Source organism: Ostrinia furnacalis, unplaced genomic scaffold (assembly GCF_004193835.3).
Source record: "Ostrinia furnacalis isolate ACB-3 unplaced genomic scaffold, ASM419383v2 OfSCF5758, whole genome shotgun sequence".
NCBI classification, from domain to species: domain Eukaryota; kingdom Metazoa; phylum Arthropoda; class Insecta; order Lepidoptera; family Crambidae; genus Ostrinia; species Ostrinia furnacalis.
The window spans coordinates 1-56,030 of NW_021135997.1; the positions used below are offsets into that span (position 1 = coordinate 1).

The 56,030-nt window shown below is 39.2% G+C and overlaps 3 protein-coding genes and 1 long non-coding RNA gene across 4 annotated transcripts; 1 reads left to right on the forward strand and 3 right to left on the reverse strand.

The window, feature by feature from the left end:
* Positions 1 to 111: 111 nt before the first annotated feature.
* LOC114361466 (tyrosine-protein kinase-like otk) lies at positions 112 to 51,253 on the reverse strand (the record flags this gene model as incomplete). Its single annotated transcript, XM_028316507.1, has 8 exons — positions 50,977 to 51,253; positions 41,943 to 41,969; positions 6,123 to 6,185; positions 4,425 to 4,540; positions 3,667 to 3,817; positions 2,446 to 2,589; positions 792 to 837; positions 112 to 242 (listed from the first exon to the last, which is right to left on the reverse strand). Coding segments are annotated over exons 1-8 (724 nt in total), but the record flags the coding sequence as incomplete, so codon positions are not given.
* Positions 28,997 to 31,300, reverse strand: LOC114361475 (uncharacterized). Its single transcript, XR_003656599.1, has 2 exons — positions 31,207 to 31,300; positions 28,997 to 29,110 (listed from the first exon to the last, which is right to left on the reverse strand). It is a non-coding gene; the product is annotated as an uncharacterized LOC114361475 (long non-coding RNA).
* Positions 31,890 to 33,781, forward strand: Ndc1 (Nuclear division cycle 1). The gene has a single exon (XM_028316519.1). It carries the CDS (start codon positions 32,059 to 32,061, stop codon positions 33,745 to 33,747), a length of 1,689 nt encoding a protein of 562 aa, XP_028172320.1. The 5' UTR covers positions 31,890 to 32,058; the 3' UTR covers positions 33,748 to 33,781.
* Positions 51,254 to 52,164: 911 nt separating the features above from the next.
* Dhs (deoxyhypusine synthase) lies at positions 52,165 to 55,068 on the reverse strand. The gene is made up of 2 exons (XM_028316536.1): positions 54,708 to 55,068; positions 52,165 to 53,013 (listed from the first exon to the last, which is right to left on the reverse strand). Exons 1-2 carry the CDS (start codon positions 54,981 to 54,983, stop codon positions 52,177 to 52,179), a joined length of 1,113 nt encoding a protein of 370 aa, XP_028172337.1. The 5' UTR covers positions 54,984 to 55,068; the 3' UTR covers positions 52,165 to 52,176.
* Positions 55,069 to 56,030: the final 962 nt, after the last annotated feature.

Here is a 56,030-nt window from a genome sequence, read left to right on the forward strand (position 1 = left end):
TTCATAATAAAAGAGTGAAATTTAATGATGACGAATGACATTGGAGGAGGCCTATGTTTAACAGTGGACGTCCTATGCCTGAAATGATGATGATGATGATGATGAACTTACCAGGGTGAACAGTCAGCACCAATTCGTTCCTGGCTAAGCCGGCTGCGTTGCCCGCTATACAGCCGTACCGGTCCGAATCACGCTCCGTCGCGTTCTTTATAAGTAGCGTCCCGTTGTTTAGGAGGAGTACCCTGGAATATATTGATAGGTTTTAGTTGTCACTTTAATGATTCATAATCATAAATGATTTATCTATCTATCTACGTCGGCCGTTTGGTGTAGTGGTTCGAAGTGGACTACTATTCCGGAGGTAGCGGGTTCGATTCCCGCACAGTACAAACATTTGTGTGCATGAACATATTTGTTTGTATTGGACTGGGTGTTTTCTATGTATAATATGTATGTATTTACAAAAAAAAAACTATTTAAGTATGTTTATATCCGTTGTCTAGTACCCATAGTACAAGCTTTGCTAAGTTTGGGACTAGAAGCGCAGTGTAAAATGTCCAAGGATATTTATTATTATTCCTTTATTCATCTTACTTTCTTATTTTTAATTTTTTCTTTTTACAATGTAATTATTATCATTATTATTATTATTATTTATTATCATTACTTCATTTTGTCTCTACTGCAGGAGTACGACTCTCCCTCTCGAATTTAGTTAAGCATATTGACAGTTATTTTTAGAAAGTCGATTTTAAACACGAAACATTGACGAATTAAAGCTAGTGCAGTACCTTGCAGTGGAAGCATTTACTCCACCCTCAACGTCGACGCCTTCTTCTGAAAAGAGATACAAATATTGGATCATAACATACGAGACGAGACACACATTAAAGGCTTCCACAGACCAAACGCGGGTCAGAAGCAGTGCGGGTCAGTTGCAGCGCGGCAGTAGGCACACTGAAGGCAGCGGCAGTTTCAAATCAGTTGCAACGCGGGCGGTTGTAAAAAAATACCATATTCGTAAACCGCTTTCAACGCGCTGCTACCGCCCTGCCTCCGGTGTGTCATGCTAATATGGCCGCCATAGTAATACAACAGCGCGGGCCCGCGCTCGCGCCGCTTCTGTCCCGCACCCGCGCCGCCTTGTTTGTCGTTCGGTACTCGGTGCGGTCCGCTCGGTTGCAGTGCGGCGCGGTTGGAGCGCAGGCCCCCGTTTAAATGGCAATGCCAGATTTTGTATGGAAGGTGGCGTCTTTTTTTTTCGCGCGGCCATCGACCAAACTTTGTTTTTTGATTACAAAATAGTGTAATAAACCAAACTTACTATGACATGTATACCTCTAAACTCAGTCTGAACTGAGTTACGAGCGTTAGAAGTTTGATAATTTACATACTAGATTTGCTTTTTGCGCGCAAGTTTTGTAAGAAATTGCAACAAAATATTGCGCTAATTTTTTATTGAGCTGATTCTGCTCCACACTGATGTCTGGAGCCTTTAATGGATGGTATTGTTTGTTCACACATACAATGTCACTATTTTGTTGCAATTTCTTACAAAACTTGCGCGCAAAAAGCAAACCTAGTATGTAAATCATCAAACTTCTAATGCTCGTAACTCAGTTCAGACTGAGTTTAGAGGTATACATGTCATAGTAAGTTTGGTTTATTACACTATTTTGTATCGATTGATTTGATCGATGGCCGCGCGAAAAAAAAAAGACGTCAATTTCCGGCATAGTCTTTTGGTCTGACACACTTCAAAGAGTTTCTTGTATTACATCTTCCGCGTGTCCGCATTCAAACAGCGCTGCTACTGCCCCGCGTTTGGTCTGCCGAAGCCTTTATGCTTGTACGAAACACGCATCTAAGCTTATACGCGTCTACGCTCGTGTGAGTCACGCATCTACGCTCGTACGAGACACGCAACGCTGATACGAAATAGGGGTTTATAAAATGTGATCAAACAGACTGAGTAACTGAGTTTCTTCCGCCACTTCTTCTCAGCACCAGTTCATAATATTGTCCCAAAGTAGTGGCAGGGTAAGCTATACTTGGGACGTGTAGTAGGTCTAGGATGCGCGCCGCGATAAGCTTTTATCGCGCCATTTCATCGATTTTACGCGACAAGTTTGTCGTCTAAAATCATCGATGACATAGTCACGGCGCGCATCTTAGCCCGGCTGGAAAAGGCATAAATCTATACTAATATTATAAATGCGAAAGTAACTCTGTCTGTCTCTCTTTCACGCCAAAACCACTGAACCGATTTTGATGTTTGGCATAGGGATAGTTTGAGTCCCGGGAAAGGACATAGGATAGTTTTTATCCCGGTTTTTGAAACCGGTACGCGCGTGATAAAGTTTTTCTGTGAAAGACAAAATTCCACGCGGGCGAAGCCGCGGGCGGAAAGCTAGTACTGAATAAATGATTTGATTTGAGACTCACGTTGTAACTTCAGCATGGTCCGATTCCTGTCCCACTGGGTGGTGGGATGCGGGTCTCCTGTGGCTCTACAGTTCAGTACCACTGTGTCCCCAACGGACACGTGCGTTTGCTGGCCGGACGCGGGTTCGATTACTCGCGGTGACACTAGGAAAGAAGAGTTAATTTTTACAACAGTGAATAAATTGAATTTGAAATTTAAAAAAATATTTATTCAGTATCTTTGAAGTTAACATATTATTATTGTTGAAAGTGGCTGGGGTCTCTTTTTAAGTATAATACCTGTAATAGGAGGCCCCGCTCTTTCTTAAAGTTACGTATGCGTATTAACAGTACTTTAAAAGCTAGAGTGGTTATTATGGTCAGTTGATTAGACTGGCCAAAAGGACGAAAGTCTACCTCAAGGATTTCCACAACGACCGGTCCAGCGTTGCCCGCATTAAAGCGCTTCCTGCTACCTGCACCATATCGTCGTTCCAGTGAATTCGAGCTACACTACGAGTTCCTGCCCATCGCGCTGAATGTGATACTCATCATCATCATCATTTCAGCCACAGGACGTCCACTGCTGTACATAGGCCTCCCCCAATGCTTTCCATGTTGATCGATTGGCGGCCTGCGTCCAGCGCTTCCCTGCTACCTTTATGATGTCGTCGGTTCACCTACGCCTCCGATACTCGATACGGAACGCAGTACGGAACGCGGTACGGAATGTGATACTGTTCTTTCCCATAAACCATCATCAGCACACTGCCACTCACTAAGGCGGAGAGGAGCGGAGACGAGGAATGTGTTTTAAATACGTCCACTGTTAAACATAGGCCCCAATGATTTTCAGATTGGCCGGTTGGTAGCGGCCTGCATCCAGCGCCTTCCTGCTACCTTTATGAGGTCGTCTGTCCACCTTGTGTCTATATCTTACTCACCAACAATATCCAGAGTGATTTCGGCTGCTATGGAATGGTCTCCATCCACAGCCTTGCAGGTGTACTTCCCAGCGTGACGTCATCACCACTAGAGTCCCTTTGGATGACGTCACATCCTCTGAGAGAGGATCGTTCTCTATTCATCACCATCATCATTTCAGCCACAGGTCGTCTGCTGAACATAGGCCTCCCCCAATGATTTCCATGTTGGCCAGTTGGTAGCGGCCAGCATCCAGCGCCTTCCCGCTACTTTTATGAATGAGGTCGTCCGTTCACTTTGTCTTTATCTCTTACTCACCAACAATGTCCAGAGTGATGTCGGATGCTATGGAGTGGTCCCCATCCACAGCCTTGCAGGTGTACTTTCCAGCATGGCGTCTGGAGGCGTCCACTACTACGAGAGTCCCGTTGGATGACGATATACCCTCTGGGAGAGGGTCGTCTTCGTTCTGCAAATTAAAGAGGCGAAATGTTAGTGATAATCACAATTATTCAGATTATTACATAAGGTTAAGGTTATTTCAAGGTTTAAGGCTTAATAAGACAAGGATGCGTGGTCAGTTCAGTCTGCATTATTTTGATGTAACCCTAACCATGCAACATTGCTTTGGTGAGTACTGCTCTTGGTCGAAATGCAAGTAAGGGCATCTTCTAACCACTCAGTCCATTGTAGATCGCACAGCACTCCAAGGTTCAGAATTCAGATTATTTGTTATTCCATGTTCTGTCCCGTTAACCCTTTAGCTACCTAAACTAATTACGCTTATGTTAGTGTGGAGTTAGTTCACCACTTCATCGTCCAGCGATCTACCTGCCCTAGTATCAGCAATCCGATACTGACACCGTTTGGCTATGGTCACTATTGGTCACCTGTTTGAACCAAGTGTAAAGTCCGGTCGCCGAGCAGATAGAATTTCGTCCAATGAACCCAAGCTACCCATCCTTATCGCTCGCACGTATTATATTGCTGTCGCGACTGTGCGACGGGCGGCCGCAGTGAGTGTGCGAGCGACGAAATTCTATGTGCTCGCCGACCGGTCTTTAGTTGAAACTTACCAAATACCATTGCACAGTGGGTGCCACTCCACCAGCAACCTTGCAGTGGATCTTGCCTGAACTGTTCAGTTCCAGTTTCTTGCTGTACGGCTCTGGCTCGAAACGGAGTTTGCCGTCTGTTGGGGAAACCAATTTGGACTTTAATGACACCCTATGTAGAGTTAGCTACAGAAACTTTTGTTTAAATAAATTGAAGTCATCATCATAAGGTCATTTAGTCTCCACTGTAGGAGGACAACCCATTCTGATTTATGATTATGAAGCGCAGGATATTTTAAGGTGCGCAAACGACACTCGTCTCTCCCTTCTCGAATCAGTGGAACGGAAAACTGCTACGTCTGGAAGAGAGGTCAGATGATGTGTCTGGCCGGTGGTAACTAACCCTAAACTAAGCCTTGCTGAATCGTCCAGACCTCCATTTCTGATTTACCAGAGACATGGAAGATTTTACCTTAGCTTAATTTACACACAAAATTTAAGTGATATGAAAAATTACTGCCGAATAGTTTCAGCAGAGAAGAATAGGATTGGTCCTATTGGAGTTGGCTCCATTCCTTCCGTGGATGTCGTATGAGGCGACTAAAGCCCGGTCTGTGAGCACGTAGAATTTTGTCCATTGGGTCATTTGACAAAATTCTACGTGCTCGCAGACCAGACTATATGAACAAATATGCTATCATAACCGACGTGGGGAGTGTAGGCTAACTCCTCCATTTGTCTTTTAGTTAAATTAGAGATTCGTGTTCCTGCGGTAGAGACTGAAAATGACCTGATGATTATCACACCATTCACACCCTAACTTGGCCTTCAATGGTTAAGTTTTTACTGGCGATCAAGCTGCAGATCCTGGCTACACAGGAGTTGCAGCGGTGGGAACGAGAGGTGGGAATAGTCCCGACATATGGGAAAATAATCAGTCTGTATAGACTTGTATTTATAAACAAGTACTATTAAATCGTTATCATTTCTTAGCGAATAGAGTCGCTTCTCAAACTAAATTTTAAATAAACAACTTGAAAAAGTCTAACTGCTTAAGGTGGGACTCGAACCTACGACCTTCCGCTTGCCGGGCGACTGCTCTTCCAACTGTACTATTCAATTTATACGTAACCTTTGCGCCAAATTACAACAACACAACACATCAAGACATATTTCGCACTTTATTACCAGAACACTGCGCACTAAAATAATCTCCGTAGTGCGGTGCAGTAGTAGCTATAACGTTAACGGTTGTCGTAAACCCTTTATTCAGGATCAAAGGACTTCGCCACTAGTGCGGACAGTCCGCCATTAAGTGGCAGGGCTGCCACTTCGCATAACTATTAAAATTATAAATAAATAAAACCTGAAACATGAAATATGATGCGAGATTCTAAGGAACAAAATACAACATAAGAACAAAATTCCAGAAATGGTGAACCAATTGGTAACTTTTTCAGAATCCGAAAATGGTGTTTACAAGATGTCTTTAAGTTTATTACGAATCTTGAAAAAGGTTCCCGGGTGTATTTCAAATTCATAAAAAGCTGACATCCTTTTTTATAGCAGAATTGGATTCTCTATGTATTCCAGTAAGCAAGAAAAAGATTATGACAATGAATTGGTGCATGTTACACTTTCACGCAAAAAAGAAACAAAATATACTGACCGGTAAGCGGTAACCCTATGTAAAAAAAAACTGTTTTGTTTTAAACTCACCATTGGCAGCACGATGTCTTCTTCCTTTATGAGATCTGATCCTATGTGCAGAATGGTGGGTCTCTGAAAATAAAAAACAGTTCTAAAATACCTTTGCATGAAATAGAATAATACAAAAAAAAAGTAAAAAAAAAACGAATGTCAAATTCAAAATTCAAACCACGTTCGGAAAAAGAACAAAGGCGTTCAGTTGAAATGATTAAAAAACAAACAATCGCGGCAATGATGTAGACATTCCGTCTGTTTATATTGAAAATAGAACGCGTGTAGCGCCCTCGCTAAGGACATCCGGCTGTATGCTTTTATTCCTTGTGTTAGAAGTGTTAAAAAAAAGAAAATATGTAGACCACAGATAAGCAATCGAAATATTTTTGAAGTCCTAGCTACTTATGCGATTTTTTTTTAAATATTGAAAATAGAACGCGTGTTGCGCCCTGTGCCCTCGCAAAGGACATCCGGCTGTATGGTTTTATTCCTTGTGGTTAGAAGTGTTAAAAAAAAAAGAAAATATGTAGACCACAGATTATAAACAATCGAATTATTTGAAATTGGAAAGCTTTTGCACTGGAAAGTCGAACCTTAACTTCGAACTCCTCCTATGTTCTTCTGATTAATTTTGTTGCGGGTCCAATGACAGTTTAACTTTCCCCCGGGGCCGAACTTGGCCTTCACTGGTTGGGTTTTTATTGGCGGTCAAGCTGTAGATCCTGGCTACACAGGAGTTGCAGCGGTGGGAACGAGAGGTGGGAATATTAGTACCTTAGCTACTTTTTGGCGATTTTTTAAATTGTATTCTTCCTTTAAAAGCTTTCGAATATTCACTGTTATGCTTGACTAACATTGCGATATAAACATGGAACTACTAAACTTGAAAAAAGTTATACAACGGTGTATTTTTCGCGACAAGTTCCAACAGTTTCCAACTCGGAGACATGTTCAGAACTTTAAGAACTTACGAAAGCCTTTTTTCAGCTGTCGCTTACATTCTGTAGGTACAGGCGGCTATTTTCAGGGCACTTTATTCGTTCCAAATATAGTTCTTCGATCGTAACATAAAATTAACGGAATTTGAAGGTTTTTTTTTAGTATTACCGACGAATAGAATCTGTCTTTCTAATTCTAACATCGCGTAAGTCTAAATTAGGCAATTTGCAACTTTTCAGAAGAGCAAATAGGTAATCTGGAATAGCTACTTTACCATACCTACATCAGTGCCATTTCAGTATGTAACTGTTGCTCAATTTATGATCTTAATTTAAAAGTATCTTGTTATTTCTAATTAATAGACTTTTATTACCCTACTAACGAGCTTCAATACATCAAAACCACCCAAAGATTATTGCTACGGTTTTAGGACTAAAGCGACGAAATTTCGTTCACAACAACACCTGCTTGTTTGATTAGGCTCCGAAATTACTGGATCGATTTGTAAAATTCTTTCACCATTACAATCCTACATTAATTCTCATGAACATAGGCGGTACCAAGTTCACCGGTTCAGCTGTCTTATACTTCCAATCACTTTATCAAGCTATCCCATTCACCCAGGCTACTGAACCCCATCGTAGCAAACCAGTTTGCGTAAACATAAACACGCGTTTACGGCGTCGGCACATCAAACGGTTATTCTTAGCGATGCTGCGACCAAAGCACAGGATATACAATGGACAAAGCGAAATAACGACAAATTCAAAATTAGAATACTGGTGCGGGACAAAAGACGAACGCGGTATAAATTCAAAATTAGAAAGGAATAAAAATTATCTTCATTTGAAATTAGAATTGATGAATCGTCATTTGTTTTTTTTATACTTAATCACTAAGTAACACGAGTACACGACCCTTTTGTTATTTTGGAGAAAAGTCCTGAAAGAAAGTATTTGTTTCACACAAAGAAAAATAAATGAGTACAGAAACAGAAACCAAAATGTAAGTTAAAAAACTTCCTTGCTAGGGATACATTTTTTTTGTCAAAAAGCGCCTGCTTATCATCAATCAAAAGAAATTTGAAACCGTGTGCCATGTCTTAAGACTGATTTTTAGCAAGTGCCTTAGCGTGTCTATTTTATTTTATTGTTCAAAGAATAATGTAGAAAAAATACTCTTTCTTTCTCCACTGTTTTCTCTCCAGCATTAAGACCTCTACTTTTTAAAACATAAATCAAATGTGTCCAATTTCCATCACAACTGGCAAACACCCCACCCAATCTAAATACGTCAGGGCCTGGTAGCTGTCGGTCGGCGTCGAACCCGCGACTCCCGATCAATTAACACCTGCCCATTACTGGCACTACGGTACACTAATATTTGGGAGTGCATCCCTGTTGGATACAGTACCAATCTGCCTTAAAACATGTATGTATAGGTATTTTGCTTCAGTAGTCCCTGAGAATTTTGTAATTAAAGTTATAAAAGTCATAGTCATAAATGTTTATTTATTGCATCATGTTTGGTACATTTCGATCATAAAGTAGGTATGTTTTAAGGTCTTAAAAAGCGCTCTTACATGTCCCAGTCCAGTGTACAATTTTAACCCTACCATTTCGCTTTGGTGGAAACCAGGCCTAAGGTGGGCAGTGCAGTGCTGAACTGCTGATGCAATAAAAAAAACCGGACATTTGATGTTCCTATCCTCTTGCAATCAAAGAAAAGCGTGGATAAAAACAACTCTATCCCCTTTACCAAATGCAACCTTTTTCATTGCACGTAGCTACAGTTGCTATACACGCCAAAAAAGAAATACAGATACTGCTCCAAATTCAAAATCTGTTCGGAAATCGTTTAAAAAATACGACACCCCAGCGCCGCGGCGCGCAATCGAACTAAATCGTAATGGCGGCGTCGCCATGGCAACCCTCGTAAAATTTTATGATCCGCGCCCTCGACGTTTGAAAAGCCACTTTGCGCGGGCTGCCGGCAGCGAGATTAGGGATTCGGTGCTCAACTACATTTGTAATCGGATAGTCTTTAGTGGATTCTGGAACTAGATCTAGCACTCGAGGTTGGAGCTAAAAAAATCCCTTTCTTATAAAATGAAAGAACCGAATTCCTGCCATTAGCGTAAGCTATTTTATCCTTTGATTTATTGGATTAAGGGTGGATTCGACTAAACAAGAGTAAATATTAATCTCAGAATAAACTTGTCATTTTATCATACTGAAACTGTCAATGTGCCAAAAGAAAAAACAGCCCTTAGAGTACCAGATACCAGTGAATCAATTCATCAATAGTGTATTTTCCTTCATTATTGTTGGGCATTTTCCAGACTGCCATATAAGGGTTATTCTCTTCCTCATTATAATTATAATCCTCATAATCTCCTGTGTTCCTATCTGCATCGGGTAGATACTCATTATGCTATAAACGTTAACAGGTTAACCTACACCAAAATGTCAAATATCATCGAAAGCTTTTGAACTTTACGTCTTACTAATCACCTAATAACGTAATAATAAGGCACAAAATTAATTGAAGTAATAATTGAAGACAATTTGGGGACTCATGAGCATATGGGCACAGAACTAAAGGCCTAATAATCAACAGGAAACCCAGAGATGCATAATGCATAACAACTGTAATATAAATGTTACAGGAAATGTATGAAATCCAGGAGTTGTATAAAATCCTAGGAAATGTATTACAATTCCGAAGTTATTTAGGAAATATATAAAATATGGATTCAGAGATTATTTAATACGCACATATCCTAGGAAACGTAAACATATCCTAGGAATTTTATAGAATTCCAAAATCGTATTAGGAAATGTATAAAACGACCGCTATGTGTGAAAAAAACACGTTTTAAAAGATGAATCAGAGTTTTTATTAAGTGAGACCCTTATGATCCTTATATCAGACAATTATGTAACAATCATACAGTATGTAATATCTTTACTTGTTACTTCAAGGATCAGAGATTTTATTCAGGCTCTCATTCAGACAATCAACGCTATTTGGATCAAATATGTAATTGCTCAATAATGAATAATAAATAAATAAATAAATAAAATAAATAACTAACAAACGGTTTATAAATTATAATAAATGTATCTTCATACTTCTTAGGAAATATAGTTTTATGTCCACGCGTATTCATTGAAATCTTAAATATATTAAATTTCCGTTTGCTGTTTAGGAAAAGTATAAATTTCCTAGGAAATGTGTCCAATATATTTTACATCACATATTTCCGGATGATTTTAGGAATTATACACAATTCCTAGGAATTGTATACAATGACGGATTTCATACATTTCCTGTAACATAGACACAAATCAAATCTTTTATTCAGTACTTAGGCCCTCTCCAGGAAGCTTATACACGTCCCAAATATAGCTTGCTCTACCACCACTTTGGGACAACATTATGGGCTGGTAATGATAAGAGGTAAGCAAAAATAATCAATTCTTTTTTGTTAAATAATACATCACAATATTAACATTAATTAAAAAATTCACGCCTGTCCAAATAAACTCGGCTGGAACCTCAAAACTTAATTACTCGACTGCACTTTGTTATATAATTAAACCCACCCCCAACCCCATAAACTACCCCCTAAAAGTCGTAAACTGTCAGGCTTTGAGCCCTTGAATGTACTAGTGTTGTTCCGTTTGCCCGCATATCGATAAATTCTTTAATGTCCATTAGCAAAACTATCGTAAAATAATTCTCGGTTATGGTGTGAGACTCGAGAAATAAAATGAACATAGATATTTGCGACGTATAGGAAGCTATAAACGAGATCTGAACGTAGGCCTGTCCGGCAAATCATTGGGGGAGGCCTATATTCTGCAGTGGACGTCCTATAATAATAATGATGTTGATTCCCTGATTATAACAATGGAGGGAAGTCGAACCTTAACTTCTAACTCCTCCTATGTTCTTCTGATTCATTTCGTAGCGGGTCCAATGACAGTTTAACTTTTTCCGGGACAAACTTGACCTTCACTGGTTGGGTTTATAGGAGGTCAGTTGCAGATCCTGGCTACACAGGAGTTGCAGCGGTGGGAACGAGATGTGGAAATAGTCCCCCGTGATTATAACAAAAACTATAATGAATGAATTAATAGAACCTTAATGCGATCGCAGCTTCCACTAGAAGAAAATTATAAAACATCGTTTCTTAAAAACTAGGCTTTTCAGGCCATTTCCTAACAAACTCATCACTTGGATTACCAGACCATAAAATTTATGTACCACAACCATCGATAATGGTACATCACTAGACTGCACACTTTATGGGTTAGTACGACAGTGGCTGGTATTAATGGGGGTCATAAAAAATTTACGACGAACTCAAGTGAAACATTTATTCGTATATTTTTGTTATAAAACACTCCTGCAATAATGGAAGAAGTATGATTAAGACTACTACTATGATGAGTGCCACTGACAACGCCACTCTTGTGGCGGAGTTTTAGGCTGACACTGTGTTGGTTTGTTGTCGACACGAAAGAAGAAGACTGAATTTTTCTGGATATAAAATTGCGTGGATTATGAGAACCCCTGGAGTCAGCGTCAAATAGTAACACCAAAAGTGGCCAAAAAGTTGACAACACAACCTTATTCCAATTGTAACAAAGACGTGTTCTGTTTTTGGCTACTTTGGGTGTTACGAACTATTTGAAGCTGACTGTACAATTACAGGTTTAACAATTTTCCGGCAGTTCCTCTGTGGTTGAGAATTCCGGGTGAAGCTCGCTTCCACCTTCGACCTGATCATCACTTTCCATCAGGTGAGATGCAGGCCAAGAGCTTCCTCGTTGTCGATAAAAAAAATAAGTGACTCGTGCGTGTAATGACCATTAATCGATCATCAGACATTATAACTATGTGTGTTTTGAACATTTCTATTATTGTAATCCTTAATTAAATATTAATAGAGTCTTTATCGGATTGGCACAAGCCAATGCCCAATTTCGTTTATTGGAAAACCGTTGAAAGCTAAATCTGTTATATTGCCAATTTATTCCAAATCCTCTTAACTCCAATAGCTATTAAGTTGAAAATATAATAGCAATTATAAATATGTTGGCACAAATCTAATTTACCCATCCCTGTCTGCCTGGGTGACCGGACACGTCGCAAATAGTAAAGCCAGCTCACTTCGAATAGCCCTCGGCCTAGCAGGTATAATTTATCTTGTCAGAATTTTAAGTCTAGAAAAGCAGCATAGCAAGGAAAGTGAAAGAGAAAGAGCATTACTATAAGAAGAGAGAAATTAAATATCATTTACCACATCAATTGAGCCAAGAAGAGCTCTCAGACCGTTTAACTTCATTAAGCCTAATCTTAACTTATCAGTCAGGTGAAAAAAACTTTGTCAGTTGCCATGTTTTGTTTACTTTATATGTTGACTGTGCCTCTCTCTAGCTGGACAACTTCAAATTCGTTATAAAAATGTACAAAACAGTTGCCATGTTTTGTTTACTTTATATGTACAGTAGCTTTCTAGCTTTGTTAACACTGCCTGTTGACTGTGCCTCTCTCTAGCTGGACAACTTCAAATTCGTTATAAAAATGTACAAAACAATATTTATTTTATGTGTTTATCGAAGTCCACAAAAATCTTCAGGATTCGCAGACTCGGCCGCGAAGCTGCTCATCTCTGATGTATTTAGGAGCACTGGCCGTTCTTTTTGCACTATAAACGAAGGTGCAGCCATACAGGCGAGACCGAAAGCTTTTAAATCCGCCATAATAAATTACACTAATTCGATTTATACGAGAAACTGAAAAAAAAAACAACGCAGTTTAGCGCGTGCCATAAATTTTATCCAAAATTAGTGAAACAAACAGAAACTTTTTAGTAGTTGCCAATAAAACACCATTACGTGTTTGGGCAATGTAATAAAGTTATATGGCCATAGCCAAAATAAAAATCTGAGTTATTTATAGCCCAAATAGCTTTCAATTCACTCTAGTATTGAACACAAAATACAGATAAATAACGCTGTAAAATAATGACCGTTGCGAATACGATTGGAAATCCTTGGGGGAGCCCTTTGTCCAGCAGTGGACGTCTTTCGACTGAAACGAACGAACGAAAGCGAATGTTTATGTAACCAGCTTTTGCTATTAATCTGCAGCATTTTACTTACTGATTTAGATAGAAAAAAAAATTTGGCAACAAAATACAAAAGACAGACAGGACAAAATCTATGATTTTTTTTATATGCATAACAAGGCAGGTATTTGACCACAATCGCACCTGATGTTAAGTGGGATGCAGTCTAGGATGGTACATATCTGCCCTATAAAAGTGCCTATTCACTCTCGCCTTGAAGAGGCCCGGATTATAGTTTTCGGGAAAGACAGCAGCAGGCAACGAATTCCAGTCCCTAGCTGTTCGCATTATAAAAGAGTCATCGAAACGCTTAGTGCGAAATAATAGATATAATATAGAATGTAATATAGAAATCATTCGAGTTCTGAGGGCTTAGTGTGAGTTTACATCAAACGTCACTAGTGAACGCGTCAAAAAAATCCATGAATATTTTAGTTCTTGAAAGTATCCGCTAGGGTCACTCTACAGTCCGTCATACAGTCACTAGTGAAAACGTTTGAAAACACACTGAGCACCCTGAGCGTTTTACAAGGGCCTTAGCTTAATTTCAGTCATTTTCAGTAGAATAAAGGAGTTTATCAAAGTTTTTTCAGCTATACAGTCTGGTATCCCTAGGTTATTTATCCCGAGGGATGCGCCATACTTTCTTTGAACAGCCATCCACTCTCTAAGGCACAACCCAGCTTAAAATTAATATACAAGTTTTGAGTGCCGTTGAACTTATTCGCTTACTATTAATTTTTAAGTAGCCTTTTGAGAAAAGTGGCGAATACTTTCATATTACTGAGTGGTTTAGTAAGGGAGAGGGGAAGGTTGTGATTTTCTAGAAATTCACCCCTTTTTTCGGGTGCTTGAACTCGTTAAGCTGTCATACAGACCGTGTGTTGAAATGGTTAAATCGCTAATTTTTTTGTGGGAAAATATTCGTTAGGGAATTCGTGGCAGTAATTTTGCAGGAGTGTGAATCATGTCAGGTATTATGAATCATATTACATATCTTCAGAACGTAAGTAACAAACAATGGAAGGTAATCTGTGATGTTAACACATCAGCTTGTGAAATGAGCCTGTTTTTATTTAAATCGTTAAAATCGATTGCTTCAGGTGGATATTGAAATTTCTCTTGCTGATACTGAGCGACAGTTCTGGATTACGGAGCCATTAGGTGAACCTACCCTTTTCAAGTGATTTAGACAGACAGACAGACGGACATGACGAAACTATAAGGGTTCCTTGTCATGACTACGGAACCCTAAAAATGTTATCAATTACCCAATTTTTTTGGAATAAAACAAGTGAAAATCATATCACTGCCTGCTGAGTTACTGAATTTATCATTAAACAATATCATTTCTCAAATCCTGCACAAATCCTCTTTACTTCTGACAGGAGGCAGAATTTGACATTACTTTTTACGTGACTTTTATTATCACCTGTCAAGGCACAGATGTGTCGAATTATCCCCCCCCCCCCAAATCCCATCCCCGTTCGGGTCACGCTCGCAGAACAAATTAAGTTTTGTACGTGTCTTGACGTAACACATAGGCACAGATAAAAAATACAGGCACAAAAGACCGGATGTCCAAAAAAAGATAACATTTCTAAAAGGGAGTGATGTTTTATTATTAATTGAAACGTAGAGCCAATTTTCGTGATTGAAATTAGGAAATGTTATGACATTGTCCGTTTCAGATATTTTAAGTTAACACGTTAAAAGAGCTCATGGGAAATTTGATGTTTTTCTACGCTTGGTCATTGAACCGTAGAAGGCGGAGGGGTCCGCTTAGGATACACGGTGAATTTGGCCTACACTCCCCACCCTGGCCAGACGGGAGCCTGGATGGAGAGCCTGATGTTCGCATATCCAATTCGTGCCGTGTTGTCACGGCTTGGCAGCGTGTACCATCATCACCATCATTTCAGCTTCAGGACGTCACTGATGAACATAGGCCTCCTCCAATGATTTCCAGATCGCCCGGTCGGTAGCGGCCTGACCCATCTGACTATCACCAACTCAGACCAGCTTGGATGAGCCTACCCTGAAGCCACGGACTCCGGATATTTACGAGAAGAGTACTTTGTAAATTTTGTAATCAAGTAAAAACTAAGTTCTTCTTATTTGTGGATAATTAGATCTTCACACGAAACAGCGGTCTTCTTAAGTTATTTTTAAATTTCCAGAATAAGTCGCGACGAACAATACGTTACCAGAGACAGGAAAACTCGTATTTTTTCCTATAACATACCTTAAGGCTGTGATCCACTGGGATCAAGCTACTCGAGGCTATAAAAAAGGAGCTAAGCTCAAGCCTACAGCAGAAATAAATACAAAGTGGGAGAAATGTTAAGCTGTTTGTAAATTACCTTCACCTAAAGTTGATAAGCATAACAGAATATTGTTGTACTCCTTTTTTTGTAATCCAACTGCAGTGTGAGTAATAGGGAAGCATTTAACTCCATATTTATTCAAATACTCGTAGTAAGAAATGTCTGGTGTAGTGGAGGTCTCAGGAATCCAATAGATGCGAAAACATGGAAACAGCGTTAGGGAGTCTTAAAGCTCCCACATAAAGCGTCATTATACTTCAGTCCTGTGAAGAGTTTAATCAGTTTCCTACTGCCACCATACCACATCTAAGATCGACTCAAGAAGCTTTACTGTTCACTCAATCATTAATCCACCAATCCTACTGATAAAACATAATATCTTTACCTATATCTCCGCAACTTGACCTTCACTTGGGTTTTTATTGGCGCTCAAGCTGTAGATCCTGGCTACACAGGCGTTGCAGCGGTGGGAATGAGAGGTGGGAATAGTCCCGTTGTATGTCTCCGCAACTGCCAAACATCTCTCACTGGAATCACGCCTCAAAATACAGGGTGAAAACCCGTCTCAAACCCAAGTCTGTATTCGGATCACGCGCCGACCCAAATATTTGGCCACCCTGCACCTTTATTGGAAATTAGAGCGTTCATTGTTCTTGCTTGCCTCCTGCGAATTGTTATGGTTTTTATGGAAGGTTCTGTTTTGTTGTTGGGGATAAATGGCGTTTAGTTTATAAAATCCTATGAAACCTCAATAAAATGGGTATTAGATTCCCAAATCCAGAGATAGGTAGAACACCTGCACGAGCTACTTGTTTTTGCAGTTAAAGTATTACTTGAAGAAGAAAAACATACTAAACTGATCCTAGACGAGCTAGGAAGAAGACTGGCTAAGAATGTAAAGATAAAAAGATTGCTTAGTAAAAACTAGCCTACAACAGAATTAAGGTAGTTTTATTCACCTGACTTACAGTAAAATAAGAGTGCAACAGAAAAGTGGACAAAACGATTAACTTCTTGTAAATGGAACAAGATTTAAGCAAAAAAAAGATCTACAATTTTTCTATCCACGATGAAGAAGCTCTTAGCCTGCATCTCACCTGATGGAAAGTGACGATCAGGCCGAAGGTGAAAGCAAGCTTCAACAGGCACCCTCAACCACAGTTTTGTAAAAAAGGTTCTCCTATGAACTTTTAACATAATAGGACTAAAATAAAAGAAACAAGAAACAGTACAAAATTATATTGCATTACTCTAAATATTAAAGTAAATCACCTAAACACAATTCCTCCTACCTCTTGACCCACATTCGTAGAAAAGTCCTCTTCATCCTCAAAAGGATCCTTTATTTCCATGGAGGAGGGGCCAGAATTGCATATCTTTATGATTATATTACATTACGCCGAGTTAGGCCTTACCGTAGCTTAAATACAACAGTATAAACAACACCTGGTTGATACCAGTCATTTTTGAAAACTTGAATCAGGTGCAATCATCATCGTCATCATAATTTCAGCCACAGGACGCCCATTGCTGAACATAGGCCTCCCCCAATGATTTGGACATCGCACGGTATTGGTAGTCTTTACGACCACATAATCACCTTCTGAAGATCTAGTGATGCACAAAGTTGAATGGGGTAATAACATCTTACAAATTGAAAATTGAAATTCTGTCTTCCTTTTCCATAATAATATGTGACACTGCAATCTTTATTTGGGCAGTTGGCCCGACAGGGGTCGGGCGCGGCAAAAATTTGGCACAAAATAAGAAGAATACTCCTACTAGGTGGTCCGACGATCTGGTAAAGGTCACAGGAAGAGCCTGGATGCGGGCATTGCAGGACCGTTCATTGTGGAAAACCTTAGAGGAGGCCTGTGTCCAGCAATGGACGTCATTTGGCTGAAACGACCGAACGAACGAAGAAGAATATTAACTAAATTAAGATGAGTCTCGAAAGTTAAAAGGCTAAGATTTCTCCCTGTTCCTTGATGCATAATTATGTTAAACATAACTTTAATAAGCAGATAAGTTCAACACTAATAATAGGGATGCGGTTAGATTAAACGCAAACTTAATTGACGTATTAATTTATGAACTGTCAAAAGATAATTTCGCTTCAGACGTTCTCTAATTTGCTGTTATAGTGAAATTATAATGGTATTTCTGGTATATTCTACAGGAAATTAGCTGAGCATCTTATAATGGGTATCACGGGGTTTAGTTTGCAAGTAAAGCCAAATTGATGTGCCCATTATCGCCTTAAAAGTGAACTTGAGTACAGGCTATTATAGGTACAGTTTTGTGACGTGAAACGCAGATTTGCTGAAAATCAAGTGGCAGTAGGCGGGGCACATAGCTCATAGAGACGATGGCCGTTGGGGCAGAAAAGTTCTCGAGTGACGACCACGGGCTGGAAAACATAGCGTGGGCAGGCTACAGGCTACTAGGTGGACCGACGATCTGGTAAATGTCGCGGGAAGAGCCTGGATGCGGGCAGCGCAGGACCGTTCATTGTGGAAAACCTTGGGGAGGCCTTTGTCCAGCAGTGGACGTCATTTGGCTGAAACAAATGAACGATTATGACGTGACAGGGCATACAAATCTGAAGTCTCGCTGACGTTTGACCGTCACAAAATCACCCTCTCTTGCCGCTCTCATATCTGAGGCACTGAGTTTAGCGCTACACTTATCGTTAGTGCTATTAGGAATATCTTGGATGAACTGAGCTGGCTGTTATTTCGATGTTGTGTCCTTGTTTACGGCTCCCATACCCATATTTCTGCTCACAACATTATGTAAATTCCTCGAGGGACACGGCATAATAGACTTTTGATCATCATGCCCGTCTCGTAGGAACACCGCGCGAATGACAATGTTTTGTTTCGATACTGATAGTTAGTTGTTTTGTTTGTAATGGGTTTAGTTAGTAGTGGTAAATGAACTAAGATTTAAGAGGACATAGTAAAATAAACTTTTTTAAAAACAAGCTTTTATTCTGAATTTCGAAAGCTTGTATCGCGCATGGAATTTATTCCTCTTTTTCTCTGTTTGCGCTACAAGCTTTCGAAATTCAGAATAAAAGCTTGTTTTTAAAAAAGTTTATTTTATTATAATTTTATTTTACACTTTTTAGTTATATCTTAATCTCAGGACCCTGGACATTATCTAACAGTAAAGTGCTTGAAAAGACAAATCCAACGAACCCAAACTCGACGAGTTTCCGCCGTTTTGTTTAGGAGTTCCTATGGCCACCTCCCGACTCCATCATCAGACCAGCTCAATGGTACCATAATATTGCATTGTCATCGTACTTACATAAGTATACCAAATTTCAGCTCAATCGGTTGAGGAGAACTGGTCTTAAATTCAGTTGCAAGATTTGTCCCACACATACTAACAAGTGAAGTCAATATAAAGCTTGTAATTAAGTGGGTACCATGGCATTCGATGTTATCCCCAAATAACCTATGTTCTTCCTATACAACGCACCGTTCGTTGTTCACAGATCACAAGATTTATCACCATAAAATAATGCTGTTTTTTTTTATGCTAGACAAGGCAGGTATTTGACCGCAATCGCTTGTTTAAAAGTTTTTCTGATAAGAAAGAAACATTGAAACTAAACTTAATATTCGTAAATAATAAAAGTAAAACTTTTCGTAATTATACCTACTTAACCTAACTTGTGCTTAATCTAGATGCTAGGGACTAGGATGATAGTCATGGTCATTTATTTTCTGCAAATAGACTTTTAAAAAGAGCTTTTTCACTTTGCACAAACAATACACAGTAGAAAGGAACGAAAAATATAGACAAAACTTTTGAAACAAGAAAAAAAAACCCACCAAACCAGGAACTATAGGATATGCAAACAGAAAAGTTCGGAAAACGAATGAAAATCTAACTGTTTCTAACGAATATTCGCACAAAGCGCAGTGTTAGTTCGAGGAACAAAAAGGTCCACAAACATTTTAGAAACGGTATAGACGGAATCAAATAAACTTTCAAAAAAATCCCGAAACTGGAATTTGAAAAACGTTCTAATCCAAATGGTGGCGAAAAAAATTGGCAAGAGCGAACGAATGTTGGAGTGGTTCGGCAGAAAACTATTATGGAATGAAATGATAGTGAACATTGTTTTGTGTTTCACTATGACAGTAGGTAATAATAACCAATGGATAGTACCATAAAAACATTTTTTTTAGGAAATTAAGGGCAATAATCGGAATTTCCAAAAAATACAGGTAACAGGTACATAGTATAGTGCTAGTTTCGTGTGGTTTTGCAATAGAAATTAAGTCGAGCTGTTCCAACTTCGAACCATGGCATGCAGTCGTCTTTATGGCGCTATTCTATTCGCATTAGTTATTACAATAAATCATACAATGGAATGAGGGAAGTCGTGATTGAAATGAGGAGGTGATTAAGGGAGGGTACAAAAATATAATAAGTTATCAGTCAGTTGAAAAACAATATGCAATGAGACAATTTTCGGGCCTAATTTCGATAAGACACAATACTTACTAAAACCCAGAACTTGAAACCATTTATCTTTGATATCCCACCAAAGGATCTCCAAACCATTCGCATAGCGGACTTATCAATTATTCGCCCGCTGAATTTTCGCGAACGGCAACACAATGGCCCATCAATCCGGGAACAAAAAGCTGGCAACACTAACATGCCGTGGGACAATGGGGGAAAAAGCGCGCGCCCGCCCCATCTTTGATTTTGGATGAGAGACATGATACGAGTGTTTAGCCGTTTAACAATTAGCTGGTTGTATGTTTGTTTTTTTATTATTAACTAGCTGACCCGGCGAACTTCGTACCGCCTTAGCGTAGAGATTTTCTTAATATTTTTTTCCGTAAGAACCATCCTTGGACTTCTACAAACATTTAAAAAAAAGAATTATCGAAATCGGTTCAGCCGTTCACACGTGATGCCGTGACAACGCGAAACGGGTTTCATTTTTATATATATAGATTAAAAGCTTCGGGCCTGCGAGGAATTCGGTTTTTACATATATCTAGTTAATTTTTCTCTTTATAAAACCTTTTCTTTGGAATATTTGAAAAAAAAAATGCCCAATCGGTTTCAACCAGTAACGTCTTTCTCGAGTTTTGCTCTTAGTAACATGGGTATATGCCAGTTAATTTGAACAAGAATGCCTATTGATGCTAGTTAAATTCTTATCTTATCTATTGGTTTGACAATGTCCCCGTGTTTCGATGTACAGTGTTGAGTGGGATCTTCCTACTTAATAGTTCTGGCTTCGATTCTAATTTTACTATCCACAACAGGGAAGCTCTTGGCCTGCATGATACAGGTGAACCTGATGGAAAGAGATGACCAGGCCAAACACCCACCCAGAATCAAGAAACCCAAGGCGAGAGTGAGAAGGCACTTACAGGACAGATATGTACCATCCTAGACTGCATCTCACTTACACATTCTCACTACCTTGTTTAATATACCACGCAATCTTGTATACCCATTCTTATAAGATACATCATACACGAATGCATGGTAAATTCAGTGAACTGCTCCTGAATCGAATGTACCTACTACTACTATTTCTATTTATTTATATTAACCGGCAGACAGTGGTGACTGAGTTTGTTGCGGCGCTTCTTCTCAGCACTTGCCAAATGTTGGTCTCGAAGCGCTGGTAGGGTAAAAAGATTATGAGACATGTAGAGGCTCCTTAAGAGCAAAATGACGATTTGTAAGAACTATTTATTAGTCCAAACAAATAAAGACAGGGCCGGATTAACCTTCTCGGGGCCCCTAGGCACAGCTCGTTTCGGGCCCCCCTTTTTTGTCGCGGAGGAAATGCTTTATAGTATCGGGCTGTAACCTTAGACTTCCGCGACATCACTGGCGACATCTCGCCTACACGGCGGACCCTAAACGCCCCCCTTGTGGGGGTCCGACGGGAATGGCCCGAAACGCCAAGCCGTTCCGTCAGACGGAGGTGACAAGGTTGCCCCCGCACCCCCGGCCTGCTGGCCGCCACTTGGGGGCTGAGTAGAACGGTCGTACAACCGCTTTCTCCACTCCCTTCTCCGCCTGCGGAGCGATGAGGCGAGAGGATCGTTCTCCCGCTCGCGCTCCGCTGCCTCCTTCTGAAGGATGATCTCTTCGCAAAAGAAGGCGACCACCATCCAGCATCCTTCACTTCCCAGCATGGCGTTGACCAGGCTCGGAAGCGAAAGATCCCGGCCCACGACCGCAGTGAAGACACGGCGCTGCTCCTCCTAGCTTGTGTAGACCGCGAGGGTGTGCTGCACCGTGTCATCCGCCGCGCCGCATTTGTGGTACAGCGGGGATTCCTCTCGCCCGATCCTATGCAGGTACGAACCAAAGCAGCCATCGGTCAGCACCTGCGCCAGACGGAACGTGAGGAACCCATGCGGTCATTCCAACCATTGTCGTCCAGAGTGCGGCAGCCAAACTGCGCACGAGTCATGTCTTCCTTCCTGCTGATCTCGCGCTCTTCCTGCCTGACGGCGCCGCACCGCTCCGGGGCCAGGCGCTTTCCACGTGCCTTCTGGTCTGCCATCCAATGATAGAAGACAGATAAGACCCCAGCTTCTAGCTCCCAAGGAGAAGTACCAGCGAGGACGCACGCCACAGCGTGCCCTACCATGCGGTAGGTCCTTGCGACTTTCTGGGGCCTGCGCAGAAGGGCAGCATTCTCCCTCTTGTTGAGTGCGTCCGCCCAGATTGGGGCGCCATACATCACCATGCTCCTCAGAACGCCGGCATGAAGTCGACAACACCTCGTTTGTGGCCCTTCCAAATTCGGGAGGGGCCAACTCAGTGCGCCGGCTGCCTTGAGGAGGCATGGCGCTAGCCCGTTGAAGTGCGGGCTAAAATGCACCTCCCGTCAAGAGAGAGGCCCAGATATTTCATCTGGCCTTTGACGTCAATCCTAACGTCCTTAACCACAATGTGGGCGTCGGGAGGGGTGTGCTCGCGAAGCCCCGGTAAGAAAAGGGCCTCAGTCTTCTCCAGCGCGATTTTCAGGCCGAGGCGTCGTATTCTGTGACCGACTAATGTGCCGCCCGCCGACGCCAGCCGTGCCGCGGTCCCAAATGTCTTCCCCCGGGCAGTGACCAGAGTGTCATCCGCATAGCATATGACACTCATGCCCGCGAGAAGGACGGAGGAGCCAGTTGAAGCCTAGGTTCCACAAGAGTGGACCGAGCACCGAACCCTGCGAAACCCCGCAGGCTACGCCGCGCCGTTTGAGCTGGCCGTCTCTGTCAACATACAGGACTTCGCGGGCCCGTAAGTAATCGGCCAGCAGCCCTCGAAGGTACTGAGGCACTCTGTGATGTTGAAGTGCCTCGAGTATGGTGGAATGAGGGATGGTATTGAAAGCGTTGGCTATATCGAATGATACAGTCAACACACCCTCACCCCTCTCCCTAGCCTCTGCAGTGAGACTTTTTAGCCTCTGAAGGGCATCGACGGTCGACCTGTCATGTAAACCAAAGCAGTAATACCAATGTTACGAAAATGAATTAGTTTCCACAATATCAAAATATGACGATTAGTCCAGTCAATAAAGCATTATAGATGGAAAACTGTAGAACACAATTTCTGACTTCAGGACTTTAAATAGACTAGTTAGGAGGTGAACATAGCAAAAGTTCCCGCCCTTAGCCCTTGAGCCGGCGGGGAGAGGGGGGTTTAAAGGTGCCACTTTTCGGTTTTTCGCTTAATATTCGGAAACTATGCGTCCTAGTGACATGACTACTTTGAACCAAAAAAAGCATATTCAATTTGCTACAGGTGAGATAGACAAGTTTTTCTATAAATTGTATAGTTTTCGCGGCATCTGCTCTAGAAGGTCTGTAATATTGGAAATTTTATTTTTGTCTTACATGTTCCCATCAGGAGAAAATCGACTAAATCAACATTGAGCAAACATTCTAGACATGCGGGAGCATGTTAAGCCTAGTTCCAGCGAGGGGACTACACCGTGCGTATATTTAGACGAATCACTTTGAGCCACTTTTGACTCCTCATCACTCAAAAACTACTGTGCATTAACACTTCAAATTTGGCTCATGTGTTGAGACTTGCAAGATATACATCAGTTTCAAATTTCATAAATATGCCTCAAACGGTTCTTTAGATATTGACGTCCAAAAATCTACATGTCTGACCTATAGACCAAATTCTAACCACTTCCAGATGACCTCGAAGGTTCAAATTTGGCATCCAGAAAGGTAGTTATGTAAATACAAAGGAACAAATAAAAAACCAGTAAATTTTAACATTTCACATGTGATAGATAGATTTTAGTGCTCTAAATATCGATTTTTGAACGTCAATACCTAAATAACCGTTTGAGGTATATTTATGAAATTTGAAGCTGATGTATATCTTGCAAGTCTCAATACATGAGCCAAATTTGAAGTGTTAATGCACAGTAGTTTTTGAATGATGAGGAGTCAAAAGTGGCTCTAATTGGTTCGTCTAAATATACGCACGGTGCAGTCCCCTCCATGGAACTAGGCTTAACATGCTCCCGCATGTCTATAGTGTTTGCTCAATGTTGATTTAGTCGATTTTCTCCTGAAAGGAACATGTAAGACAACAATAAAATTTCCAATTTTACAGACCTTCTAGAGCAGATGCCGCAAAAACTATACAAGATATAGAAAAACTTGACGGTCTCACCTGTAGCAAATTGAATAAGCTTTTTTTGGTTCATAGTAGTCATGTCACTAGGACGCATAGTTTCCGAGGATTAAGCGAAAAACCGAAAAGTGGTACCTTTAAACCCCCCTCTCCCCGCCGGCTCAAGGGCTAAGGGCGGGGACTTTTGCTATGTTCACCACCTAACTAGGAAAAAATAAAGTCCCGAGGTCAGAAATTGTGTTCCACGGATTTCTCTCTACACCGTCGTTAAGGCATTCATTGACTGGACTAGATTGAATGTGTAAATCAAAATAAGGCGATGTTTTGAGGTGGTTTGAGTTTTGTTGCATAAAAATAATCTTAAACATTTTTTTTTTTCATTTTTTAATCGGGAGTGCTGGGCCCCTGGTCATAGTGGGCCCCTAGGCACTGGCCTAAAGTGCCTTATGGATAATACGGCACTGATAATCGAGTGAGATCACTTATTGTTTCCACCCTGTATTATGTTCTCGTGTTAATCACAGGAGGTCAAGCAAAGCCCATAACATTTCCATAAATACATTTAATTGCATATTGTGTGGTTGACGTCTTTTATAATGCCATTTGTATGCATTGTAGGATGTGCAAACCAATAGGAAATATAATATTGTTTTACGTTCTAATGCAGAAAACTTAATTGTAGCTTATAGCAATGCTATTTATAGCAATATTCTGATGTCTGATAAAATGGTTTTAATAATCTGATCTAATCTAAATCTAATTTAGTTATCAGTATATGGGGAATGACGAAAATAGTGAATATTTTTATTGTTGCTACATGATACGCATGATACAATACGACCAATCGCATCTCTCAATTTTTTATTCATACTTTTAGGTACTACGATATTTTCATAAAGGTAGGTATTTGGTGTTTTCATATTTTTTCTTATTTTGTAACTGCTTTCCGTTGTTTTATGTCTAGTATAGACATTGATATTGGTAGGTGATACTCAAATCCTGAGTAAAATTTGTTTTATCATCGAATTAAATTAAATTATTACGATATCTTCTTTGCATAAGCGCATTAGAGTACTGCAAGGCTCATCATTTATTCTTTGACAAATTAATTTATAACATGAAATAACTCAAAAATATTGTAGAACCATTTGACATGTTTCATGTTGAATAAGAAAGATGCAATAACGATTATTGCAGAAAAAACTAACTATCGCAAGACAGGAAAGAAGTAGCGTATCCTTGTAAGGTGCAACACAAAAGCCATTATAACCGTTTTCCCTAAAACGACCATGTTGGATGCAGTTACACGCAATAGTAACCAGTCTTAATGAAATTGCCAACTTTACAGTAGAATTAAAAAATATCTCTAAATATAAGCCGTTATTTTTTTTATATAGATACTAAGTAACGAATTTCCCAAACGATGCGTCTCATTAAGGCTAAGAACTCATGGCGCGATTTTCACCCGCGCCTGCGGCGGTTGCGGGCTCACAGCTTCTGTAGAATGCAGATACTTATGTAAAAACTAATGCACAACTCACGACGCGGTTTGCGCCCGCAGCGGGCGCGATTGTATGCGGGTCCCGCGGCACCGGCGGGAGACTAGTAGAATCGCGCGAGCCGCGGTAACCGCAGCCTGGGCGGTTTTCGCCCGCGCGCTCTGCGCTCGATCTGCGGGCGACCATTTTGTACCCGCAGCCGCCGCGGGCGCGGGTGAAAATCGCGCCGTGAGTTCTTAGAATAACCGCGCAAATAACCTCTCCCGTGAGTTTTGAAATAAAACAGCAATTTCGCAACCGCCGCGGGCGCGGGTGAAAATCGCCCCGTGAGTTCTTAGCCTAACATGTCAAAAATGATGCGATAGAGAATTTCAATGACAATAAAACGATTTTATGATTTAACGAAGAAGATCTTTGGAGAACTGAAACGTAACAATCACGGTTAGTTTTCGATAACATTTTTTATAATAAGGCTTCCGGAATACGCCGAAATGAAGATAATATCGCCATTACATAAAAAGAGTAGGTACTCGTAGCCTTATCGTATAATATTGTAATACGAGATATAATCGGACGATTTATTGATACGACAATGAACCAATTTAACGAAAAATGGATTACGAATTTAAATTAACGTAACTTTTCCCGCGGTTTCGGCTGGTTTATTGCAACAGTTTTTTTTTAAAGAATCTTGGGAAAGTGTGTATTGCCAGTACAAAAAAATTATAATACTAAATTTTTAAGTAGGAAATTAATATCTTTTGCTATGAAGAATTCAGCATTGCTGCAAATAACTAACTTGCGTGCTTAACCTTTATAGGTTTTAATTTTATCAATTAGAGATTTTATGTAGAATGAATTATGAATAGTATGAATTTTTACAAACTTTTCCACTTACATTCGAGTCCGATATAAAATATGAAACCTAAATTGGGTTTTATTGGTGATAGACTGAAGAGATAAAGGGATTTTCTTCAAAAATATTTAACAAAAGTTACCTACTTATTTATATACAGGATTATACTAATTATCTCTTCCTCAATAATCTTCCGATAAAATAATAATGATGTATTGTATTTTATCTTACCAGGACCGGACGTGGTCGCATCCCTTTCATCTATTTGTACTTCGTCATCTGATACTTGGACCGGCGTGATTTCTACGGTGCTGAAAAGAAAAGAAGTCATCAATATCATCAGGCCGTTTAGTCTCATCCAGGAGTACGAACGACCCTCTCTAATTTATCTGAGTAAAATGGAGGGTTTGGTCTACACTCCTCACGTTGACCAGACGGGTTGGGGAAGTCTGATGATCGCTTAAGTATTTGTACCTTACTCACCTTTTATGATATTCACGGAACTGGAACCAAGTTCCCTGGTAGTGTGGTTTGGTAGTGCGGTGGGTCAGAAGGGGATTCAACTAAGCTTTAACAGTACGGTAGCCATACCTACTTCGTGTATAAAAAGATATCCTAGTTGCTCAGCTGGCAATTTTAATCGTAAGATTTTATCGGTATACGATTTACATATTGACGTCAATTATCAAGTAGTCACAACAGGAGAACGCAACGTGTATCAAATTAATTTCGAAATGATACCGCCCAGAAATTATACTAAAATTGGAACAGCGTAATAGCGCCTATTACGGTCTTATAGCTTGGAAACTATCTCTTCCAGATAACTTGGGAAGATCGATCGTAAATCAGCGGGAGACAGAATCTTCCTTTAACAAGGATGAACCCTTGGTCCACCATGTCATAATCCACGGAACCTAAAGTCCAAATAGTATACGGGGATCGAATCCGCGACCTTTGTAAAAGTAATCAGGTACGCGAACCACCTACGCGTCGGTCTATAGACGGTTGAGTATTGAAATTGGGCGTAACAGCGTATTGCACTTGAAAATTTTGACGGATCCATCCAGCGTCTACTTGTAAGTAGCTCAGATGGAAGAGCAGCAGTCGCCCGGCAAGCGAAAGGTCGTGTGTTCGATTTCTGCCTTAGGCAGTTCGATTTTTTCAAGTTATTTATAATTTTCAAAAGAGTATTGTATACTTACACATTGTGGGCCTCGTTTTGTAGCTTTGAATACGCTCGCTCGTATGGGTGGTCCCGACTTGTAGACGCTGTTGCTACTGTTTTATTTCCTGTTGTCAAAAATATAATAAATTAAATAACACACCTACTTCAAATCATAGTTTGTTTGTAAGACCGTTTTAAAGTTAGTAGTTTATAAAATCATGTAGATTTAGAGCCATGATTGTATGGCGTCACAATAACATTTTTTTATATTTTATCAATTGATAGACACCTAAGTACTTAGATATTTAAAATGATTCAACGTCAGGCTCGTAATCAGAGGTTTCAAAATAATACTATCTAATGTAGGTACCTATGCACATTCATACGTGAGTAGTATGACTGGCTTTAGTCATCTATATATATGAAAGAAAGTCGTGTTAGTTACTTCGCTTATAACTCAAGAACGGCTGAACCGATTTAGCTGAAAATTGTCAGGGTACCTCCCTAGAGCCAGGAGAAGGACACAGGATACTTTTTATCCAGTTCGAAATTTAAAAAAAAAAGTCTGCTTATTTATTGCCATTAAGGCGGAACAAAGTTCGCCGGGTCAGCTAGTTGATAATAAAATAGGTGTGTATTTCGGACCAAAACGACACATGAATCTGCTACACGGAAGAATAGAACCAAGTTTGTAACTAAAAGGAAACCTTAAAATGACGTAGCGAAGCGTCACTTTGTCAAGGGTCCAAGATATTGGCGAATGCTCAAGCAATCTCAACTGTTAGCCGAGGGTTCACTTTCCGTGCCATGAACTATACTCGTCTTCTAGTAAGGCCCGCTTTCAAAGTGGCGAGGAGATGAGATGTGTTTGAATCATGGACCTAATCAGATTTCAGAACGAAGCTGAGCAGAGAGGTGAAGGAAATAATGTAATCTGACTGGTTATTCCAATAAATTTTCTCTTCTCGTCACTTTCGTAGGCCTTACTAAAGCCTTCCGTGAGCACGTAGAATCCCGTCCAATGACCCCAAGCTACCCATCCTTATCGCTCGCGCGTAATTATATTGCTGTCGCGACTGTGCGATGCGACACGCGCCCGCAGTGAGTGTGCGAGCGCGACAGCAACATAATTACGCGCGAGCGATAAGGATGGGTAGCTTGGGGTCATTGGACGGGATTCTACGTGCTCACGGACCAGGCTTTAGATCACGAGTATAGTTCATGCCACGGATCTTGAACCCTTCACTAACAGTTGACGCCCTTTGGTGGAAATCGGGCTTAAGTGGGTAGGTAAATTATAATACCTTCATCTAAATTGACGGTCGCGTAAATCTCCGATGCCGTATCCCCGCTGTCATGCCTGCCTACAGGATGCGGGATTTCGGGCAGGCTGCGTTGACTGTTTTGGGTCGATGCTCTATTAAAAAAGGAACCATCATTAATTCTGAATTTGAATTACCTACATTACTCATACCCACATGAAACATGCTGTCAATAAACTTGCTATCTACAGATTATAGTTAAATTAATACATTCATAATGGGAGTATTTTTAAGGGATTCCTTAACAAGAATAATAAATAGTAATACATATGACATAATACTGTATGGTCAAAGTACACATCAAATTTTTTGATTATGGGAATAAAACCCGCAACTCTACGATTCTACGCGTATCGCACTACGCCTTTGGACCATCCATTAATATTACAATCTACAGGTAGTAATTAAACCGATTTATTATTAATAAAATTTGATCATTATCATATTTGTAGGTATCAGGTAAGAATTCTATATTTTGCTAAAGTATTATTAATCAAGATAAACATATTAAGATACATTTAATAAGATTTATGGAACTAAAATGGTTAATGATGTCTGGGTGATGCTTTTATCATGATATTTTTATCAATTAAAGTCATGCACATTATTCAGTTGCATATAGCTACATACAAGTAATTTGAAGTTTTATTTTAAATTAAATTAATAACATAAAAATAAAATCAATTGTCTCATAAGTTCAACTTATTTTAGTATCTTGGCAAGGCGACTGTCTGAACCTATTACTGAGACAATTGATTTTTATACATAAAGATATTGTGATATAAGACCAGCTTTTATTTAAGAGGAAATAGTTGAAAGTATACAAATTAAACCACAATAAAACTACTGAATAAAATGTTAATAGGGTTAATAATCTCGAGTAAATAATTAGTTACATACTACGTTAGGTACTATGATTGATATTGTTAAATGATTAGCCCAGGGGTTAGAGATCTGTCTAAACATGCTGTGTACTACTGTACGTAGTTGGCCTACAACAAACCGCTTGATAGAGGCCGGAGTGGTGGGTGTCGGGGACGGTACCTCTTCATCAAAATGAATTTTGACTACACCTGCCGTACCCACCAACTCATTTCTGTTAAATTGAACAATTATTAAAGTACAAATAACAGTAAGTAAAAGATTTTGAGACGTGTGAAGGCCCCTTGTGGGCAATACTTCAAAGTATTTTTTATTAATCTATTATTTTTCTTATAAAAATTAGATAATTAGTAATTTGATGATTTCTTTGTAAGTAACTAATACAATATTGTATAACATTACTTTCAATAAAGTTGCTGTCGGTGTAGAGTACTCTGTTATGCAATGGAGTTTATATGTTTCCTTTTCCTTAATTATTTTCTTTAGCTTATTTAAGGTTTTAAACTTTCAATTTTACAGCCAACAGTGACATTTAAAATGGGGTAATAAAAGCTCTAAAGTGTGGATATGCTAATTTGCCTTTATTTCTAATAAGAACTTAATAAAACATAAACCTTCACTGCAATAATAAATTCAATATTCAAGATGTGTGACTCATTGGCAGTCATAATTCCAATGATTGCCATTGGACCCAGGCAACATTCCATTTAGCCAGTGATGACACTGTACACTATAAAATACTAATTAAAACTCTAATAGGACTGTTTGTATGATGTCACTGCATAACAATAGAATAGTCAGTCAGTGCAAGATAATTTAAAATATTCTTGCACAAATGCACATGCTCATGAATAATTAATTTATTGGAACATAAAATTAAATTAAACCTTGTATCTATGGAATCAAGATCACACTTTGATTGTAGTATATTATATTATTATGGATCTTCTTCTTTTCGTGTCGACAACAAACCTACACAGTATCAATGAATACTTTTATTAAATACAAGTCAACAATTTAGAGAAACAACATTTATTTTAATAAATGAAAACTAGTAAACATTAAATATTTATAATTTTTGCACTATTTCTAGCTGTTATGATGAGTCTTACTGACACCTAAGCTGAAAATTGCAAGTGAATTGATGGGGCAGGGGAGAGTTAAATGGCTCAAAATTACTTGAGAACTGGGCAATAGTCATTGAATTCTAATTGTGTACTACAATTTCAAATTGTACCAATCCACTATTTTGTCAAGACTAAGCAATATTACCAGGTTAATTATGTAAACAGTAACTGTTGATACTCACTTCTGGTTGGAGTTTTTGCATCCACATACACATAGTGATAGAACTGTTACAAGGGTGACAAGCACCCCAAGACTCAATGCTATCTCCAATAAAGTATACATCACAAGAGTTCCTCAATACATTGAAAAACGACGGTGCAGCCGAATGTATTCCATCACAAAAGAAACTTTAAGTCACTTCTATAAAAAGTAATGCATCAGGTACACTACTTTCTTCCATTTGAGTAAAAACTTTTAAAATGTAGGGCACTGCGATTGGCGACCGCATAAGCTGCAATATGTACACTAATTTATCATTCCAGTAAAAGCACCAGGGAAGTTTCTCAATGGACACTTCTTATTAACGCTGTATACGTTAGAATTTTATAGTAATACGAATAAAAGTAAAAGCATAGCACGTCCTCCGAAGACGATAAATATATACAGCACAGATTACGAAAAAGAATCATTATTTTGTTTGACATTTGTATTCGGTATTGCCAGCAAAAAATATTATTTACCATTTCAATTTATTTCAAACAGACCATAAACGCAACTATAGCCATTGCATTACATTATTAAACGAGGGGGGATAAGTAAGCGGGGGGAATAAAGCGGTTATATTTATTATCTATGGTTATCAGCTGTCCTTTTTGACGTTTGTGAAATTGAAAAAAAAAAAACAGAAATGACCGTTGAGAGTGAAGCTTTTTCTGTAATGTTTATTTAATTTTAATACTTTTTAATGAGTTGGTGTGTAATAATGTTATAAATCAAGCAATAAACTTGATCAAAGCTCCACTGTTTTAAAGTTAAATGATTGTTAAAACAAGACTACTCTTGGACAAAATCCAATAACCTAACACTTGCCGGTATGGAAGCCAAAAGCGAAATATTTTCCCAAAGATTGGTTGTAGCAGTTATATGGAATTTGTGTCTTCAATGCCTTCTTGCAATTGTGCTAGTTTTCGTCATACAGATTGATTTACTGCACCCTCTGTCATGGATTTCATCAACGATACAAGATATTTTTGGTTGGAAAATGGGACTGAATCTGGTACTTCTTGCCATGGTATCTTTTTTCCAAGCTTATATATACGGCAACTACTACATGATGCCCATGCCTAAGTACTTTACGAGGTTTTCCATGTTTTTGAACATGTTTTCAGTTCAGAATATAACATTTAGTATGTTGTATGCTCTGAGTGGCTATTTCACTATGAGTCTGTATTCATCTCTAGCAAAAAGCAATTTCAATGTACTAAAGAAAAAATGTGAGAACTACGATGGGCAATGCATATTGGAGCAAAGTTTATTCCTGCAGTTTGGAGGTATGTGGATGGGACTATATTATTTCTTGAATGGACACATTTTTGGGACCTCAGTTTTATTGTTCCCGCACATTTATCAAGATAAGTTCCAGCAGTTAAAATTGTCCATCAGTAACATCTTGTCCATGGGCTTCAAACATGCCGTTGCTCCTGTGATTTATTTTAGCATATTTTACTATGTTTGGGGCAACAAACCAAGAAGTGTTGTGTCTGAAGTCTATGGCCTATTTTTGGAAGATCCCCCACTGGATAACATACTGAATTTGATTGCCTCTGGAATCTGGATTGGACTGTGGTTTTATACCAGTTTGTTTTTGATATCTGTCTACACAATGAGAACAATATTCAACATCATACTAACTGAACCCATGAAGTTTCCCATTGAGTCAGATTCATGCCTGACTCTGTACAATGCACTGGAGCAAAGAAACCAATTCAATGGCTACTTGGGAGCTCAAGACTTGAGGATTATGGCAATGACTGACCCAGCAAGACGTCAACATATTTTTACTCTTTCGCAACCTGGCGGACATCCAAGGAACTGGAACAATCTGTTGCAAAAATGTCTGACGATTGTCAATGAATTTAGCAAAGAACTTGGCAACATAAATTCAGATGGAAAACCTATAGAAATGGAAAACTCAGGAAACAAAAAATTATTGAATGTGACTCCTCATGTTGGATTATATTCAAGCAATTTGAGAAACATGGCACAATCACCAGAGTTACTTCATATGAAAGATCATAATAAAAATAAACTTGAAGACACTTTTGCAGATGTTGCCAAGGAAGAATTTAATCTTTTCCTACATAAACTATGCCAAAAGCCTGGAATAAACTACTTCTTTGGTGAGCTTACTGATACACGGCTGAAATTTTTGTTAATGCAAGCGCAGCCAGTTATGTGGACATGTGAAGGATTAGCGTTTATTGCTGCAGCCTCACTCAAAGAAGATAATTATGGGGTGGTCCAGAATGATTTACCAGTTGTTATATCAGCTATGATAAATCTCAAACATAGCATAGACAAACTATCAAAACCTGGCCTTATTCACCGAAAACATATTCTCAATGATATGTTTGCAATTAAAATTAAATCTGCCCTCATTTCATCTGTCAAGAGAAGTATTTACAAGATTGTTATAACATTCTCAAAGTACATCCATGAGATACCATTAGATCCTGATGTCCAAATTGCCTTGCAGCCATTTTTATTATGTAAAGAAGCTTAATTTAAAGACTAGAATAAATTAAATTTGTATTTTTCTTATATGTTTCATTTGTTTACACTTCCTACCTCCTATAATGTAGAGTTAAAAGGTATAATGTAGACCAAAATAAAACACATTTTTAAATTGAAACATCTATTAAATTTTTCATAATATAAATTATACAAAACAAAATTAACTACATGTTATCAAACAGTGACTAGAAAATGGTATTTATTATACACAAAAACTCTCGGTTCATAAATCTAGGTATCTATGATTTTATTGATTTGCAGAAAAAAAAGTGGCAACTTACTCTGGCCCTACTATTTGTAGTAATAATATTAATCACTATTCTTGATTCTAGTTACTAATAATGGAATTCTATCACATTTTTATCATATCAAAATGCTAACTATGTAGAGCAAGGTATACTTATTGACTTTTCTTAAATTGGGATTGTGTACTTAGTAGCATCCACTTTCATGAGTTAAATGCGTTTGAAATGCTAGGTTTAATAATGAGGATCATTTCGATTTTTAGCTGTGAATGCAGATTTATAGGGCTAAAAAATCCTTAATACACAGTGCAAAAATTTTTGTTCTACGACAAAAATTGACGAAGTTATGGCCAAATTACTAAAAAAGTTCACTGACCGCCCCACGGTGGGCTGATTGAAACTTGTGAAGATGATCAGACATTAAATTCACAATCAAGCTAAACTTCATGTGCTGTCGTTTATAATTTTGACTTCTTCAATATTCTTATAATTTAAGGGTTACGGGTTCAATGACAGCTTTCCACTGGGATAAACTTGGCCTTCACTAGTTTTACTTTTCGAAATAAACCTATGCTCGCCACTATCATTGTCAGCCAAGGCATACCAATTCTCACTACTATCACTATCAGCCAAGACATTCCAAGTAGGGCTTGAATACCGGAATTCCGGAATTTCGTAACTCCGGAATTTCGGATACATTTTTTCCGATATTTCAATTCCGGAACTGAAGCCAATATCGTATTCCGATATTGAAATTTTACATAAATTATTTTAAGTTTTCAAAACGTTTAAGTATCAAAATAGGTTCTTAGATAAGGAAGTCCTCGAGATAAAATATGTATTCGCAACTTTATTAGTAATAATATTAAAGAGGCAATAGGGCGAAACCAAAGCTCCGAAATGTTCGCTAGAGACAACTCTAATGGGCGACGCCAGCTGAAGAGATCGGATGATAGAGTAAAACCTGTTAATAGCNGGGCAGACAGTGGTGACTGAGTTTGTTGCGGCGCTTCTTCTCAGCACTTGCCAAATGTTGGTCTCGAAGCGCTGGTAGGGTAAAAAGATTATGAGACATGTAGAGGCTCCTTAAGAGCAAAATGACGATTTGTAAGAACTATTTATTAGTCCAAACAAATAAAGAAATTTTTTGACTTTTGACTTTGACTTTGACTTAACACCTGCAAATTGCATTGCATAAAAAAATCCTCAAGCACAGAGGAACAGGCTATCCTCAGCTGATGATTTAAGTATACAATCCATATATTTAATTAAATAAGTCACTAGAGATAGTTCCCGTGTGTAAGGAATATTTGTATTGGCCACCACCAAGATGGCGTCTACATGAACTATCAATCCGCACGTCACAGCCTATAGAAATTGCAAGACAAACGATCCCTCTTCAGCTGATGATTTAAGTATACAATCCATATATTTAATTAAATAAGTCACTAGAGATCGTTCCCGTGTGTAAGGAATATTTGTATTGGCCACCACCAAGATGGCGTCCACATGAACTATCAATCCGCACGTCACAGCCTATAGAAATTGCAAGACAAACGATCCCTATCCTCCAGATTGCACACATCAATATTACACCTAAACACTAATGACACATTTCTATACATTGGCGTCTCGCTCCCTCGCGCACAATGAGAGGGGGACACAAAAGAATACTCCAGTATTCATGGGGTAGGTGCAGGCGTCGAAGCGTGAGCTAGACTACTCGATGACGATGACCCAGTGATGTGAAAAAGTTGGGTATCGATATCGATGGAATGTGTAAAAAATAAGAAATGCCTAGGCAGGGGCATGTAAAAATAGGCAATCTAGAAATCCTACCACACACAGGTGAACTGTTTACTAAATAAAATCTGTTGTGAAACTTGTGAAGATGATCAGACATTAAATTCACAATCAAGCTAAACTTCATGTGCTGTCGTTTATAATTTTGACTTCTTCAATATTCTTATAATTTAAGGGTTACGGGTTCAATGACAGCTTTCCACTGGGATAAACTTGGCCTTCACTAGTTTTACTTTTCGAAATAAACCTATGCTCGCCACTATCATTGTCAGCCAAGGCATACCAATTCTCACTACTATCACTATCAGCCAAGACATTCCAACTAGGGCTTGAATACCGGAATTCCGGAATTTCGTAACTCCGGAATTTCGGATACATTTTTTCCGATATTTCAATTCCGGAACTGAAGCCAATATCGTATTCCGATATTGAAATTTTACATAAATTATTTTAAGTTTTCAAAACGTTTAAGTATCAAAATAGGTTCTTAGATAAGGAAGTCCTCGAGATAAAATATGTATTCGCAACTTTATTAGTAATAATATTAAAGAGGCAATAGGGCGAAACCAAAGCTCCAAAATGTTCGCTAGAGACAACTCTAATGGGCGAAGCCAGCTGAAGAGAGCGGATGATAGAGTAAAACCTGTTAATAGCTCAGCCACAGGACAGTTCCAACAGCTAAGCTAACTCGACACTATACCGAAGATTAGCCGGACATCAGCCCTTGCGTGATTAGGATGGCTCTCAAACAGCTAAAGAACAACAAGGCACCGGGTGATGACGGAATAACCTCGGAGCTTCTGAACGCGGCAGGTGATAAGCCGATACTGAAAGTCCTTCATAGACTAACTCCGTCTTACTCCAGGGAATAATGCCAGAGGCACGGAACAAATACTTGGTGGTGTTTTTCTTTAAGAAAGGGGTAAAAGCCTTATTAAGGAGAAAGGAGAATTACAGACCCATCTGGGTTCTGACTCTGAGTCATGTCTACAAGCTGTTTTTGAGAGCCATCACGAATAGTCTCGCGCGTAGGTTCGATGACTTATAGTCTCTCGAGGAAGCCAGTTATCGAAACGTTTACACTACCATATACCGCATCTATACGCTACGGCACGTTATACAGAAGACCGAAGAGTCTAACTTGCCTATATGCTTGGCGTTCTTAGACTATGAGAAGGTCTTTGAGCCTGGCTGAATACGAGGGCGATTCCTCTGCGATTCCTCTGCAGCGAGCTGTGAGGCAGGGAGATGTAATAATACGTCGAATTCAACTCGGCTGGGCAGCGTTTGGGAAACTACATAACATCTTTTCGACCAAAACACTTCAGTGCCTAAAGACGAAAGTCTACAATCAGTGTGTGTTACAAGTAGTGATGACACACGGTTCGGAAACGTGGCCTTTTACTATAAGGCTTATAATAAGCTCAAAGTTGCACACCATGGTATGGAGAGTGCTATGCTCGGTGTTTCTTTTCGAGATCGAACCAGAAATGAGGAGATTCGTAAACGAACTAAAGTTGCCTGACATATAGCGATCGGATTACCAAGCTAAAGTGGCAATGGGCAGGGCACATAGAACAGACGGCCGATAGGGCAAGGTTCTAAAGTGGAGGCCACATACGTGTACGTGTTTATCGGGAGGCGCTTTCTTTTTTAACCAACTCCGGAACTAGAACCGGAATTCCGGAGTTGAGTGCCCAATATCGGAAATCAGTTCCGGAGTTGAAAACTATCCGATATTGCAAGCCCTAATTCCAAGCCAAGATAGCGGGATATGGCGACATCCAGTCTGTTGATTCTTCCCCCTTGCCCCATTGTAGTTGAACTAGCCAACGACGTTAAGCACCTCTAACGAAGTCATTATCTAGCTGCTTGCTCGGCTATTACATTTTATAGATTCCATGGAAGCGATCCAGTTTTACAGAACATTCCAGATTTCTGTTTGGAAGAGAAAATACCGATATCCAAGAGTATATTATGCGGTCGATCGTTCCAGAAAAAAATACTGCACATACTCTCTTCTTAAACATAAAAGTTGCTTTTAGCTTACTGGGATAAGGTTAATTCTTAATCATAGGAAATATAGAAATGAAGAATTTCAAAACTTTGTCATCCTACACTTTTTCTATCGAAAAACGAGTTTATCGATATTTTTTTCCACAACACTAGTTCAAAATAGACACTGCCACTTGATGACTCCTTCGCTAGCTCGCATTGAAACTGAAAACATCAGCGGTACTGAAAAAACTCGAATGATTCTCGAGACGAACTCATTTCACTTAAACTTTTTTTGTTTCACCATAAATACCAAACCAAGCATAGAGAAAAGGAGTAAACGAGTCTGGAAAATACTGAAACGGAATCTACCTTAGGAGTTTGATCTATGGTAGCTATGATCATTCAGCAATGTAATCCATAGTCGAAACTAGGGCCTGCGTTAATACTCGTAAACTGTAAACCAGTTCAACTATAAGGCAGGTATTTGACCGTAATCGCACCTGGTGTTAAGTGAGATGCAGTCTAGGATGGTACATACTTGCCCTGTAAGTGCCTATATACTCTCGCCTTGAAAAGGCCCGGATTATAGTGTTCAGGAAAGACAGCAGCAGGCAGCGAATTTTAGTTCCTAGCTGTTGGCCTTTTATTAGAGTTAGCGAAACTCTTAGTGCGAGCAGCTGGTGGAATGTCGACAATGTAGGGATGGTACGCTAACCTGAGTCTGGTTCCCCGGTGATGGAAGGGGGCTGTAATTAGGCATTAGAACCTGTGCATTCTTCAAATAGCTCAGTAATATTAGAAGCCTTCTTATTTCCAGACGTGCCTCATCATCATCATCTCAGCCATAGGACGTAGGCCTCCCCCAATGCTTTTCATGTTGCCCGGTTGGTAGCGGCCTGCGTCCAACGCCTTCCTGCTACCTTTATGATGTGGTCGGTCCACCTTGTGAGTGGATGTCTTACGCTCCGCTTTCCAGTACTAAAGTGGCCGCCACCTCAGAACCTAGCTGAGCCATAGGCCGTCAGTTCTGCATACTATGTGCCCCGCCCATTGCTACTTTAGCTTGCTAATCCATCAGGCATATCAGGCTATATCAGCGATTTCAGTTCGTTCACGGATCTCTTCATTTCTGATTCGATCTCGTAAAAGAAACACCGAGCATAGCCCTCTTCATAGCACGCTGTGCAATGCAATGCAACATCTTTTTATTTCTAGACGTGCCTAGACCATATTTAAACCTAAATAGGATCAAGCTCAGAATATGCTTTAGACAAAAGGTCACAATAAGGTTGCCGCCGGTCACACAAGCGTGAACTTTGAACGACTCGGTTACTGCTCGCGAAATGTACAATCGATATTATGATCATTCGATTTGCAATTGAAGAACCGATGCGATGTTTGAACTGTATTTTGCTTGGGTAAGCGTTATCATCACAAACCAATGATGACTAATAATTTTAAAGCAAATGTTTGTGTTGAATAAAGAAGTTGTTTATTTGATAACTAAAGGCAAAAAGCAAGAATTTTACTCCATTATTAATAAAAGTTGCACAATAGTTGAACTCTGGCTTAAATTGTCATTTAATATGGAAATGTCAGTTTAATCCAAGGTTCACCCCTAAGTGTAACTTTTTATTAAAGGGGTTACATTCCTAAGAAGTGCTAAAAAGTATTAAAAATCTTACCTTCTGCTGCCAATGCGCATAGAAGACCTGAAAATAAAAAATATACATTTTAATGGGTTTAATAAGTCAACCGATTTATGTAATAAAGACTTGACGGACTGTTTCTTACGCAATTTTTTTTTTGTGTCTTCGGCACTTTTGCGATTTTGGTTAAAGTGCCTAATAATGTGCTCACAGTTTTTATTGAACTTCAAAAGTTCTGAGCTCCAAGGGCGTTTAGTTGCAGTCTGCTAGATCTTACACAACCCTTACTGCCCCTGCGATGACTCCAGCGTACAGGATATTGACCATCTCATGCGAGACTGCCCAATATTTAGCAGACTCCGGCATGAGCACGAGATGACATGCAACAATTTACGGATTGACCCCTATAAACCACAACAAATCATAACAAAATCCCAACCAGTCGTCACGTTCATAGCCCTCATCAACTCAATAGTCCATCAACTCAAGGGGATCAACAAAACATAGCTTGTATTGTAAGCTACGTATTGTTGGATCTCTATCTCTTTTCACGTTTGGTAGCAGACTGTACGCAAATAAATTATCTCATTTCAATTGTAACCCTGTATGTCACACCTGACCTTCACTATAGTTCGATGCCCTAAAGTCTAGGTTAACTCTAGGTCTAGTCTTTAGGTTATTGTACTGATGAGCACTAGGGGCCAATCCTTGAATGTCATACGAATTATGTGAATAGTTGGAATTTGGAAAGCTGTATCTTGGACAAGCTTCTTGCCGTAGCTTAAATCAGTGGTAAAACTTAAAAAAAAAAACTTCCAAGATATACTCACAGCTAAAAGTTACTATACCTACTATACAAGAATACCTCAGAATGACAGTATAAACTCTCCCTCCATCCTCTTCTACGAGTATAATATTATTTTTGAAAATCCTACGTGACACGTGGATTAGCAATAAAGAATTTGAATTTCAATAAAAGTACGTTTCGTTGCGGGTGCAATCCAATGATGTTTAACTTTTTCCTGGGACTAAAGGCCTTCACCGGCTAGGTTTTATAGACGGTCAAGCTGTAGATCCTGGCTACACAGGACTTGCAGCGGGAACGAGAAGTGGCAAAAGTCCCGTTATTCAAGTGCTGTTCTAANCGACGTTAAGTACCTCTAACGAAGTCATTATCTAGCTGCTTGCTAGGCTATTACATTTTATAGATTCCATGGAAGCGATCTAGTTTTACAGAACATTCCAGATTTCTGTTTGGAAGAGAAAATACCGATATCCAAGAGTATTATATGCGGTCGATCGTTCCAGAAAAAAATACTGTACATACTCTCTTCTTAAACATAAAAGTTGCTTTTAGCTTACTGGGATAAGGTTAATTCTTAATCATAGGAAATATAGAAATGAAGAATTTCAAAACTTTGTCATCCTACACTTTTTCTATCGAAAAACGAGTTTATCGATATTTTTTTCCACAACACTAGTTCAAAATAGACACTGCCACTTGATGACTCCTTCGCTAGCTCGCATTGAAACTGAAAACATCAGCGGTACTGAAAAAACTCGAATGATTCTCGAGACGAACTCATTTCACTTAAACTTTTTTTTGTTTCACAAATACTAAACCAAGCATAGAGAAAAGGAGTAAACGAATCTGGAAAATACTGTAACGGTATCTACCTTAGGAGTTTGATCTATGGTCACATTCGGGAATGTAATCCATAGTCGAAACTAATGACTGCATTAAGAAACTTCAAAACAGGTCAACTAAGTGATTATTGTATGAGTACCATATTATCATCATTGTACTGTTAAAGGCATATGAGTCACTTTCCAGTAATTAGGTGGCCGCCACTCCAGAACCTTGCTGAGCCATAGGCCGTCAGTTCTGCATACTATGTGCCCCGCCCATTGCTACTTTAGCTTGCTAATCCATCAGGCATATCAGGCTATGTCAGCAACTTCAGTTCGTTTACGGATCCCCTCATTTCTGATTCGATCTCGTAAAGAAACACCGAGCATAGCCCTCTCCATAGCACGCTGTGCAATGCAATGCCTCAACATCTTTTTATTTCTAGATGTGCCTAGACCACATTACACCTAAATAGGATCAAGCTAAGAAAAGACTTTAGACAAAAGGTCACAATAAGGTTGCCGCCGGTCACACAAGCGTGAACTTTGAACGACTCGGTTACTGCTCGCGAAATGTATAATCGATATTATGATCATTCGATTTGCAATAAGACCCTGGATGCGATGTTTGAACTGTATTTTGCTTATCATCACAAACCAATGATGACTAATAATTTTAAAGCAAATGTTTGTGTTGAATAAAGAAGTTGTTTATTTGATAACTAAAGGCAAAAAGCAAGAATTTTACTCCATTATTAATAAAAGTTACACAATAGTTGAACTCTGGCTTACTAAGTGTAACTTTTTATTAATAAGGGGTTACATTCCTAAGAAGTGCTAAATAGTATTAAAAATCTTACCTTCTGCTGCCAATGCGCATAGAAGACCTGAAACAAAAAAATATAAATTTTAATGGATTTAACAAGTCGAGTGATTTATGTATAAAGACTTTGCGGACTGTTTCTTACGTAAATAAATTATCTCATTTCAATTGTAACCCTGTATCACACACCCGACCTTCACTAAAGTTCGATGCCCTCAAGATTAGGTTAACTCTAGGTCCAATCTTTAGGTTATTGTACTATTGAGGAGCACCCTGGGGGTCAATCCTTGAATGTCATACGAATTATATTCAAATAGTTGGAATTTGGAAAGCTGTATCTTGGACTAGCTTCTTGTCGCAGCTTTGCACGTGTTTCAGACTATCAAAAAAACTCATCATCATATCAACATCAGGCAGTGCACTAATAGACGTGAGCCTCTCCTAGAATTGCCATATAGCGCGATCTCCCTCTTTTTTCATCCAGAACAAAGGATTATTCTCATAATAGCAAAATGACAGTTTAACTTTGACCTGGATAAATCAAATGGTTTTTTTAGATAGGCAAATATAGTTTGCTCTACCACCACTTAGGGACAACATATGATGGGCTGTGCTGAGAAGAAGTGGCGAAAAAGACTTAAATCTGTACCCTTTACTCGTTGGCTTTTTATAGACTACACAGCACTTACAGTAGTGGTAACGAGAAGTGGAAAAGTCCAGTTAGTCAAGTGTTCTAAAATCGTACATTTCAACTTGTGGTCCAGCCCTCCAACTACTGGTCACACTGAAACTAGTCACATGTAGCAATTAAATCGCAATCGCAGCGTAGCCGCTAACGAACCGCACTCGACTCGAGTGTTGCGCGGAACGCGATATTTACGTCAGTGATTTCTGCGGTGCGCTTTCAAATTACTTGCGATATGTTCGTGGTTTTTTGAGGGTATGTTACTTTTTAGTGAGCACTTCGGTTAGGTTTTTACTCGCATGCTGAAATGGATTTTTGCAACCATATTTTCTGGTAGATTACTGAACAACCGTTTATTTTTGTACGAGAACATTTTCATTAACATTAATATTATTATACAAAATACTAATCGTTGAATCACTGCAATCCATAACATGAAAGCTGTACTAAGAAGTAAAGAAGAAAAATATTGTAGACTTTTCAATATTTCAATACCTCATCATCATCATCTCAGCCATAGGACGTCCACTGCTGAACATAGGCCTCCCCCAATGCTTTCCATGTTGCCCGGTAGTTAGTTTTCAATACCTACTGAAGTCTTACGGTGACTTGGCCCACTTTGGTCCATGGTCCAAGTCGCCGGATTCAATTTTTCAATATTTTTTCTTTCGGCAACTTGGCCCACGGTCAATGTTCTTGAAAGTTGTCAATCTTAGATCAAATCTCTACATTCTCATCCAGACACTGCCATCTTTCCCTATATTTTCAAGTCTATCTGTACTTGTCACACCTACCAGGGCCTCTCTATGAGTGAAAGGGATGCTTAAATAATAAAATAAGCTGTAAAGCAGCCCTGTTGAAATTCTATACTCCAAAACAGTGGGCACTAAAAACAGCCGTCATATCCCCCGACGCCATTGCTTATTTAAAAAGCCTTTTCTAAAGACTTAATTATAAAACCAAGATTCTCTCAACTCTTTTATGCTCTTACAAGACATTTTGTTTGTCAAACCACCGTCTGGCACTGTGTGAATTACTTATACCCTGGAATTCCCTGGAATATGGAAAAACTTTCTTTATTCCATTCCTTTTCGAGGTTGTAATGAGCTCTGCGGGAGGATGTTTCTAAGAGCTCCATTATACTGGATTTGTCAAGACTTGTTTGTAGTTGCATTTTGTATTTTACCTTTCTTGTTTGTAAGGTGATTCTTCGATCAATACTCAATATCAATAACTTTATTGCTTCTTTACAAGGTGTTACAGTTACATCATCCCCATCATCATCATCTCAGCCATAGGACGTCCACTGCTGAACATAGGCCTCCCAATGCTTTCCATGTTACCCGGTTGGTAACGGCCTGCGTCCAGCGCCTTTTTGCTACCTTTATGATGTCGTCGGTCCACCTTGTGGGTGGGGGGCCCCCCCCCCCCCCTCCAAACAACAACCCAACTATTGGCCGTCAAAAGTCTGTGGTTTACGGAATATCGCCCAAACTTTCTCATTTTTGGACTATGAAAAGTCATGTCATTTCTTTTACTTAGATAAGAAATAAAGAACCCTGATTACCAATAAAGCGAAGCCGCGGATATAATCTAAACTAGCATGAAAATGGAACGCTTAAAATTTTAAATCTAAGCTTATTTTATACAAAAATTCAATGCACACATGAACGAAGTGGCAGAATTTTATTAGAAGGGTGACGTGACGTGACTTTCGATGCAAACTTGTAAGGATTCTGTTTACCCTTTTCGGCGACTTTCGGTAGAGCTTAAAAAGGCAGTGTGATATTATTATGTAGTTACAGGTATAACTTGAAGCTTTTTATAGTACACGTAAGAAAATGTATGATTTGAACTTGCGAGTTTAAAGTTATTAAAAATCTTTTATCAATCAACCTTTACTTTTTTTTTTTTGCCTTTATATGGTTTTTTTATGCAGAACAAGGCAGGTATTTGACCGTAATCGCACCTGATGTTAAGTGAGATGCAGTCTAGGGTAGTTACATAAAATATCTGCCCTGTGCCTAAAGCCTATTCACTCTCGCCTCGAAAAGGCCCGGATTATAGTGTTCGGGAAGGCAAGTGGCTATAGGAAGAAAAGTCAGATTAATCAATGAAAAACCACTCCACCCAGAACCAGAAGTAAAAGTTCTAAACTAGAGATTTTACAGAGTTGTAAAACAAACTACAAGCAAATAAGACTAGTATTCCCTAATTAGACGAGTTAGAACGAACTGGGTCCTAGTATTTGAACTAGTTTAAATGTAGGGTCTAGTATAGAGGCAGGGATTAGTCTAAAACAAAAAAAGGTCTTAAAAGAACTGAAAAATAAATTGAGTTTTGTTCCGTTCTACCCAAAATTTACCCGGTATAATGCGGGTTGTACGCAGAACTGACTGCCGATGGGGTAGCAAGGTTCTGGAGTGAACAAGGTGAGCCGACGACCTCATAAAGGTAGCAGGAAGGCGCTGAATACAGGCCGCTACCAACAGTACCAACCGATCATTATGGAAATCATTGGTAATCAACCTATGTTCAGCAGTGGACGTCCTGTGGCTGATATGATGATGATGATGATGAGGATTGCAGACCAAGAGCTAAGCTTAGTAAGTTTAGTTTAGCTCGCATAGCTGGCTTATTCCACTATTCCCCGTTGACAATCCCCGTCAAGGGGGATCAGTGAACAAAAAGTTCATTAATCCCCATTACTTTAGTAGGTACCTATGCAATTTGCAGTTTGGACGCAACTATGGAAAACAGCGTTAACTGTGCGAGCTAAGTTGAACTAAGCTGAACTAACGCCCGTATTGACAAACGATGCTTGCATGAAACAGCAACACGAACGCACAGCGTTGAATAGAGCTCCGTGATTGTATGTGACCCTGTGCGTCCACGCGCACTGTGAGACCTCAAAGTAATGTTTGTTAATACGGGCGGCGTTAGCATAACTTTTTGTCTACAACTGCTACAAACTGCATATTTTATAAACCTAATAAACAAAACCATATCGCTAAAACAGCCCGCCAATTTATGTCGCGAGCCAAAATATTAGAACTATCGCGGAACCCATATTTCCAGCGTTCGCCAACATTCGAAACAGTGAATTTGAATTCAAAAATATTCATTCAAAACAGAGTAAAAAACGTCCGTACCGCGCCATTACGTTTGTCGAGGAGTTACGATGACGCACGCGCAGCCAGGTGGGAATGTAAGCTTTAATGGCTGGCGATAAAGTCCAGATTGGATTAATGCGGGTTAGGATTTCCATGCGGTTTTCGTTGTGGGGTAGGGGATGAGAGGTAGCGGTTTTAAGGACGTTTCTGAAACAGCGTTCAAAATCCTATTGATCAATCTATGATTTATTTTGTTAGATGGGATAATTTTATTAATCTTATTACGAGCTTGGGATGTATCTACTATAGTGTGTGGATATCATTTCAAATTTAACATGGCCTAAATGGTTTTGAGTTTTGACAAATAAAATAGGTGCTTTTTAACTGATTGAAACATGATTATAATCACCTTGATGCTACACTTATGAGATAAATCTAAATCTAGTGTGGCTTTGAGCTCTATTGTACCAAATAAGAGGTAGGCCATAATTAAGTGTCCAGACGCATCGCGTCGTATGGCATTGGGTACGCGGTGCGAATATAGAGTAGTTTTCGGCATAATAATTAGCCAAAACAATAAAGAAGTAACTTGGTACACGAGGGTACCTTGACAAAAAATATCAAAATTTTAAAAAAATATCAAGATTGTTTTATCGTGTGTGATACAAGCCCAGGCCACCCAGTGTATAGTCAGGACTCATGAGTCGCTATAGACAACTAATATTAGCTCAATCGGTCTGTCAACTTTATTTCTTCAGTCCAAAGCACGAAAAGCTTCACTAGATTCTGTAAAAATACTTTTAAAAGAACTTACGGATTTTTCCGTATAGTTTCAAGACCTTTTTGACAGAAACTACGAATTTCAAAACGTGATTTCCCACGTTCGTCAGTGAACCACCCCTGAATTTTACCCGCTACCTCCCATCCCTTGGTCCGCGTAAACCCAGAGGGAGAACGAGCCTCGTAAATATGTCGGGTTTATAGTTGCGCACCCCTGCCCTCGCAGGGGTGGCGAATCTTGGACTTTTTTCTTTGCCCCCCCCACTTACTGTTCATGTTGATTACTTGATTGCTTATCTCGGGTTTAAAACAGACAGCGTTTAGCGAATTTGCTCCGTTTTATTGTTGTGAGCTGACAGTCGGTGTTGTTTTGTAATAATAGTACTTATCCTAGAGCTACATTAATTCCGGTTCCGGTGATTTGTTTCGGTTGTGACGAAGGGTGGTAGTAATGTAGTAAATTGACTAAACTACTTTTCTTTTTGTTTTAGTTAGGTGGATAAATACGCTAGCAAATGAAAAATTATGTATTTTCTATCTCTAGTCTAGATACATACGTGTAAAAGGTACAAAATGATATTTTGAGTATCTGATAGAGCAGTGGACACTTTCGAGCAGCTTTTCACACAAAAAAGCAAGATCATGAAAAAGATATTGTGGACACTTTGTAGCCAGAGATTACGAGTAGGTATATCGTTCAAACAAAAACGCAAGTTCTTGGCTTTTGATCATAAAAAAATAATATTTTGACCTAATCGGAAGGGGGACCAAATCATTGGATGATGTTTGTAAGTCAAAATATTTGTTATAGGGTTTTAATTCCAAATACTACGTTGTTTTTGACTTTACTTAACGACAAATTAATGTTAATGGATACATCGAAGGTTTTTCACTTACAGATACAGACTTTGGTGAACTGATTTTATTCTCTGAATAGATCATACCTATCAAAGCTGCGCATTTCTCATTTCATAAATTATATTAGAATCACTAACATTAAAAGTTGGAACTGACCAGTTTTTAAAGACACGACGCGCATTCCGATATATTTAATTATTTTTTCTGCGCGTCCCTTCAGTTTTACGGCTTCTAAAGAGCTAATAAATATTTTAGCAACATTAATCATGTAATAAGGCATAATTACATACCCGCTGGTAGGCCGGGGGCGGGTCTGTCTACCTGGTCTAAAATGGTTGCCACAGTCAAGTTATAAATCGGTAGATACTTAAGTCAAAAAGGTCATGAATTACTGTAGGCTTAGGATGCGCGCTGCGATAAGCTTTTGTCGCGCCGTTTTATCGATTTTACGCGATAAGCCCATACATTTGTCGTCTAAAATCATCGATAAGATTTTATCACGACGCCTGGCCGGCTGGCGAAGATCGCGCGAAGCTCTATCAAGCAATGGATGTCCCAACCTTCCTAGCGATATAAGTACTGCCTAAATTGTGCCGTTTCGATTTTGTATATTTCATTTACTTTTCTGTTTTGTTTATGAATTCTGAGGTTTTGTGGTGGGTTTGGGAGGCTTTGTAGGTATGTTGTTTTAATAAACTGAAAAGGATTGCGAGGGATCTACAATAGTGCCTGAGTTTCTTGCGCGTTTCTTCTCAACACTGGCCCATTTATTGTCCCGAAGCAGTGGTAGGGTTAAAACTGAGACGTGTATGTGCTTTTTAAAAGGCTACTTGCAAAAATAAGATGAGTTTTTATTGATTTTTTTGGGATTAACATAGATATTCAGGAGGTACAGAGGAAGTGGACCTACTGTACTCACGCCTATTATATCAAGGTCTTTTTAACTCGCAAGAAACTAATTCCTAACGAACTTTAGTGAATATGATGTTTTTGCTAAACTGTGTCTTGGAAGTTACGAACTAATTTAGCGTGGATCCTTTTATCGGAAAAAGCTTCTTTAATCTTAAAAAACGTATAAAAATTTGGTATGAAACGGGAAGATCGTGAATGCCGAATAGGTAAAAGTTTTAAAAAGCTGTATGTAATGAAATAGTAGAATATAATCTTGAAAAACACCTCGTTCGTTCGTTCGTTCGATTCAGCCGAAAGACGTCCACTGCTGGACAAAGGCCTCCCCCAAGGATTTCCACAAAACACCGGTCCTGTGCCGCTCGCATCCTAACAAGAGAAACACCTATTCAAGTTTAATTAATATCTCACTGTTTAAAATAAATACACTAGGTGGACCGACGATCTAGTGAAGGTCGCGGGATTCGGGCAGCACAGGACTGGTCGTTGTAGAAATCCTTGGGAAAGGCTTTGTCCAGCAGTGGACGTCATTTGGCTGAAACGAACGAAAGGACCTATGTTCCTACTTGTCGTTTTTTTATATTTTATGGACTCAGTCATCCTTCCGTGTCACTGAAAACTTTTTAGTCAAATCATTTAAAGAACCATAAAGCAGGAGGCGGATGCAGGCCGCTGCCAACCGGGCAACACGGAAAGCATTGGGGGAGGCCTAAGTTCAGCAGGGACGTAGCTTAAAAAACCTTAAATCACAAAATCGTCCATCTAGAGCAGTTTTTTTTTCTCCTTTATTCCATCATGCGATCAGTCAGAAGACTATGAACAGATTTGTTCTGTGATTATAAACGAGCAACAACGCCGAGTCACAGGCTTACAGTCAAGTATTCTGTTTATGGCCAGAACAGCACTTGCCAAATGTTGGTCTCGAAGCGCTGGTAGGGTAAAAAGATTATGAAACATGTAGAGGCTCCTTAAGAACAAAATGACGATTTGTAAGAACTATTTATTAGTCTAAACAAATAAAGAAATTTTGACTTTGACTTTGAACAAGCGTCTAAAATATTTTTTTACTGCAGTTAAATCAATATTACAAACAATATTAGCTGTCATAAAGGATAGTCTGCCATCCCTCTTGGAAACGCCTAAAGGTAATCAATATAACGTGCCACTACTCAGAACAGAGTGTATCGAGTTTGTATTCAATGAGTCATTACGTATAACCATAACATTGTTCGTGTTTCAACGATGCTTTGAGTGTGAAAACTGTCCGGTATGTGAGCTAATTATTGATTAATAGCTTGATTATTGACTGAGAAATGTAAGGTCAACGAAAAAGTACATGTTTAATTGCTTTTGTTTATCAATAACACCATCTTACTTTAGCTTCAACAAAAATCTCACAAACTGCAAAAAACACCGGTTATTGTTAAAGTTACGGTTAAAGTAAGTCTGTGCAACTCAATCTTAGTGTTTGTAGGAATGTAAGTATGTAATTATTTTGATTTAAACATGCTTACTGTTACACTATGCTCACAACAAAATACCAATTTACATGAGATATTAAAGAGATCCAAATTACCAGAATTAGGATAAATTAACTAAATAATAATTAGGTATAACTAAAATATTGTTACTCACATAAAAAGCAGCANCAGCAGCACCCTAAGCATTAGTGTGACAAGTTGCATTTTTTATATTATCTTTGCTTTGCTATTTATGTATAACGAAGGATTTGTGATAATATTACTATGATTGTTGACTTTGTGTAATCAGTATGACCGATAATAAAGACTACCTACCTATTTTTATGAAATTTTATTTATCAAATTGTAAAATTTATTTACAAATCTTATTTGAATCTAACTATACAGGTTTAACATTAATTATATTAAATAAAACAATAATATGAAATTCTGAATACTAAGTACAAGTTGTGGTACAAGAAAACATATTTAACTAACATAATATACCCAAGAAATACTAGATTTCCAAGCTGTGGTACAAGTCAATTAGAAAACCTAGTCTTACAGAGCCTATTTCAAAGCAAGTTAAATTCAATTTATGAATATTGTAGGCATATAATCGAGATTAGAGATGAAACGGATAGTTGTTTGGCCNAAGCAGCACCCTAAGCATTAGTGTGTATTTTGTACATGACATACAAGTTGCATTTTTTTGTATTACCTATCTTTGCTTTGCTATTGTATAACGAAGGATTTGTGATAATATTACTGTGATTGTTGATTTTGTGTAATTAGTATGACCGATATTAAAGACTACCTACCTATTTTTATGCAATTTTATTTATCAAATTGTAAAATTTATTTACAAATCTTATTTGAATCTAACTACAGGTTTATACAGGTTTAACTTAATTATTTAAATAGAACAATATTCTGAAATTCTGAATAATTGGTAGAAACAAGCTGTGGTACAAGTCAATTAGAAAACCTAGTCTTACAGAGCCTATTTCCAAGCAACTAAAATTCAATTTATGAATATTGTAGGCACATAATCGAGATCGTTAAGTATTCCGTTCCAGCTGTAAGTTATTCCACGCAGTTTATTAATAAACATCTAACGAAACCGAACGAACTCGCGTCTTATTTGTATTCAAGATGTAAACATCAAAGAATCCGGCCGCGATTCATGCACCTATTCCGACTAAATACATAAATATAGTACAACGAATGACCGTAAACTAAAAATAGCAAGGATGCAAAGCTTACCTGATAAAAACAGGCTGAGAAACAGGACATCCCGGGACAACCACATTTTAACAATATTCACTGTACACAGTTTTTTTCAGATTAAAACTTCACTACTACTCGCATTGTTATTAAGAAAGACGTATGGAAGATCACGGTATCATTGTCCATTAATTCAGGATTCACGGTAGTGTAAACAAAATACGCCGGCGTCCGACAAAGGGAGCGACCATCGAAGGACAAGTAAATGCTTTTTTCGAGCTTCAAAACGGCTTTCATAGACAGCACACATTTCAAAATTAGCGTTCACAGACGAACACAAGCACAGTTTTGCAGGGCAGACTGTGGCTAACTTCATGCTATATTTGACAGTTCATTCACACCGTTTTCGTTCAGAAATTAATTAGAATAAATTGGATTTTACTGTTAATCAGCGACACACATAAGAAAAATACCACTATTTGGTAATGAATAAGGTTTTTTTTAGTATTATCTTATGTTTACTTTTATTTGCGTTACTTGAAGTACACTTTTAAACAAATTAAACTTTTGGAAATAAGCAATTTCACATACTTTTAAAACACATCAATTTCTGAACGTTTTTTGTTAGTACATTTACATTCTAAGAGATGGCGCTAAATACATATTCCAATGTCTACAAAAAAGTACAACTACTGTCTACTAGATGGCGTTAAACGAGAGTGCTATTTGCTTTGATAAAGTACAACTACTGTCTACTAGATGACGCTAACTATGTAAATTGAAATATGTAGTATTATTTCCCGTCAATAGATGTCACTGGCCATCACATGAGCTAACTCGGTCTTTCCCAAAGTGGGCGATAACGCTCCCTTGTGGGCGCTGAGACCCAAAAAAAAAATCGGGACGTTGTGTAGAGGCTTGGGAGGCATCATTTACTAGGAAGTCTCTTAGACACCGACTGAGCACTCGACTCTCGACTACAAAATGTGGGCGCTAAAATGAATTTATTCTCAAAGTGGGCAGTAGACAAAACAAGTTTGGGAACCGCTGAGCTAACTGAAAAGTACTATGAAATGGCGCTAACTGAACTTTTTATTTGATCCAGTTCCAAGTCCAACACTGCGACTTTGCCCTCAGGATTCCTAACTATCGCCCAACTATCGAGACTGTAACTCAAAAGCTATAAACACAGATAATAATTGGTAATTTATTAAGGTAAACAAAAAAAAGGTTGCTTTGTTACACATTCTTTTTATTGCTAAAATGATACTTTGCAAATGTTTGGGCTACAATCAGAGGAAAGACCAAAGTGGCATCGGCATACAACTTCACTGGTGTAGCGTTTGGCCTTATCTTTCCCCAAGACACTGCTTCATCAGGCCTCGCCCCAGCGTCACTGCCATCATATTCACTTGCCGTATTCACATAAACAGCAAAATCCGCTCCATTTCTCATTAAATTAGCGTTACAAATGTGATGTTTTATAACACCACCTCCTAATATAATCATACCAGTGTTATTGGCTTTAACAGCCATAGTATTCAGTCTTCTTAAGTCGCTTAATATATCAATAACAAGGCCAGGCCGCTTAAACGAGTGAAAATACATCATATCTCCTAAAGATCCGTCTGTGAGTGCCGGACTGAAGATCGGAATATTGTTCTTCCAGGCCCAATAGCAAACTGAGCTTTCATCGTTGATTTTTTCGCCTAATTTAGCTATAATCCTTGAAGGTGTCCAAAGTATGCCTGTTTTCGACTGTTCCTCAAGCATTTCATCGAGAATTGGTGTGACCCATTCTTCAAACTTGCAGTAATTGTCATTTGGCACTAGTAAATTACCAATCCTGTTTATTCCACGGGTTCTGAGCACTTTTCCGCTTAAATTGAAGTCTCCGACATAAGTTGGTGCTAAGCACTTGATAAAATCTTCTTCCACACCCCCTGCAGTCGTCACAATACAGTCTACAAGCTTATTTTTCACTAAAAACCTTATAGTATCGCGAAGCCCTGACGATATCATGTTAGATGTGTATCCTAAGAAAATAGTACAGTTAGTTTTCTTCTTGATAAAAGAATCTTCTTCGTACGGATCGCCCGTTTCTTCCGTCAAAGCAATGGACCGACATTTTAGCATTTTGTTGATTTCAGCAATCGCTTTCCCGAAGCTCGTGGCTTGGAAACCAGATCTGGAGTAGCTATCGAGGATCTTGTTGTAATCGGTCCCATTTTCCCAATCGTAACCAGACACAATAGGCGTTTCAGCTGGCAATTCCTGACTTGGGACCAAAACAGCATTCACGGCCATGTTGGGAGCAAGAATCTTGCTTTTTTCCACTTTGGATACATCCATTTTGATGGGAAAATTAAATTAAACACAGTAAATCGATCACCTGCGTATTTTCTATTTTCACGAAAATATTTTGGTGAAATCGAGTTTTGACAGTGATTGTCAATGTCATTGCGACGGTACCGTCAAACTTTTTAGATGAGGCTCTATGTTATCTATTCTCACTCGAATCTCGATTCAGCGGTGTAAAGGATTCACTAGCTTTAGCTTTTGCCCGCGGCTTCAGCCGTGTGAAACTCGGTTTGCCACGGATAGTGGACTCTGGTTATTTGTACAATAGTGCATACAAACAAATTACTTATTAACTAATAGCCCCGTTAACTCCTCGTGGCAAGCGAAAATAATACTTGTGTTACGAGTGGGTTCTCGATTCGGTCAGTCCGACACCGACACCATGTCGCTTGTCGCTTTATTTTTGTCAACATGTCCCTAACACCCTGTATTTCACTTCGCAGCACTTGCCGCCAACCGCCAACTGCCGCGTTCCCGCACTGCGCGTGCGCACTTTCTAACGCATTGCATAACACAATCCGGCGGACGTCGGGTCTAATCATCCATACGCCATGTTGTTGTCTAGCAAAGGAGACCACCGTGTTGACTGGACCAAAGATTAATAGGTGAATGTGCGTATTAGATTCTTCTTATCGGTCAGCAGTACCCAAACATTTTTCGAGTTCGATTCCCATCATCATCATTTGACGTTCCGTCCACTACGGAACATAGGCGTCCTCCCCCAATGTTCGTCAGATTGTTCGACACCTAGCATGGGCAAAATTGAAGGTCTAGGCACGTCTGGGTCTAATGTCTAGTGGTGACTGGTGAGAGAGCGAGGATCTAGGTTCGATTATGCGACCATGACCACAAACCTAAGTTACCTACTTAGTTTTAAGTTTCTGTGTAGGTAGGTACAATGTTTAATTTTTTTTTATAAAGTTTATTAGTAATTTGTTATTACTCAAATTACTAATAGTCCTGTTAGCCCCTCGTACTCAGCTAAATATGTTTGTATCACGAGTGAGCTCACCCCTTCACCATTCGGCTATCGTGGCTTTACTTACTTACCATAACTTGGAAGTTGAACAATAATTCACCATTTCCCTAGACTGGATCCTGAGGAGCAAATAATTTATCTAGGAACCAAGTGGCTAGACAAGTCTATTAGACAAAAAGGTTGAGATTCTCTGCGTTGAGCCGTCAGTCCGATTGAGCCATGTCAGACGCTTATCGGCCTCTAACTAAAGCCTCAATCTGTTACGTAATTAGTTAATAAAAAGTTGGGATCGTGACCAAAACCTTAAGTACTCACGTAAACTAAACCACAGTGAGGTAGGCCTTTACAACAGAACTTCATTAACATTTTAATTTTACTCTTATTTGTTTTGCTAATTAGACTATTAATTAAATATTAATTAAACTATTNAGTCTTCTTCGTACGGATCGCCCGTTTCTTCCGTCAAAGCAATGGACCGACATTTCAGCATTTTGTTGATCTCAGCAATAGCTTTTCCGAAGCTCGTGGCTTGGAAACCAGATCTGGAGTAGCTATCTAGGATTTTGTTGTAATCGGTCCCATTTTCCCAATCGTAACCAGACACAATAGGCGTTTCAGCTGGCAATTCCTGACTTGGGACCAAAACAGCGTTCACGGCCATGTTGGGAGCAAGAATCTTGCTTTTTTCCACTTTGGATACATCCATTTTGATGGGAAAATTAAATTAAACACAGTAAATCGATCACCTGCGTATTTTCTATTTTCACGAAAATATTTTGGTGAAATCGAGTTTTGACAGTGATTGTCAATGTCATTGCGAAGGTACCGTCAAACTTTTTCGATGAGGCTCTATATTATCTATACTCACTCGATTCTCGATTCTGCGGTGTAAGGATTCATTAGCTTTAGCTCGCGGCTTCAGCCGTGTGAAATCCTATTTGGAATCTAGTTATTTGTGCATACAAATACAAAAGTGCATACAATTTGCTTATTGACTAATGCCCCGTTAACTCCTCGTGGTAGCGAAAATAATACTTGTGTTCCGACGAGTGGGTGCAACGATGGCGCGGCGGGGTTCGAACCCGCGGATCTCGATTCAGTCCGACACCGACACCATTGGGCTATTTGTCGCTATATTTTTGCCAACATGTCCCTAACACCCTGTATTTCACTTCGCAGCACTTGCCGCCAACTGCCGCGTTCCCGCGCTGCGCGTGCGCACTTTCTAACGTATTGCATAACACAATCCGGCGGACGTCGGGTCTAATCATCCATTCGCCATGTTGTTGTCTAGCAAAGAAGACCACCGCGGCACCGTGTTGACTGGACCAAAGATTAATAGGTGAATGTGCGTATTATAGATTCTTCTTTCAGCAATTCCCAAACTTCTTCGAGTTCGATTCGTATCATCATCATTTCAGCCATAAGACGTCCACTGCTGAACATACGCCTATACCAATGATTTTCCGATTGGTTGAATTTTCTACTTGGATTGATCGGTGGCCTACTGTGTCCTATGTCCAGTTGTGTTATAGCGAGGTTCGAATCCGCGGTGTGCATACAATGTTCTATGTTTTTGAGTATGAAAAAAGATTACTATGTGCTTTGAACTTTTTCCAATTCGGTTAGATTAGAGCATGGACATACCGACCTATACAGTTTGATTTAATTATTAGGTAATAGCGAACGTTTAACAATGCTGCAAGCAATGGCGTGGTCCAGCGGACTGGATTCTGAAGTGTGAATAGTAGGT

Coding starts and splice junctions, on each gene's coding strand:
- Ndc1 (XM_028316519.1), top strand. CDS start 32,059: ATGGAAGCCAAAAGCGAAATATTTTCCCAAAGATTGGTTGTAGCAGTT.
- Dhs (XM_028316536.1), bottom strand. CDS start 54,983: ATGGATGTATCCAAAGTGGAAAAAAGCAAGATTCTTGCTCCCAACATG.